Below are 70,470 nucleotides of genomic sequence, written 5' to 3' on the forward strand. Positions count from 1 at the left end.
CATGTTTTCACAGATCAAGGGCATGAGGGCTAATTCAGCTCCACTAAGTGCAGTGGGAGATTTGTGGATTGCTGTTAGGATAATTTCATGCCTATAATAGATTTAGTGCTGACTAATTAAATGAGATAGCACTTGCTTTGGCTGACCTGAAGTAAACTTATTGGTACTTTTTACACTCAAGGGGTTTTTTTCTCTCTCTTTGCATTCCCTCAAATTAAAAACAACATTGAAGAATACTCTTAAAGGAGACTAGTAATAATATTTCATGTAATGTTGTCATTATTTTTACCTCACTTCCCTTTAGTTTAATCAAATTTGAAGTGCCTTTTAATTTCATTACAAGAAACACATAAAAACTCATAATCTTAGATTAGATCTTGGATTAAGATCTTAATCTGGTGTGTTCCAGCAGTGCAGCCCGCCCTAAAGACGATGGAGAAAAACAAGGGGCCTGAGTGACTGATGAAATGACAACTGGTTATCTGATTATCAGCCCACGACTTCCTGTGTGAATGTTAGTGTTCCACAATATGTGTTTCAACTAAAGTGAAAATCAGCAGCATCTGATTTGTGTACAAGTAGTAACTTCTGGTAATTAACTAGTAAGAATCACACTGGGCCCTGAAACCACACAGACCCAGTCTGCTGATTATTTATGTCATCTGAACTATTTAAACCATAGAAATCAATGGTTTTACCAGGTTTACACTTCAAGGTGTTAAATTCTGCTCGCTGAACAAGCAAATTCATGGTAGAATATTTGAATCAGAAGTGTTTTATCCTATGCTACTGTGAATGCAATTCTGTTTAAATTAAAGAGAAATAGCTTCAATGCGGAATCATTTTTTTAAAGACTTTTTGCAAATATACTTTGTATGCATCGAAACCAGAATCTGTTTTGTTAATGTATTCTAGCTTCAAAACTTCTATCTTATATACCAATATCTTCAATTTCTGACTTTTTGCAAGTCTGAAATCACAAGCCTCCATATGCCTCATAAATGTCCCGAGCAATTCCCAAGTTGCCCTGTCCCACTAGATGGACTTTAAACTACATTTGTCTTATTGGAGCAAAAAATTGGGCTACTGCCGAGGATGAAGTGAAATGTTAGATTTTTCTACAACCCTGCTCAATATCTGCTCTTAAAAGCACTTCTGTTGCCTGGTTTTGATAAGGAGCTGCTCCTGTTTGGAATCAAGAAGCTATTTCTTGTTTATCTTTGCATGCTTAGTCTGATAATGGTCATTCAAAAAGTAATCCTCCAATAAAGTCAGGATGGGTGAAATTGGCTTAGAGGCTTAAGCTTGATATTTTTAAGAACGGCTCATCAGATCCATCTGAAACAGAATTGTTTTAAAGATTGCTGTTTCACCCCGCTGCTTTCTTTTGGCCTTTAGTTTAATGGGAAAATTCTCTGTTATTTAAACTACATCATATTGACTGTTATGATCATCGCCCACAAGTACAAGAACATCTTCGAATGTTCGGTGTGAGAGAAAAGCTTGTGCACAGCTGTCTGGTGATTAAATAAAATGGTGATTTGGAAGTGGGAGGTGTAGTGTGAAATATTTCGTCATGGCCTCATATAAACCATGCCTGTAGATTCTTACAAGCACATTACCGTTTTTCCAGCCATGTTTAATAATCTGCAGGACTTTGGTTCCCATGTCCGTGAACACATGTGCTTTAATTTACCTCCGACTGTATGTGTGCGCAGATTAACGTCATCCACTGACCTTTGCCAGCTCAAGGTGTCAGCGACAAATCTCCGCGAGCGTGTGTGCATACTTGCCCACTCATTTGTCGGTGTATTATATTTTTACAAGCAAGCTTGAAGCTACAGTGTAACCGAATCCTCATTAAACTTTACCCAGTCTGACACCTGTTGGCTTCGCTGAGCCACAGTTAATGGAAGCTGCCGCAGATTGTCCTTTTTGACTACTGTGGATGAAAATTTCTGCCGAGTACCTAAAAAGAAATATTAAAATAAATAAAAAAGTAGCTATAATACAAGGCGCGCGTAGCTTGCCTGTATCAAACTACTCGTGTTTGTTTTAAGAGCACACTAAAGTTTACCCATAAACACAGATCAGATATTACGATCAGCAGCTGTTCTGCTGATGTGTAAAAATAATGCGATCTATAAAAAAATATTGCAAATCATCACACAACTCTGTCGCAATGTTAAATGCTTTTTGACATTTAATCCCCACACCTAATGATTGTGAGGTATGAAAACAAAATAATGAAAACTTAACACTCCATATAGGAGAATGCCATCTGAAAAAAAATAAATCTATTTAAAGGTTGCGTCTGTACATAGAGTCAAGCCCAAAATATGCAATTCAGGTTCACATTGAATCAAACAAAGTCTTGTTGAGTGGAGTTTGGATTTTCACAATGTTTTCATCTTTGGAGGGTTGCTTTTTTATGTTGTTTTTACACAGACGCTCCACAGCGGATCAGTTCCCAAGGAAACAGATATAATTGTCAGCTCACACTCATTTATAAATTTGATTTACCAACCATAGCCAGGAGTCATCACAGTTGTCATTTAAGTGTAAAACATTTACAAATACATTAATAGATTCTAATGTTTCTGATGTGATGAGAGAGCCACTGTTCTCAGTGGATGATTAACCAGGAACTTCAAGCTTCATGTGTTTTGGTAGGTTTTGATTCTGACACGACCAGCAGAGAGCAGCGTTTATAAAAGGGACCTTAAAACAGCCACATCAACCCACAATCAGGAATATTTCAAAATGTGAACGAGTGTATTTCCAATGGAAAACTGTCATTACAAGGGGATTGTTTTTTTTTTTTACATAGCTGATGATGTTAGGGTCTAGACAGCAGGTTGTCTTTCAATTGTACGGTTGCAGGTTCAAACTTACATCTCCCCCCAGCCCATATCCATATGTCAAAGTGTCCTTGAGCAAGACACTGAACCCCAAATAGCTCCCAGTGGATGTATTGAGTGCCCTGCGTGGCAGCTGTCACCATTGGTGTGTGTGTGAATGTGATTAAATGTAAAGTGCTTTGAGGCCTGCAACAGTGCAATGAAATTGAAATCTGTTGACCATAAATCAGATTTACAGCCTTAACTTCTGCTTTTCTTTATGTTCTTTTACTTGGAATAGCCCTAACCCTTCACACACCCATCAGAGTAATAGCAATATTCACTCAATCATCCACCCATCCTTCTTTTTCTATACCACTTTCAGACTTATACATTACAGCATGCAGTGGTTTGCACCATCGTTACGAGTCTAGATTCTCTCCTGACCCGGGGCCTTTATGTGTAACTTTACATTCTGATTTTTGTCTGAGTGGGTTGTTTCTTTTTTCCTGGTACTTTGGTATCCTTCCTCCCCAAAAAGTGACAATTAGTGACTGTACAGTCGACTTGAGTGTGTGTGGGCGATTATGCCTCTGTTTTAGCCCTGTGATGGATTTGCGACGTGTCCGGGGTTTATCCTGCCTTTCAATCAATGTCAGCTGAGCTCGGGTCCAGATCCCTGTGGTACTAACTTGGATGAAGTGGGGTTTGGAAGATGGATGAAAGGCCTTGTGGTGGGAACAACATTTTCTGTCGAAACGATGGCAAAAACTGTGACAGCACAAAAAAAAAACAAATTGGTAGTTGAAGTACTGAATCTTTGTTCTTTATTGTTATACACATGCTGCTATACACACGAGGAGAGACGGGTATTGATTTTACAGAGAGCCGAAAACCACCTACTATATGGAGTTATCCTGGATACCAGGTCAATAGTGGTCAGAACAGGAAGGCACAGTGTTGAGTTGAAATGGCACAGAAGAGGAGGGGATAAAGACAAAAATAACCACGCTACTTAAAAGCCGCGAGAGGTTCCAACCTCCACATGTTCACATGCAAATGCCAGCCCAGTTGTTAAAATGCAGAGTTTGCATCTATTGCATTGGATGAGTTCCTTGGAGAAACACGCACGTTACGAGAATCCACTTGAACCTAAACACTAATATTAATGCAGAATTGATACATGGCCATAACATAGTAAATAAATGAAATGTTCAATAGAATATTGCTCAAAAACAAACAATGACATACATTTGTTTTCAATAACGAAGTTATTGCGATAGAAAAAGAGGCTCTGTACATTAGCATCAAAAATTCGGTCGGCAAGGGCTGAAACTGATATTATATAGATGTTGTAGCATTTGTAAGAACATTAATGTCCATTGCAACAAGCAGGCAGCCATATTAATTCAAGGCACAAAGATCTAGATGCATGGTGCTACAAATACAGGGGCGATGTAAGTAAAGGCATCACAGCCACACGGACGCGTGGCCCCTTGTTTTTTTGTTTTGTTTTGTTTTTTTTGCAGCTACATCACATAAGCAGACACGGGCATTGCCACGAAAAAAACTGCACGCAGATCTGCCACATATACCACAAGCACGCTGCACACGCTGCCATCAGGGTCAGCACACGCGTGGATGGAATGACTATGCTTGTTGCAGGCTTTAACTAACTTTAACTTCAGCTGTTGAGATGCTGCACTTACCGCTTATCCGTTTGAAATAATGTGCACGTTATCCCAGTCTAGTTCTATTACTTCATTACCAGGACTTTGTGTCATATAATATGCTGAATTTCTGGGGGGGGGGGGGGTAACTACACGGAATTCTAGTAGTTAATATACAGAGACATCAAGTTATTTGCCCGCTGAAAAATTTTACTTAACTCTGTTCATATACATGTTATCAGGAATGGGTTAGAAAGAGCAAAATGACTTTATAAAGGTCACACAGGTACAGAATGAATGCGTTTTTGAAAACTTGTCCCAGAATTGAGTTTTCCCTTAATGGAGAAACAAAAAAAAAAAAAAAAAGTTCTCACATAATTGATGTATTTCGTCGCTAAACATGAACTGGATTTATGAACCCTTCTGTCTTCAATGTTGACAATTTGATACGGTTAAAGTAAGTGTGCTTAAAAAGCACCACCATCACACGTTGCGAGATTTCTCTGGAGTTGACATTAAGAGACCAGAACTCTGCCCAAGAGACATAACCGAACACAAAACCAGAGTTAATATAACCTTTTCAAAGCTGAAGAAATAATATTTTTTCTTGTTACTCATCAGTCTTTGAGTAAGGTAGCAAAAACATCTTCGCAGTAGTCAAATTTCATCTGTAATGTCGAGAGAAGAGTCGATGAAATAAGCAGAGTCCGCTGTGTGGGTGGGGGGGGGGGGGGGGGGGGGGTGATCGTTGTGAGGCAGAGGATGGGGGGGGACTGGATCAGAGTCAGGGGTTGAGGTGTTCGTCTTCCATATGAAGGCTGCTCATGGGGGACAGGAGAGGCTGGCTGGAGCAGTTTGTGCTCTGACTTTTCAGGCTTTCAGTGGACTCAGATGAGCCTGGTGAAGAACAACATATAAACGGTTCAAAATGATGCATTGTGTTCAAGTAAAGTTAAAAAAAACAAAAAACAGACCTTGGTACAAAAAAAAAAAACAACAACAGTTTGCTCCTGATCAATTCGGCTTCACGTGTTGCTAATGACTGAAAATTCACTTTTTCTTTTTTTTGCAGACTGACAGAGAAACAGATTCAGTGGGAGTATTGGAGCTCATGCACAGAAAGGCAGAGCAGGCAGGAAAGCCTACATACCAGAGTTATTCGTCCATACCAATAGAGCAGGAGTCAGGACCGAGAGCTGCCCAGTGTGATTGGGTTGAAGAGACAGGATGGCAGGAAACAGAAGAGGAGAATGAGGAAACACACAGCAGCACAGGAGCACACCGGTTAGATGCAGAGCAAAGAGGCAGTGTCATGGATTACAGAGGAAAGAAGCTGAGCAGCTGATTCAACATCAAAATGTCAGTGAGAAACTGAACCGTTTGGATCGCGGATTAAACTGTTGCACGCTATAAGGATTTCTCACCTGGAAGAGAGAGGTCACCCGGTGGGTCGCTCTCTGTTTTGGTCAGGCTGCTGTGTTCGCTGCTGCAGTCCTGCAGGATGTCCCCTCCCGCATGCATCCTGTCATCTGGAAAACAACAACAACAACACGGCTGCTCAGACTCTCTCTTCACAGTGTGCTAAAAGAAGAAGAAAAAACAACAACAAAACTCACCATCATCAGGAGACAGAGATTCTGCCACGTCCTCAGTCGCTGTGGCCTGGATAAACAAAAGAGAAGGGAGGTCAGGGTTTTCACCTGCAGCAGCGTTTCCCTCAGGTGGAGAAACACTTTATTAACAGTCATTTGGGGCGAACTGGACTTTTGCTGCTTGTCGAGGGCAGGGCATGCATCCTCGACACTCAGCACACAAGATGCATGCAGTCCGCTGCATTCGCTCCCATTTTTGCCTTATGTTAACTTTCTTCTTATCATTTTTAGTTTCCTTCTTCCAGGTGTGCTGGTGAGCTTTTTCTCCGCTCTATCCAACATACCTTTTTTTAATTAGACTTTCAAACAAGCATTTCCCTGTGGGTTTGATTAAGTATTCCTATTCTAAGCCCACATATTTTCGGACATGCGCTCTCTGAGGAGAATTGTAACGGGGCGACCATTTAAAGACAGAGACTAAATGCTGCCATGTAAATAAGAGAAATAAGATAAAGCCGTTTAGTTTGTTCAATAATAGGACACAGAATAGCCCTGATCTTCATAAAGGACAACATTTTCATGACTTCCTTAGTGATCTGACACTATATAAGTGGACGCTTACATCTGTGGGGGCGGGGCTGCTGGACAACAGCGTGTGCGGCTGAGCGTCTGACATCTCAGACAGCTTCTCTTCGTCCTCCTCCTGGATGGGTGAGGATGGAGACCTGAGGGTGCTGGAGGGAAAGAAAAGGCACAAATGGAAATAATTATAGGCAATTCAATTCATATTAGCCCGTCACATTGACAGAGCTTTCACACTAACTACAGCGCTATCTTTTACAGTGAATTATGCCTTTTTTAATATATTAAGTCTTTGGAGAAGCCTTCCGGTTTTTAACATGGGAAAAAAAACACTTTTTGAAGATTAACTAATGGAGGGGGAAAAAAATAACCACGTCCTTGTATAAAATGGGATAATCTGTAAAGCTGCTTACTGACCAAGTCCCTATAGGAAAAAGAAGGTCCTCGTGTAAACAAGCCATTCACCTTCCTCTGCCAATCAGACTGTCCACAGAAACATTTCTACATCCATGTACGTGTAGTCAGTCCTGTTGTGAGTTTACCTGTCAGGAGACTTGCTGACTTTGCCTTTCTGAAGACTCCCATCACTCAAATGCTCCGGAGAGCTCAGCTGTCTGTTATCGCCTGCGACCCCCCCCGAAAAGTTGATTTCATCGTAGAGTGGAGCTGATGGGATAGCCGGGGACACAGACCTGAGACCGTTGAGAGCCTCCAACAGTGAGATGGGTTCAAATCCTGGAGGGACCGAGTCGGTGCTCTGCACAGGAACAAACCAAGGAGAAACTGTATAAACTTGCAAAACAATTAACCTTTATATCAATAAGACACAAAAACAATATATGGTGCAACTCATTTATTGCAAATGCTTAATCAAAATCGTGTTGATGAAACTGATTGCACCTACCGAGTGCTCGTCATGGTCCATGGTCTGAGCCAGAACGGGACTGAAGGACACGGGTGAAAGAGCGCCGGGCTTTTTCCTCACAGCTCTGATCTGCAGCAAGGCTCTGAAGGCTGGGGAGAGACCCCAAGTCAAATAAACACAATGAAAAACTGTTCATCCATTAGGTTTTGTCTAAACCTGCTCAACTAAAAAAAAAAAGCATTTGACGCTTCTTACGCAGTCTGCAGATGGGACAGTTGTTGGCCTGGTAACGCAGGGTGTCCGCACACGAGTTGCACAGACACAAATGTCTGCAGGGCAGGATGAGTGTGTCACGCAGGTCCGACAAACACACAACACACTCGTTGCTGTTATCGCTGTTTTCATCATCGGAGGGCTAGAACAAAAACGAAACACGAAGTCAAGGCAATGCTGATTGAACTTTCCTATTTTACGGTCATTTTTCCTGTGGAACCTTGGTCTCTTGGTTGTTTTTGTTCTCAATCCCGTAGATCTCCTGTAAGAGGTAGCTCACACGGTCCACCTGAAAGATACAAATAAATCTGTTTGGAAATGATTTTCACATGCACAAGTCAAATGAGTAAAGTCTAAAAACAAAAGTGAGACGACATATTTCACTTTTAGAACCAATAAACCATTAGAAAACACCAAAATACAAACATTCACATTAGAACGTATATAAACCTACAATTTGTTTCTGCTTCAGAGGCTTGACGGAGAAACTTCCATCAACGTGCTAAATGGAAGTAAAAAGAGACAGTTAAGCGAATGATTACAGAAGAGGATCATTTACTTTTTGGACGACTACCCACCCTCTCAAAGGCTGCTAAAAGCACATGAGCATGTCCAAGGCAATCTTGAAAAACAAAACGGAATGCATGATTTGAAACTGATGTTTACCCCATGGTGAATCCATGCACACAAATTATCCAACATATTTTACACAGTCTGACAACTGTTAAAACAGCTTCGAGACCTACCGTCCCCTTCGTCAACCACAGCTTGGATTACCATTGGAAACACTCCTCGGTCCAGGTCAAAGTTTAGCTTTGAAGGAAAAAGGATATCAAGTAGTTATGTTGCATCCTATTGTAAATACAGGAGGCACATAAGAGGAACGAGGAATTTGTTTTGAGATGTGATCTCGTTAAAAAAAAAAGCACTAACTGCTGCAGATACTCACATCTTCCTCTTTCCACTCGCTGAAATCTATTTTGAAAGACGGCATGGAGAACTGTTGGCTCACCCCTCGCTTGTAATGCACAGTTTCAGAGACCATCGATGGATCTTTGGGGCTGTACCTGCAAGTAGAAGAGTTATTGCACATCAAGCAAACATTGTGCTGGAGGGAGCTCATTTTGTAATATATCCTGTTTTGATAACTGCAAAAAGCATCATTTACATATCAGTGAAAAGGCCTTGTGGATGTTGTCACCTTTATTTAAATAATAAACCCATTAGACTTCTGAGCAAAATAAGAATATAGAAAAGTGACAGTAAAAACAGCAGCACTACCCGACCTTCTTTTTTCTCAGGAAAAATGTGTCACCTTCCTAGTTTCAGCGCAAGATGGTAACTTAAGCACTCACTATTACTTTCATGTGCGTCTTATCAGCTGTATCCATGGTGACTGCTGGTTGCTAAGGACCCACTGTATCTATTCTCGACTTTGTACTCTAAGGCTCAGATCTGAGCACCTAAAAAAAGGTATAAACGTCTCCGTCTCAGCTATGTGAGGACAATCATATCTGTTTGATTCTCTAATGAATACACAGATGTACACAAATAACATCCTGACGACTTGAACGCAAAGATGAAAGATCCCATTTCTCACACAGCCATCCCATTAGAGAACTCTTCAAAAGCCTGGCAGTAGAGGGTGATGGCAACCCGAGCATCCGCGTCAAAGGTAAACTCCACACCGTACTGAACCTTTGGCTTTCCCCCCTCCTCCACTGGTGTGTCTGAGTCGTCTTTATATCTGGAATCAGTATAATGAGCATTAGATTGATCCTATGCAAACACGTTCATATCAAAAAGGGATATACCGACTCTCACTATCATTACCTGACCAAACGGAGGGAGTCCTTTCTAATGTTGACGAGACTCCTCAAGGTTTTCACCGGCTCGTGGGGAGCAGGTGTCACATATGGAAACTGAAGGAGTAACAGCAGAGATGATGAATTGTATTATGCAAGATGCCAAATACATAAAAGTGAATACACGGTTAAAAGACAAAAAAAACAACCAAAAAACATCAGCCCCCACCTGCACCGGCCTATTTCCAAGAAAATTCAGATCCATGTTTTCTCCAAAGAGGTATCCCTCAGGATGTGGAGTGTCAAATTTCTCCCCTCCCATGAAGAAGTGGCTGGCAAAGTAATTCCCTGGAGATGGGGACAGGGGGGAGGGATGAAAACACACCAGCCTTATAGCGAGAGTGCAATATCTGTGCTTTTTCATAAAGCCTACAGCATATTCATCACTATGACCTTTAAAAAAACATTGCACCAGTGATTGTGGCTCACATGGTAAAGTAGCCTTTCAGTCAGAAAGGTGCAGGTTTGAATTCATCTCCCTGTCTATTCTATTCTATTCTATTCCAATTAATGTACAATTTAATTTCACAACAAAAAGTATTTTCTGAACAAGATTTTTTTTCTACTGTATAAATTATCTCTAAATGTAGTAAAAACAAACCAAAGTGTGGTTTTGTCATTTCGAAATTGGAGGGGGGGGGGGGGGGGGGGGGGGGTCTTCTGACTATATTTAGTCCCTAAAGTCTGATCAGTTGCTAATTGATCATAAACCACATGGTTTATTACTTAATTTTAAGATCAACGATCACGTTGCTGCAATTACTTAGTAATTAGCCAAATTGAAGAATTATGTCAGTTCTCAGGAGAGAGATCGCGTCAGATACACAAGAAAAGCAAATGTGATCTAGGATGCCCTGTGCAGTGAAAACAACACTAAATGCTTACAAATGTAACATGGAGATGAAGATGATGACGATGAAACAACTCGATTAGCTGGTGAGGGCGCAGCGTCTGTTTGTCTCTGCCCCCAGAGCAGCCGTGATTATGACGATGATAATGATGAGGAATCTCGTGTAACCGGAGACACACTTACCGGATTTGGGGGGGAATCGATACGCAGAGTTGGCCTGGATATCGATGTCCTCCACACCAGCGATCCTCCGGCTCAGGATGGACCCCATCTTCCTCCACCGGATCGTTAGCTCCGCGTAGCTAGCGGCTAGCGGCGCGTCAACAGCCCCAATAAGCACCGACTTCCACCGCGACACACGCCAAAACAAACGACACACCGACCACAAACGGTAGCTGTGGCTAATGTACCATCTTAAAGGCTCGGCGAGACGGTGGTGGCGTTAAGAAGCAGGGAAGTGAAGCTGAGGCGAGCTGTTGTTTTTGCCAGAGAACCGTGCTAACGTAGCACGGAGGACGCTGATTGGCTGTCTCCAGGTGCTGCCAGAGTTCTAGGGCGCTCGATATGTCAACATGGGACCACCCGGAGGAGGGCGGGGAGCTGATTAAGTCAGGTCAGCGGAGGAAGGGGTCAGCACCGGGACGTCGAGTTTATCCGTCTAACGCCACCGCTGTAAACAATATTAATTGACCAAAATCGAATCAGTTATGTGTTTATTGGAAGAGTGACCATATTTGGTAACTTTAGCTTTTTTTATGACAATCATATAAAAAATTTATATTTGAACATAACAAGACTGACAATTTACAAAATATCAAGGCAAGGCGCCATGCGGACATAAGGAAATAAACGAATTATATTAAAACAAGGTGATTAAGAATCCTAATCTGAAATGGTTGAGATTATGAAATACGGTAAAACAAAGCGATTAAGATACCCATGAAAGAGAGAATAACGTAAATACTTTAATAGGAATCATCTATTATTTATTAAAAAGCCTGAGCTAATAATAACGTTTTAAGACCTGATTTAACACCTGTGTCAGCAGTCCTCAGGTGTTCAGGAAGTTTGTTCCACATGTGAGGAGTCTGTGACTGCTTCACCTTGTTTCTGACTCAAGGAATACCTGAGAAAAACCTGTTCCTGGGGACCTTACGGATCTGAAGATTTTATATTCTAAGTAAATCTAAGATGTATTTAGGATTAAGACCATTCAAAGCTTTATAGACATAAATATTTTGAAGTCAATCCTTTGACAGACAGGCAGCCACTGCAGAGATACAAGCTGAGGTGTAATGGAAATCATTAGTAAGGCAATCATTTACATCAATCCAGATAAATATTTATCTAATTTAGTGATTTTTTTAAATGGCAATAGTGAAAATGTATGATGTTTGACCACTGTAATGCAATGTCATATATTTTCCCATAATGTACATAGCTCTGAAGTGTTAAAATATCCTAGGATAACACTCTTGAGTTGTAGGATTTCAAAATATGACCTGTTTGTAATAAATGATTTGGTATTTCAAGTCTCTGATTCACAACATGGGTCAAAAATGCTGACCAAGCCTTTCCTTACGCTATCTTTTGAAGCCTATTTATTCATGATTGAATATTCCAGGTATACTTTAGATAATTTTGTTTTGGATTATTTAGTTTTTATATCATTACTTCAAACACAAGCATCAAAAACGACCCATTCTCCAAGGTGTAGTTTTATACTAAATGATCTGACACTATAAAAATATTTTTGTTAATTTTGGCTTAATTGTTAGAGGAGGCAAACACTTACACATGTGTAATATTTCCCAAATGTTTATTTGTCATGTTGTCCCACAAACTCTTATATCTCTTATAACAGATAATGTGTCAATTAAATTAAACTGTATCAGCAAACAACTGAATGCAAACATTTAACTTCAGTTTTTACATTCCTCTTGAATGATGGAAACAGGACAGATTGCACATCTCTATCTCCTCTCTGATGTCATCTGTATTTTGCTTCTCTTTTTTTTTTTTTAAACCCACATCTCCTCATTACTTTAACATTGTTTGGGAGTTTTGAGTTAATCATGTCCTTTTTCAATTGTGGCATGACAAGCTCTTTGCCCATGTTCCTTGATGAATATCTGGCACGTATTGTTCACAACATTCTTAACCATCTGCAATGAAGTTGGTGTAGGCATCAATAATGTTACTGTAGTAGCTGCATTGTGATGGCGTGAACGGTTTTCAATGGGCCCACAGGCAAACAAAAGATTAGAGGGTCAGATATATAAAGATGCAGCACCGAGTGTGAAGCGACCCAAAGCTGCAGATAGGAGAGAGTGGGGAAACAATTAATGACGACCTGACAAAGATACTGGAGCAACATGTGAGGACAACAGAGAAAAAGCTAGAAAGGGTTGGTGATATCATTCAGTATGGAGAAGCTCGCTTTGGTGTGAATGTAATAAGAGACAAAGCAGCACCAGCTCCAGCCAAATCCAGGAGGCAGAGATTGAAAGACAGGGTCAGAGAAAGAAGGCAACTGAAAAAGCAGTGGAAGTAGTGTATTTACAACAACAACAACAACAACAACAACAACAACAACAACAACAACAACAACAACAACAACAACAACAACAACAACAACAACAACAACAACAACAACAACAACAGCAGCAACAACAACAACAACAACAACAACAGCAACAAACAAACAAACAGACAAACAAACAGACAAACAAAAAACAACAACCCCTGAAACACCCCCTGGTTCAAATGTACACTCCCGATGATGTGTCCCAAAATGTATATCCTTCCCATATCTGAAATGCAGCTCTCACGTCACTCTCAAATCGTAAACCTCATGTAACTATCATCTTTTCACACAAATGACAGTTTAACATCACGTCCCGTGTTCAATGATTCTTCTTGTAAATATAGAGAATGTCTTGTTATTTTCTTTACGGGTATAACAATGTAGTTTACATTAGAACCAGGAGAGGGCAGTATAAAAACTGCAATCATAATTCAGTGTAGGAAACACAAATAAAACGTCAGAGGTCAGGGTAGAATGTACAAAAGAGGAATTTTTTATTCATTTGGCCAACACAAGAAAAAGATTTTGAAGTGAGAAACTTTCCTCCTGATATTAACGATCACAGGTGCCAAAAGTATATTCAAATCACCAATACAGTTTTACAGTCAGGCAATACCAAAATACATGAATAATTGTTTCAGGGCGTTCATTAAAAAAGCTTATGTCTGTCTTAAATCTGTCTCTCAGATAAGTTTTAGCAGGATAGATTTTTAGATAAGTTTAAGATATTTCCTTAACTTTAATCAAATACTTGTTAGGGAGGAGTCAAATCTTTTTCAATATGAAACAACACAGGGTAAAGTTGTAACCTATTCTAAGTAGGAGACGTCGGTTTACGCCGTGACGTCAGTTGACGCAGTGACGTCCGGTGCAGATCCTCTAGCCGGATGTTGACGCTCCTCCGGAGGGTCGGAGCTGTAAACGTCAAACAGCCGCCGCTGCTTCTGTTTTTCCCTCAGCCAGGTAAATTTACCATCAGCACACTGACGGTCACATCGCTACACGGGTGTTTCTCCTCTACATTCTCCTTTATTCGTGCTTCTTTAACGTTTCCGGGGGTGTCGTTGCTCCGTTTCTGTGTCAAGTATGGCGACGCGAGCTGATCAGCTAGCAGCAGCTTGCCAGCAAAACATGCCATTTTTAAAGACATTTGTTTTTTTTTTTAACAAACGTGTCGCTGTTTTCACGTAACCTCGGTAACCGAACACTGACAGGCACACACCCTCCGCAACAGCGATGACAGTGTCCCCAGACAGGACCAACAAAAACAAATACCTGCTACTCTAGCTACTTTAGCCACAGCAGCTACATTAATCGTTATCTCTCGGTTAGTTGGGAATAGAGCCAGTTATCAAGCTACCCACTCTTGATCGATACAAACTAGAGTTTAGGTTAATATCAGTGGAGGTTTCCACGAGCTGTCATTACGTAACGAAGTTATTCATGGTTAGTTGTGCAAATGGCTTTGGGTGGGATTATCTGCTCCAGGATTAAAAGAAAACATCAGCTGGCTGAGTCGATCAGAAACTAACTGAGTTTAGAAACAAAGCTTTACACAAATACACATACTGGAAGATCAGTCATGGTTTTTTATTTATTTATTTTATTACAATTTACCTGATTGTTTACTTTTGTTCAGGAATCTTGAAAGTGACCAATAAAGAAGACGCTAAATAATGACGTAATTTAGCAAAAATAGTCAACAAGAAAACAATCAGCATAGAAAGCAAATTAACTTCAGCAAAAAAGAAAGAACTTAGGCTGCAATTAAACGTAAGCCTAACGGAAACAAATCACATATAGCTCCAACAGAAGCTGATGTCAGTCGTTAGCACATTTAATTTAAGTCGACAATGTACCCTTGTAATTCAAATAAGAAATGATGGTGAAATTGTGTTGGACTTCTGTGCTGAAACATGTAGCTGCTGAAAGAGGAAATAGTGAAATGCCCCACTTCAATTGTGTTGCATCTTATTCATTATCTGACATGGAGCTTTCATGAATTGTGAAAATAACTTGACAGAGGTAGAACGAAACATAATGTTTCTTTCAGGACTAGTATGAGATTGTGAGTTGCTGTGTACAAAAAAACTCAGCCTTCACAAGGTTTTGGACAAACATGATGCTCAACACCTGTGTACTTTTCTTTCACTTGAGGTGTAAATGATGATTCATATTTTGCTTTCACTTATCTGACCGACACAGATGGAAAGTGCCTTAACATGTTACCTGTGAAAAACATTTGCTCTCACAAACCACTCCTTGAACCATAGGATTGCCGTTTCACTGGTTTCCGAAGTTTACATCTCCCCAGAACTGACGAAACTTGTGTCATTATCTTGAAACAAGATTGGATCCTTCGAAGTTGGTAAAGACGTGTTGACAACGTCATTCAGCCATTGGTTGCATTATTTAGCCGAAGAGAGAGCAACAATACCTGCTGAAACTTTATCTCTGGGGCAGGACAGAGACACTCTCACTTGGAATATTGTGAGGCTTTTGTAATTTCTGATTGAATTTCTGCCATCCAATCCTGCAATTGTACATATATTTATCTTACATTCCGTTTGTAATTCCTTCTTCACGGAGCTGACAACTGTTAGTGTTCTCGTGTAGTGCGCGATTACAGTGATTGGCTTTGTTAATGGCTTGGAATCCTGTTTAACAACCACGTATCATGAAACTCAAGGTGCCAGATTGAGTACAAGCCTATTAAGACCTGAGACTATGATGTATAGTGCTGCTGCTTAATGTGCTCCTGTTTTAAAGCTGGATGCATTGTGATTTCACCATATTTTCAATGTTTGATCGACTGCAGGACCTCATTATAAATGTGCTCCGATCATGCAGCACTCCAAAGGGTGAAGTAGAAAAAACTAAATGGGACAAATATAATAAGCATAGAAAATTAAGGAGTAGTATTTATTTTCGGTATTTGAAAGAATCATTCTTGATTGTAGCTTAGTTGTTTGGTGGTGGTTTTGTCACTTTTCCTGAGAACTGTCAAGATATACAGCAGGTAATAATATGTGTTTACTATTTTTAGTTTTCAGTCACAAGATTTTCATATTATTTCACACTGAAAGTTTTTTGAGGGAAGATGATTATCAGCAGCTCAGGATCATTTTACCTCTGAAAAGAAGCTACATGAGAAATTATGATTCAATGAACTCAAATTATGCTGTTTTAATTTTAACTGAAGGTCTACGGTTAGAGCTCGCCTCTCAAACCCACCTGTCAGTCCAGACGTCCAGCCAGTATGTCCAGTGATCCTCCCCCGCCGTACCCCGGAGGTCCGAGCGCCCCCCTCCTCGAGGAAAAGAATGGACAGCCTGGTAATAGAACTGTCTTAAATGTTTCATAGATTATGTTATATCGGTCTGAGTTCATTGCAATGTGAGTTTTATTCAGAAGGAATTTTCTGTCTTAATTGGTGGTTGCTATTTTTCACTTAACTAGTTTTTCTTGGTTTTTCTGTATATTCAGTGTAATTTCTTTTTTGCTCTTTTCTCTGTCCTTTCTTGTGCAAGTAGTCAGAACAGGTCCTCCACAGGGGCAGCCTTTGCCTCCAGATTACGGCCCTCCACCCTATGAGGCCAGCCAACCAGGCTTCTTACCGCCGCATGTCCCTGGAGAAGGACCTATGCCCATGCCTATGCCAATGCCTCCACCCCCACAAGGTGCTGCACTGTTTACAAACAATGAATCTACATGTAATGGACACTGCCACATCATATGAAAGTGTCCACTTGAGCCCTATGCAATGTTAAACCAGGATATGAGACTTTACAATAGTTACAGAGATGTAATGCTTAAAACATGTTGAGGTAGCAAATTCTGACTGATGCACAGCAGGTTTAAAGTTGCACAACTCATTGGTTTGTGTTTTTCTCTTGGTTGATTGAACTACAGTCACCTCAATCAAACCATTTCAAGCCAGCTGAGCCCCTGCATGGATTTAATATTGTCGATAATTGTGTGTAGGTGGACCGTACCCGCCGCCGCCCGGTCACTATCCGTACCCGATGCCAGGACAGATGGGGGCGGGACCCAGCCACTTCGTCCACATGGGAGGACACACAGCGACGGTCCTGGCTCCTCCAGGCGCAGCCACCACCGTCACCGTGCTGCAGGGGGAAATGTTCCAGACCTCCCCGGTGCAGACCGTGTGTCCACACTGTCAGCAGGCCATCATCACCCGCATCTCCCACGACGTCGGCCTCATGAACACACTCTTCTGCCTCTTCTGCTTCTTTGTCGGGTGAGTTATCATCGGCCACATGTAGCAAGAATGTTAGTGGCAGTCAGCTCGCACGCACGCACGCACGCACACACGCACACACACACGGATTTAGGTGAAACAATAACCTTTTGTCACTGTGGTACTGTAACTGACTGTTACAAACTCAGCTTTTCCCGGGTTAAAGGTATGCTTCTGAAATGTAAGGGGGGCTTTCAGGTCTGCAGTGTGACTGAACTCACACGCACACACAGGGGTGAACCAAAATGGCTCGGTGGGTCCGGCCTGCACGTGGCCTCAGTTACACTGGTGATGTTCAAACGTTGTCTGAAAGGAACTCCACCTGGATGTGTACCAACTGCCTCGTGCTCTTACAATCTGAAGGAAAATCTCAACAGTGATGTGGCTAAAATAAACACCTTGAGAACAGTGTATACATCACTGTTCTCAAGAAGTGTTTATGTTAGGTGATGATGTATAAGCATGTACTTCATGCATTCACTCTAAAAATAAGTCGGTACACATAATATTCTCTGATATCTGCTTGTTTTACCCTTTTTTTTAAAAAAACACGTCATTGTATTGTGTGTTTTACATTATAGGGTGTGATAATAAGTCTTTGCTTCTCTACCAGGAAATTATATTAAAGTTTACAGTAATTGACCACATTTAATTTCTGTCTAACTTTTGTTATATTGAGAAGCCATCAAAATATTGTCTTTATCTAGAATTGTTAGATTTATTATGTATCTATTTGTGCTTTGTCATTACTGTTTGTACACACACCAGTCCTGAAATTAGTTAAATGTGAGTAAATCAGAAAAACTTGTAGAAATGAAATGAATTACTCGGCTGTTTGTACTTTCCCCGCATGAGTAGTTTTAGAAGTTGTGCTAATCTGCTCAAACCACTTTCAGACTATTTCCATGGCAACAAAGTCGTGGGCGATAATATGGCAACGTTTTGAGAAAGTATTTGTTAAAGACGTGAGGAATGTGACCGTTACAGGTGATTGACTGTGGCCGTGTCTCTGTTCTGTGGTTGACAGGTGTGATTTGGGCTGCTGCTTGATTCCCTGTCTGATCGACGACCTCAAGGATGTGACACACACCTGCCCTTACTGCAAGGGCTACATCTACACATACAAGCGTATATGCTAACCACAACAGAGACGTGTACATGCAAACACACACACACACACACGCGCTCACAGCTCCCTCTGCTGGTAGTGACAGGCCCCCCCCCCCCCCCCCCCCCTTCCCATTTTTGCAAAGTGTTGTTTCACCCTCTTAAAGTGTAAGTGCAGTTTTCTCATTAGTTCACCGAATAGTTACTGTATATAACTTCCAGCATACTTTTGGTGTATAAACATGCATTTGAATTGTACAAATCTCTGACTTTGAACGGGAGAGGACGAAGGTTACAAGCAGGTCCGGGGAAAAGGCTTGTGATGTTACGCATGTGAGCGAAGAAATGATTTAGGGACAGCCTTGGGTAGAGAAAGCTGTGAAATCGTCACTTTATTTGAAATCATCTGTGAATTTTATCCAGTAGAAGGTCTACTCAAACATGCTGGGTTAGTGTTTTTATTATTTAACTCTTTTAACTTCAGATATTTTATCCATAACCCTAACAGGTTACTATTAAGAACTGTGAACATATTTTGTCTTTGATACAATTAATTTTTAACACACTGGGTTATTCTTCCTTTTTATCATCACTTCTTGAATGTGAGAGAAATCTAATCAGTTTTATCAGCTGGGTAAAATCTAGTATTTGCTCGTGGTTACTTGTTAGATGAATTCTGAATCCTCTGGGCTCCGGTCAGTCGTCACTAAATGCTCAGTGACTCACTGTCTTGCTGTTACACATCAGTGCCCTCTGTCCACAATGTACTTAAGGTTGATAACATTTGCACTTTAATTTGAGATACATACTTTTGACCTTCTGATGCAGTTCAATTTTTAAATAGTCTGAGGAGAAATATTTTTTGAGCTCATGAGTAAAACCAGTGCAGTTTGGCTTTCGCTCAAACTCCTGACTCGTCGGTGGCAGACGTGGCGGAAAACTGCATGACCTCTTTGTAATAGCTTGCCGTCATGCCAGCATGTTCAGTCTGAAGCACTGACGTGGCTTTTATTTTCTCCTGTTAAAGGTTTTAAAAAATAAAACTAAGTATGTCTGCCAGAGACAACCTATTATGTTCAGCCTCTAACGTGGCATTATAGCCCTTTAAGATGAATTGCATTGCTGGGACGCATGTTAGACAAACATGTCTTTTGACCGATACTAGATCGCGAGCTCTGCTAGGAATAAGCTTCAATTAAACACATCTCATGGAAACGACGCGGTGATTCTCCTGAACTCGATACTAATAGCGACGCGACTTCATTCCAACACAGCATGCTCGTGCCGTCGTCCACTTTAGCTCACCAGCTGCAGAGATCATCTGCATGAGCCACACATCGAAATGAGCCAACGTCACCGGCAACTTTATGTGCAGTTGATTTTTTTTTTCTTTTCTTCTTTTTGAAGCTTTCAGAGACGTGCAAGAAATAAAACATTTTGGCATTGAAGGGTTGCATTGAAAATGTAATATGAAGTACTGTATGCAATTCTCGTGGATACTGCTGGTCTGCATCGCTCTTAACTGTCTGTGATATGTATAACTGTAAGTCTAAATTTGTTTGTTGTATACAGGTACTATTTTTATCAATAAAAATCATGAAGGAAACTCATTTTATTGTCGTCTGAATAGCGTCCCAGCCTTCTCCGGCTGTTTCTTTCACACAGAAGCAGGAAATGAACAACTCTTTTAAAGTGCAAATAGGGTCAGTCCCTCCATCGATGTCCACACTGGGCATTGCAGCATTTGTAGAACGTGGTCATGGGCTCGTCTGCCGATCTCGTTTGAATCTGCATGAAGTAGGCCCGAAGGTGTCCACACTTGGGACAAGTTTCTGCACAGAGAGACGAGGACGACATGCAAGTCAGTGTGGAATCACAAACACTGCAGGACAAGCTGTAGTAAGGTGAACAGAAAACAACTAATGGCAGCATTTTCCAACATGCATGAAGTATTTGTTTTAAACTGCTGACTGTTGTTTGAGTGTAAAAAAAAATAAAAATTATCTTGACACTGAAAAATGTTTCTGACAAGGAGGCTTTCAAAATCAATGTTAGAAAAAGTTCACAAGTGATTCATCTTATTCATGTTAAATGTTCAAATTTTATGTTACATTTTAGAGGAACAAGGGGGGAAATAAATAACTGAGGCAATGGTTAATATTTTCTTGCAATAAAGATGACGAAACAAATAACGTATATAATAAAAACATCTTTTTTTGACATGTGTCACCACAATCAAACAAGACTAAATGTGTGAGTGTTAATAAAGCAAAAATGATGCATTGATTAAATCAATAGGGAATGGAAAGATAAAGAAGTATATATGATGTTTGGAAAAAATATAGTAAAAAGGGCAATTATGAGAAAAAGAAATTACAGGAGAAAGAATACAATGCATTGTTAATGATACCGATACATTATAAAGTAAAAATCAAGCCTAAAGAACTATTTGCTTTCCACAGGGCGACTGTTTCCCAAGCTGAGGTCAGTGATAGTCTGTCATTAAGGCCACTTAAAGGAAAGATTTCAGTAGATACAAGACTGAACAACACTGAGGACAGTTTCAATTTACAAATAACATCTTATTATTTATGTACAAAACGCTGAGAATGAAAAACATTTTCCTATTTGTGTAAACAAGGTGGAGAGTTCAGATAACATTGTGTAGGAACGTGTAGTGACACTAAAGTGCAGCTGTAGTATGGATGATATGTAAAGACATCAAACGGACACGTCATTTTACACTCAGGTGTTCGGTGAGATCACCACCACTCACCAGGAGTCGAGTCTACGTTCTCCCACGCTGCAGCTCCTCCCAGCACATCGTCCACCTCCTTTAACTTGGGATATTTTCTGTTGTTGACCTGCACGAGACCAGACAGAAAGCTCACATGGGAGGTCTTGCATTTAAAGAAACTAAAATAAAGTGTCACACCGAATCCCTGAAGTGAGAGATTCTTCACAATAAACTCACCTTCCTCGTGATGTTGTGTACGTAGGGACAAGTGTTGCAGGCGAATCTCATACACTTCTGGCCCTCCTCGACGATTAAAACATTCCCACAGGTGGGACAAAAAAGGAGCATCCCGCCAACAGATCAATTAACCACCTACCTACTGAAAAAATAGTTAATCAGCTAAAATAAGTTCGGTTTATACGTAGATTTACGATGATTAGCGTAAACATTTCATCACATGCGAACAACCGGAAAACCGTCAGCGATCGGGTGTTACCGTTTTTACAGCTCGGTGGGAAACAACAGGAAGAAGAGGTTTTCAGACAATAATAAAATAAAATGAATAATTATAATAATGATTCAGTAAAGTTGATGAAAATGAAGAATATTATTTTTCTATTTGCATCACTCATATGTATCATTAGTAATAAAACACTAGTATTCGACTAACATTTATTTTCACGGGGCCAAGTAAAACCTCGTGAATTAAATGAAATTAATTAAATATACATAAATTAAATCGAATTTGATTAAACTAAACTTAATCAGGCTTTGAAATGAAAAAAAAAAAAAAAGAAAAAAAAAAACCTTCGCCAATAGGAACCGTGTCTTAAGAGTCGCATAATACTCCCGGTATATTATTCCTGCTGCACATCACTTTATTTACATCGTCGGTGGTTTCAAGTCAAAGTCGATTTATCTAAACAATTTACAAGTTCAATGGTGTTTAACGTTTAAATGTCGGTGGTTTCCCCACAAACGTTTGAACGTAACTCGGTAGTTGAAGTGTAATTCAGATCAGGCTTCAGAGATTTGAAGTGATGAAGGAGGAAAGTAGTCAGGTTATTCCCACTGCTCCTGCAGGAGAAGCAGGAGAAAAGGGGGAACTGTCTTCGAAGGATGAAGAGGTGCTAGAGGCAGAGGAGACCCAGACATGTGGAGCAGCCCCCGATGTAGAGGAGGAAGATGAGGAGGCTCTTCCTCATTCAGAGATTCTGGACATTTTCGAGGAGGGCCTGGCTCGACTAGTGCAGGACCCTTTACTGTGTGATCTACCCATTCAGGTACACACACACACACACACACACACACACACACACACACACACACACACACACACACACACACACACACACACACACACACACACACACACACACACACACACACACACACACACACACACACACACACACACACACACACAACCCATCACTATCCATGTTGATATTTTACTCACTTCAGCTCATTTGGTCTGGAAATACTTGCAGTTGCTTCCACAAACTGTCTCAGGACTTGTTCAACAACCATTACTTTATTTATGTATCAAGAAAATACCATTAAAAAATTATTTTAAAACCTCAGGTGACTCTGGAGGAGATCAACTCTCAGATCGCTTTGGAGTACGGCCAGGCTATGACTGTGAAGGTTTTAAAAGCAGATGGGGAAATAATGCGTGAGTTATTCATGTACGTTTACAGAGTTCCATTGTCATACAACCTTTGTTTTCCTCACTATTAACAAAATGTGTTTTTCTTAGCCATTGTGGTGGTACAAAATGCTACCGTCCTTGATCTCAAGAAGGCCATTCGCAGATTTATGGAGCTGAAACAACAGCGTGAAGGTGGAGTGAAGCACGTCAGCTGGTAAACACATTCATCAACATTATAGACAGAGATAATATGTAAGCAGTTTGGATCTGTCATTGTTCCCTAAATTCCTTCCTTTGTTTCCACAGGAGGTATGTTTGGAGAACGCATCATTTAGTATTTCAGGGGGAGAAGCTGGAAGATGACAAGATGAGGCTGAAAGAGTGAGTGTAAATTCATTCAGTGCTTTCATTTTATGGTGACAGCGGTAACAGTGTGACTGATTTGAATTTGCTCCTGTCTTCAGCTATGGGATCAGGAACAGAGATGAAGTGACGTTCATGAAGAAACTCAGGAAAAAGTGAAGCATCAGATCACTACGCCTGCTGCTGCTGCTGCTGCTACAGCTCTCAAAGAGCAGACCTGACTGCGATGGGCTCACACGGCCGTATCTATATCTTGCTATGGCCACATGTAAATTAAATAACAGGGTGCTAACTTTGTCTCTTTTGATTGTAAATGTGTCTTCAAATATTAAATTTTTTAAAAACTTTTTGTTCATATGTTTTTGTCAGTGTTTTACTTTTTTTTAAGGTTGGCATTTACCCCAGAAGGCAGTTCTAAACCCTGCCAGATGATTTGAATACTTCCTGATAGAAGTGAATGATAGATGCTGGATGAGGCTTTACCCTGGGACGATACAGCGGGAGCAGCTGCAAGAAAACAGGCAATCCAGACATTTTCTTCCTAATAGTCTCTGTAAAACTATTCTAACTTATTAGAGAAACTGCTAAATTTACAGTAAGGGTAGTTGGGGTTTGTGTGATTTAAGTTTTTGTGCTGGACATGAAGAAATCACAAGTCGCCAGAAAGATGTTCTTAAACTTGCTTTATTTATTTTTTCTGCTTCAACAAAACACTGATTATTCTCATGATATGCTTTTGATATACTGTCTTTTTTGAATCCATGATATAACTAAAATAATTTAAAAGTCACACCTTATGTCGTGCACAGTTTAAACATATTACTTTGAAGTGTATTTGCCAAGAATAAGCTTGTATATACGTTTTCTCTGCATATCTACCTTATATATTTTGTCTTTCCTCCGACTTCAATTTTTATAAGAAACGTTTATGTTTGTATATTAAAGCAAAGAGGAAAGATACACTGATGCATCTTTGATACATGACGTGTATGAAAATTCTCTTCAGTAAATGTACAGAAATATTTTAACATTTCATATAATATCCTTATATTGTCTTTGTAGATTTTATTATCCACAAGGAAATGTGAGACAGTGCCCTCAAATTATTTCCATACAGCCACTATACGCCTCAAGCTCTTGTACAATGGGCGTTTTTGAATTTTCCAAACCTTGATTTGTAAAAAAATGTATCTCTTCTGAGTTGAAATGATAGAAAATCAAAAGTAGTGTTGGAGAATGTGCTGAAGATGGTGTGTACATTTCAAACCAGGTTCATGTGTCTCAATACCTTCTGTGTTTGGGATGTTTTATAATACATGCTATCTTGCCCATGTCTCCCTCCCAAAGAAGATCTAGAGATCTCGGTCTGAAATATTACAATTAGGGTTCGAACATTTGCATATTATTCAAATAAATTTGTGGTTTATTGTTGGACTTCCTGTTTTTCACATCATAGGATGTCATTGTCAACAGCTGTTGGGATCAATATGCACAAAAAATATATATATTTTCATGCTGGTTGGATGTTTTCAACTTAAATTGTCTGCACAGTCTGTATTCCAAGACTTTCTCTGTTATAACAGTTACATGTATGGTTTTAGTTTGTCTCCGCCACACTTCCAACAAGAAAGCCACCACTCTAAACTGTTCACACTTTGAAAATGATCCATAAATGCTCATCCCTTGTAGACTTTCTTACTATGAGTTCCTCAAGCAGCGAGCTGGAGAAGATTTCCACTCAGATCGACAATCTGTTACTCCAGATGCAGGAACTTCAGCAGAGAAGGACAATTAAGTGTCTCCATCAGGACCTGAGGAAGCAACTTCAGCTTGAACACACAGGTGAAACAAAAACAGGCTTGCCTTCACGTCTCCCTTGTCTCATGTATACTTAACCTCATGTTTGGTGTTTTATTTAGACGAATATGCTCATCAGCAGCAATATATTGACCAAATTGATGAAAAACTGAAACAACTGCGTGAAAAGATAGCAGAACTCAGGAAAACCTTTCACGACCTTTTCAGTGCAGAAGACACAGAGAAGGATGAAGGTTTGTCCAAAACTGTCACAGCAGATCATTGTGTTTTCTTCTTTTACCCCAATAACCCGATTTTCTTCTTTATTAGTGGTCATTATTGAGCTTAGTGAGGAGACAGACGGCGACACGAATGTCTTCTATGTTGAATCTCCTAAAATCCCAGGTGAGCCCGCAATCCCCTGATAAACTCCACTTTATTGTTCAGTTTAATGCTCTATGGGATTCAAACATGTTGCTCATGGGTCAGAAGTTGTTTGCCGGCAGCAAAGAAGGAATCTTGCTGATAGTGAAGCTAAAAGTGATAGCGTCAACATGTAAGCTGTACTGTAATGATGAGTTCGTGTAAACATGTTAAAGTCTTCAACAATTATGAAGAAGTGATTAGAAAACGCTGCTATGGATTAATGCGACCATCTTTTTGCTGCTTTGGCGCCTTTGAGAGTTCAGATTTTCTTGATTTTAAAACAGGCCGTGCATATTAATGTACATATGTAGTTTGAGAGAAAATGCAAACATTTAATTATTACTTGAGTGCTTGAGCATCCATCTGCCTATTTTTGTTAATGAAAACAACAAAAAAAAGATTGAGACGTCTCGTGCTGGAAACCCTGCATGTGTTGTGCTCGCAGCTCCCGTGGTCCTGGACGTGGAAAACCTCTCGAGATGTCCCTGCAGGACTCAGTGCCCAGAGTGCAGGCAGGTCGTCATGACAGAGACCATTTTCTCCGCCAGCGAAGTGTCCTGGATACTCTGTTATTCAACAGCTGCAATTGGGTATAAAAACCTCCTCTTCTCCGCTGGCTGCTGCAATATTTGCATGACAGGGTAGAGAGTGTGGTTGGGACTGTTTCTGTTTGTGCAGCCTGTTTTATGTATTTCCAGTGTTGTCTTTTTTTCTTTTTCTTTTCTTCATCTCTTTTTTTTTCTCATTTCTGCAGATGTGTGGCCGGTTGTTGCCTCATTCCCTTCTGCTTTGACAGATTCAAGTCCATCACACACAAATGCCCCATGTGTCAGACACGGATCAGAACCGTATGAAGGTTCTGAGAGAAGCGAGACCAAAATGACGCTGCCCTTCCAGTTCGTGTTGCAGCTTTTCCGTTGGATTTCAGTGAAGGGTGGGAACATGCCGGCTCAACTTGGAATCATTGAATTTCGTTTAGCTTAGACACGTGATGAGTTGTTCGTTCAAAAAACCCCGCAAAGACGTCCCTTGAAAAGGTTTTATTTGAAGTAGTATTAAAGAGTTTGTGACAAAGCTCGTCGGCTGTGAAATCCCAAATATTCTCTGTATTTACAAAATGACAATTACACTTATAAAAAAGAAAAATAAAAAGTAACATAAATACACAATGTTTAAAACTTAAGGCATACAAACTATGCATTACATTTTCTTTGGTGTTGAGTTATACTAGTATAGTAAAGACAAAACATTTCTTGTTCCAGCACATGATCCCTTCTCAAAGGGCAACATTTGGATTGTCAAATGAGGCACTGACAGGAAAATAAAACAAACTTAATAAAAAAAAGTCACATGAAAGTTTTTTTTTCTTTAAACAATTCAGCATTCAGAAAAGTTTGGCTTTCCAGAGACTGTGAATCCCCAACAATCCAATAAAATAACACAATTAATCCTCAGCCCTTCTCCCGCTTGCAAATCGTGCTGAGGCGCACAAAAGTTTCTCAGAGTTTGAACCGTCATACATTTTTTTTTTAAGGAAACGAAAGCTGTCAAAGAAGCAATGAGACCAGTAGAGGTCAGTAAAATACAATCGGATCAAAAGTAATGAGATTATGTGTGTCTGTTGAGTCTTAATTAACCTCACAGTAAAAATCAAACAGCAATTACTTTAACATTTTAACAATCCAGTCAGTTGGACTGGGAAGCAGTAAAGTGTGAGACGCATGTGAGGATTCTGACTGCAAAAGAAAAAACAAGTGGAGTGAGAGTGTGTTTGTGTCAGAGTGTCAGAGTGTGCACATGTGCAATGAGATGCATTACAGACTCAAAAAAGGCTGAAAAGGAAACAAATAGTTTAGAGATGAACATGTTTACAGAGAAATCGGTAATAAATACAAAGGCATCTTTAGTTCGTGCTGCGGGGTCACTTTGACTTTGAAACTTTGCTCCCACTTAAATTGTTCAATTTCTGATTTATGCTTCACAATTCATCTACACATCAGGAACATATTGTGGCTGTGTGTTTACACTCTGTTTTAATAGTGATAGTCATTCCAAGACAGGAGTTGGGATGGTTTACTGTTCTTTCTGAGTGCAACGCTCTACATTCATTGAGATCAAAGGACAAAGACAATAAGTAGAAGACAGACTGATAACAAATCAGTGACATAATTTGAGATGGAAATCTTAAAAGCTGCTTCAGCTTTTAGCTAAAAGCGCCAGTACCAGCCCCATTTTCTCTGGTCCTCTGTACAGACAGAGGGTTTAACGATTTGCTCCTGTTGTAGCAGCAAAATAACGTGTGCTTACATGCAGAGAGTTGTGTGTTTGTATGTGCAGACATTTGCATGTCTGTTTCAAAATGCTGAATACATGTACACACACACACACACAAACACACACACACACACACACACACACACACACACACACACACACACACACACACACACACACACACACACACACACACACACACACACACACACACACACACACACACACACACACACACACACACACACACACACATATATATATACCCTTGGGCCTTGTAACCAGCTGTATTTGGACAAGTTGATTTTGCTTTCCCGCCGCAACAGATTTTTGCTGAAATTTGTGTGTCTGTGTGTGTGTGTAAAAAACCCTAGCAGGCTCACTCTTGTCACACTGCAGTCATTTCTTAGCTATATAGCTGTCACTTTACACAGGAACACTTGGTGAAACTCCCTCTGTAGTGAGTACGGTGGCATTTACAGGTCCCGTCTAGTCACACACAAATCTAAGCAGGCATACAGCGAATATATTGCAAACACAAATTGTATTATGCATTCACAAATCTGACACAGACACCCGTTTGTATATGCAAAAATCTGAGTGCATGCTTATAAATCTCATTAAGCACATAAATCAAGATACATAGAATCACAACTCTCAACATGCACATTGAAGTTATTTTGCTACAATAACAGCCTCAAATAAAGACCGAAAAGAGAAGAACAACTTCTGAACTGATACTGCAGGACTGGATTGCTCAAACCTTCAACAGCTCATTGCCTCATTTAGACAGAAGTGGTCTTACCAAGGCCTGACAGGACGGATTCACCTGGGATGCACTCATTCCCAGTTCAAGTGCAGTTCATTAGAGTTGAGGAAGTCAGAGGAGAAGACACCCACGGGAATGGACACATCCAGGGAGTTGCCTCCCTCTGCTGGCACGGACAGCGTCAGGTCCAGCCAGTCCATGCTGTCCATGCTGGTGTGGTGCAGGCTCAGAGGAGAGGGCGGAGTGTTTTCATTAAAATCCACCTCCATGGCGGTCACAGGCGAGTGTAACTCCTCAATCAGCTTCAGTTTCTGTGTCTCCCTGTCAGCAGCCAGTGTGCCGTCCAGGAGGGTGTTGATCTGCGAGTTAGAGGTCAGGGCTGCAGGCAGCTGGGCCACCTGGACCAAGGCGGGCGGGCGTGATAAGGCCGTGTTGATGGGAAGGGTGGTTACGCTAGCGGTGACAGCGAGAGGCTTGTCCAGGCTGGAAGGATCCTGCCTGATGAACGGGGAGATCTCTGGGGGAAAACAAACACAAGAGCAGAGGAAACTGAGCATCAAAACATCAAGTATGATCCGGGTCAAAATGAGAGCACGGTATCTCACCACCACTTTCGATCAACACGTCAAACAGGTCGTCCATCTGTTGGCTGGCAGCAGTCGGACCCTGCAGAAAGAACAAAAAATAAAAAGAAGAAAGTTTGAATAAGAATACTTATAGTGTTAAAAGGACATAATTGCATTTCTTTTTCGTTCTCACCTGTGCAGCTGTTAACAAGTTGCGGGTCTGTTTAACTGCATCCTCATAGCGAGGCGGGTCCTTGCACTTAGACACATGGTTTGTAAATTTTGGCTGCTGCACAATCAAAGGGGATTGGCTGGAACAGAGAGGCTGTTTAACAGGAAAAGACAACAGTCGCTTACACTGAATAAAAACAGGATGTGTGTTATGTAAACCAGGAACAAGCGGATGGAACTACAGAAATAAAAACAAGCCAGCCAGTGACCACAAGAAAGTGTAAGCAGAAAAGACTTCAGCATCATTTTTCTACCTTGTTAGTGGGCTCTGTGGGGACAGGTTGGCCCGAGGAGGCTCCCGCAGTGTATCCATTCAGAGGAAATGTATTGAGCAAGTTTTGTACATCTGCTTCCATCCGCCAAGTCTGCAGGAACAAATCGAAAAGTCAGCATGGAAGCATCAGAGTTATCGATACTGAATGCAAAGAGAGGCAGCATGCAGCGGAAGTCACTTCTGCTTATGTGAACAGACCTGAGTGAATCTGGTAGTTGCGGTAACCAGAAAAACAAACAAACAAAAAAAACTGTTGCACTGCTTTGATTTGATGCAGAGACAGCTTAACGGAATTGCTTCAATCCCTCATGAGGTTAAACATCATAACAGAACAGATCAGTGCAGAGGAGTGTGTGTGTGTGTGTGTGTGTGTGTGTGTGTGTGTGTGTGTGTGTGTGTGTGTGTGTGTGTGTGTGTGTGTGTGTGTGTGTGTGTGTGTGTGTGTGTGTGTGTGTGTGTGTGTGTGTGTGTGTGTGTTTGAGTGGAGCTGCAGGTTGTATCAGGTCTTCTGACAGCATGTTGGACAGGACACTCAGCCCTCACTCAGCACTTTTCCCAGTGATCCATATTTCCATAAACCTGTGTCTGAGAGGTGCTGAGGTCAGTCGATTAACACAAATACAATGATCTAGCGCTGATTGATAGATGTGATACAGTGGCAGGTCTGTGTTATATAACTGGCTTGAATTCTATGATGCACAACTTACCTTGTACAAAAATGTATAATTCCAGGTGAACACATGTGCCACATATGGTGGATTGCAGACTATTTAAGAATACAATGAAAACGCTGGTAGCAATGCCGAGGCAGTCAGTACAAGAAGTGGAGCATTTCCTTACCTTTGTCAGTGTCTGGCTGCATTGCTTTTGTAATGCTGCTGAGGCCTCTATTTTCTGTGGCGCCTGTCCAGAGGTCTGGACGAGGCCTGGGGCTGAGCTGCTAACAGTAGTGTGTAATTTGAGGCCTTTGGCAGGGAGCTGCACAGCGACTGTGGAGGCGGGAAGGGATGCGGGCAGGAGGATCTGAGCTCCGGCCTGAACGGGTTGCAGAGTTTCAGGCTGTGTGATGATCTGGTGACTGATGATGAACTGATTTGGAACGACTACTTGGCTTTGATTGGCCGATTCCTCCTGTTTTACAATCCCTGGCAGAGCTGGAAAGCTGCAGGCCACCGTGCAGTTTGATGGGGTTGCGTTTTCCTCTTTGACCTGGATAGGAACTGAAGGGCTGAGCTGAGGTGGAGAGTCTCCCTGCTGAATCCTTTTCTCCACCTCCAGTTGCATCTTCAGCTCCTCCACCAGCCTCTGCTCCTGCTCCAGCTTCCTCATTAGCTCCTCAATCTGACGCTCCTTCTCGTGCAAACGCTTGTCCTTTTCGGTGTCCTTCTCGTGGACCTTTGTCTCAGCTGGACCCTCCTCGTGTATCGCGCCCTGTGGGGAGCTCATGAAGGAAGCAGCATGAGATGGACTTCCTGAAGGTATCCTCGCTGGACTGTCTGCTGTGCTACTGTCCTCTATGCCAAGGCTGGACACTTTGGAGGCTATAGGGGAGACAGGAGGAGTCAACCTCATGTTTTCGGATTGTGGAGCCGTTGAGATGACTGCAGTCTCTGTGCTGACAGCAGCTGCAGTCTGGCTGCCAGAGTTCTCCTGATAGATCTTTAGTCTTTCTATCAGATCGGTCTTTGTCCCAGAAACAGGCAAAGATCTGAGTTTGAGCTCCATTTTCAGCTCAGCGACCTGTAAAGATAACACATTATAAAACACCTCGACATTTGACTTGTTCACGTCTGCAGCATTCATGCGGTCGGACAGTGAGCAGGGTGTAATGTGTCACCTTCATGTCATCCAGATTAGCCGGTAAACGATCCAGCTTGTGTTTGGCCCGAGTGTGGCGGAGCTGCACCGGCGTTAACGCAGCGTTTCCACTCAGAATAATGCTGGAACAGCTGGTTTGTACCTCACTTGTGGGTCTGTTGTAATAGTACAGGAAGCGAAGGGAGTGTAAATGAAACAGAGGGTCTGTCATCCATTTTTCACAATCAACAGCATCTGTGTAGGAAGCTGCAGGCAGGAAAGAGCAATTCAGACGAAATGCAGCTGTGGTTAAATAATGACCATGGCAGAGAACCTTATATTTTATAAAACAAGATGGGATCTTTTGTTTGGGCTTGTTGAAATCTTTTACTTACCTCCTACAACCATTTATTCTATTGTGATTAAAACTGTTTACAAGTTGCAGGAGAAAAGCGGTAAAGAGGGAGGGGTGAAAGCATGCTTCTATAGCTGCTTTGTGTGTGTGCGAGTGTATTTGTGTGGAAGTGTATTCACTTTGAAGCATAGGAATTGGTTGCCTGTAGAGAGTAAGTCAGTATGTATCTCTAGAGGTACAAATATATGAATACTGAAGTTACGAATGTTATATTCTTCTAATTATAAATATAATTATTCCAAAAATAAACTGTACAGGTATATGCCATATTATGTGGTATTCCTGCTTGACCGGAGTGAGTTAGATTAGTTTGTGTAGATGACTGGAGCCATACTTTAGTGTGGTGGGCAGGATGGTCTGGTAGCTGTACTGTTGTTGCTGCTGCTGCTGCTGCTGCTGATGGCTGAGGATCTGAAGCTGAAGGAACTGCTGCTGCTGCTGCAGGAGGCGGGCATAAGCAGAGTCCATCGACACTTCAGCAAGTTCCTGCTTCTGGTCTGGGGGAATATACTGATGATACTTCAGTTTTTTCACCCGTGGCTTGGGCTCTTTGCTCTTTTTGCTGCGGCTTTTGTCGGCGGGAAGCTTGGCCAAACTTTGCTGTGGTGTGCAACGCAGAATAAAGGAGAATGTAAAACCAGAGAACACCATCTGGAGGACATTCAATCCCTGTGACTGATGCCAGTTCATTTGATCAGAGAGTACGAGTCGACCAACGCTGCAAGACTTGAAAGTAACACGTTATATTTTATAGCTTTAAATATTGAGGTGGAATATTGTTCTGACAGCTGATGAGGACAGGATGAGGAAACGAGTAGTGGAAACGTGACCTTTATTGTTTTACCACCTGCAGTTGCAGGATATAGTAGCCATAAAAATGGTTTGGTGTGAAGTCTACAAGGTTATTTTAGCTTTAAATCCAGAAAGTCAGACTTGGCTACTGGACTATGATTCTTGGCTGACTTTTTCTGAAGCCTGGATGAGGACGACCAGCCTGTGTCATTTGACCTGAGTGAAGACAAACTGGAGCTCAACTCCACATTTACACGTTTAAGCTTTTGAGATGTGTGAAACCGTTTTGAACCCTTTTAGTCTTTGACCTACATTTGAACTTCAGCTTAATGGTGACTTTTGCTCCACAAGTAATGTGATGTGACTTTAAGTATGATAAAACGCAGACTCTTACATTGTAGCTGTCAGCACATTTCCAAAAGAAAACAAACAAACAAAAAAAAAAAAACTCACATACACCCACACACATGCTACTTGGGGTCATCTTCTCAAAATCTAAAAGAACAAACTGAACCATCTTTTAAAAAAACAACAACTTTTAAATGACTCAAGTTATTAGGTCCTGATCTTTTTCATTGGAGCCCCACCAACACTGCCTCTCAGAAAAGCTATGGACCCCCCTCTTTCAAGTTCTTATTATTTAAATCATTACTGTGGAGGCAGTTTCTTGTAGCTATATTGTAATGTTTTTTCATGAGCAGATATTATGAACATACCTTAATAAGAACGGGCCCCGGTGTAACATTGGGGGCAACAGGAGCCGGGTGGTTGCTCTGTGGTGAGCTGGGAAAGGAAAGTTTGACTAAATCTACTGTTGATTGTAGGCTGGGTTTTGGGGAGCACTGTAAAAACCAAAACAGAGACATGTTCACAACATCCCCGAAAGTGGGTTGATCCACATGAGAAAAATTAAAAAAAAGAATGCAATATGTTTCAGAAAATATAGTATAACAGCCCCAATTCTCCGAGTTTCATGTTTGATCATGAGAAAAGAACTTATATTTCAAGAATGCTTGGTGTTGTCTGAAGGAAATTGTACAGAAAATGTTGGTGTACCTGTACAGGAGAGTTGGAGGAGGTGGTGTCATTTCCTCCAGACTGTTGTGGCGAGGCTGATGCAGAGCCGGGAGATTGTTGGCTGCAAGGATTCAGCGGTGAAGATGCATCACTGCTGTCCTCATCAAAGTTGTACACGTCTGACCCCTCCGGGGTCTTAGAGAACTCTGGCTGGCCCGCATTCTCTGCTGAACCACAATCGAACACAGCAGAGCACTTCTTATTAGATAAATGAGGAAAATATTGGGAGACATCTGTAAACAACTACTGAAAAGTTTCAGAGTGGTGAACTAAGTATTTACCACTGACAGCCTCTTCGACAGCAGAGTCAACAGGCAGGATGTTCTTCTCCACCAGTTCCATGGGTCCTGGACGCTGGGCGATCTTCTCATTGAGATCATCAGCCAGTCGGGCCCTCTTCAGTTTCATCTGTGTGGCCTGCAGGGAGGGCTCCGCCTGCGTCTCTGCAAAGCACAAAGACCATCACGATGTCGGATTTGGCTAACTGTTATCAGAAGCTTTGTCAGGGTGACTCACAGAAGCATAACCAGACCTCACATGCATCTGTCTGCGATATATTTATGTAGTCAGAACAGAAAAAAAAAGTGGACTAGATATATGAAAGAGAAAATGAGTAATCTCTTATCGAAAAAAAAGCAATGCCACACAAGACGGTGGTTACCTTTTAAGATGTGCATGCGGACGAGTTCAGAGCGTTCAGGTCTGCTGCAGAGCTTGTGCTTTAAGAAGTTCCCAGTCTGTAAAAAAAAAGATTTCAACCATATATATATATATTTATTAACATTCAAACGGAATCATGATCTAGGATGCTAACATTGCTTTCTATCTCACCCTGGCTCTTTCCAGGTTGCGAATCTTCTCATGAAAGGCAGCAGGACTTTTCAGAGCTGTGAGAGAGGAAACATCTCTTGGTCAAGCACTAAACTACTACATCCATCCTGGAACCATCTCAGCTCACTATGGACTATATATATATATATATATATGTTCAACGTTATCGAGTTAGTAAAATGGGACTGCATGGTGGAGATTTAGGATAGAGATTAAAAACTACAGTGAGAGATTTTTTTTTAAACTATCAGGAATAAATGAAAAATGTCACCATTCCACCTGCAGAGGGTAAAATGGTTGATGTCCAATTATGTAAAAAAAGAGAATCCTTTATATTATAATTATCCTAAACACACAGTACAGAGCCACGTCAGTGAGTAGAACACGGTATGAATTAATTGTGGGATGAGTCTTTTTTGTATCATACTGTGCAGCAATTACTGTAACACACAGGAACTCTAAGAACAAAAGTTCACATCAGTTGTTCTCTGTTTTGCAGACGGGACAACAGCCATGTTCTGGACTGCAGGGTAATTTTATCTGGTTATTTTCATGTTTTTGTCTCAGTCTTTGATATGAAGGAGCTTGTGGGAGTCCAACAGGAAGTGTCAGCTCTTCTGACTCCATGCACAGAGTCACTCTTGTATGCCTCGGTAAACGTCATCCTGTTTCAGACGAACTCTGGCTCACAAGCTCGTCACCTCTGCTATGACGGGTGTTGTTTGGTTTGAGGACACGCTGGCCGGGGGGGCGCTCTGAGGAGTGTGTCAGAGGAGCAAAACAAAACATTCCTGCTGATCATCCCGATCTTGCTGCGTGCCGATCATAAGCCTTTAAGTGCAGCGGCAGCAGCAGAGCGCCGCTGGAGTGGCCAGGGAGGTTTGTGTGCAGGCGGAGCTCAGCCAGGCCACAGAGAGGGGGGCCGGCAATGACCTCCACTGAAGGCCCAGTCGCTGACTCATGTGACTGTGTGGAGCCAGAGAAGACCTGAAAAACTGACCACAGGAGGCTTTTCAGGACAGAGCGGGTCTGAGAGGATGAACAAAGTCCTTTTCTCTCCCTACCTTTCCAGTTATCACTGGGTTCCTGTCACTGCTCCAGCTTGTCTTTCACTTGTTTGCACCCAGCTTGTTCCAGCACAGGATGAATATGAATGGTATAGAACAAGAGTTCCTTTGTTTGGATTCCATAGATAAGCCATATTGTTTTGGTGGCACCTCATAGTCATTTGAAGATATAAAAACAACTTTGTAATGTGTGAGGGTGTAGATCAGGGGTGTCAAACTCAGTTCGGTTCATTGGCCACATGCAGCCTAATTTCATCTCAAGTTGTTGTGGCGCAGAGTATACGTGAAGAAAATGGCTATATTTTTACAAATCCCACAGAATTATTGCAGAAAATGTCAACAGGCTCAACATAAACACAAATTTAATTAAACCTGCAAGTGTAAAATACAGTGAAATGTCTAATAAACTTTACCTATGGCTTTTGTATTAAGCATGTTTTCAAAAAGTCAGACACCAACAAACACTCGTGTTGACAACTCCTGACGATTTATAGCCATTTTTAACTTCATTCAATTGACTTCAAATGCATGTTCCTGGACTGTGGGAGGAGACTAGGGGGGGAAAAAAAATGCAAACTGTAGAATCAAACTGCAATATTCTCACTGCACAATTGCTAACCACCATGTAACTCTGTATTTTAGTCCCCCACAAACCCCCTGCACTTTAAAAGAGACCTGAACATCATAATGTTGAGGTCAGTAAAATATCAGGTCTGATATTCAGTTAAAACGATTGCTTACATTTAGACTTCATATAAACAAGTGGAAACATTTCATGTCATTGTTGGGGGCATAATAAACATTTCTCTAGTGTACAGTTAAGTATTTTTCTGGGAAACGAGGGGGTCTAGACCCCCGTTCCTCCCTTGGTTTCTGTCTATGCTTATTATCACAACATGCAGGAGTATAATTTATTGAATCTAACAGTAGTGCCCAACATGTTGCAATTATTAAATAACCTTAAAAAACTTTTTGCATGTTTTATTTTCTTTTTCAATCCGAACTTGTGTCTCTGTGCCAACAACAACATTTTTCGAGCTCTAATAAACATGTGGTCACACTTCGATTATGCAGGAAGTCACTGACATATTTAAGAAAACAACGCTCATGAAAATGATGAAAAAACCCAAACATATTGTCACAATCACACGTCAGCCCATATTCGTAAACTTAACAATATATTTAGTTCACATGAGTTCAGCCTGTGTCGTGGTTGTGGTCTTCCAATGTAAAGGGTCAAACTCTTGAACTTTGTGTGTCGAAACAAATTGTGGAAGACAATGGACCACAAGTTTCCTGCACCTTGTGAGCCAACTTTGTCACTGTTTGCATGGTGAGATGTTCATTTACTACAGGGGTCTAGATGGAAGAACATGCTACTAAGAATATACAAAAAGGAGCTTTTTTGAAGTTCTGGACTTATTGGTTACAGTGCGTTGCCATAAATCTACAGGAGCAATAGATGAGAGTGAAGCACTCACGTGGCATGATGCCCTGCTCCACAAGCTGCTCTCGACTTCTCCTCTGCTGCAGACAGAGCTGGAGGACTGTGAGAAAGCAGAGACACCGAGGTCAGAGTTAAACTTTGACCAACTTTCCTGAGTCACCACACAAGCATCCCTGGCTTCAAACTGCAAAGACCTGCAAGACTTCAAATAAAACCCAGAGGCTATTATTTCCCAATTGATAGGTTACCCCAAAAGACTCAGCAGTCACCCCTGTTCACCACCACAGATATTTCAGTCACTTCCTCTTTGGTTTTAGCAGGGGGTTCAAGTTTTACAACAGCTCAACTCAACAGTGGGACTCTCCCAGAGCTCCCCTGATGACGGGCTGTATCTCTCCCTGGGTTTGCAAATTGCACCAAGGAAACAAATTAGCTGCAGAACAGATAACAGAGGGATTAACGTTAAACACGATAAATAAAACTGAACTTTGTGATGACACCCTGAAGAACTGAAGAACTTCTATCAGCGCTGTGTGGAATGTGAATTAAAATGGAAATTTCAGAGTAGAAATGAGACATGTTGTTTGGGTGCTATTGGGAATCAAATGTGAATTTATGAAACTTTTTGTCTCCTCCCACGGTCATAATTAGATTTGAATTAAGTTGATACTAGTGGATACAGGATCTGCAGAGCTCGATGGAGAAATGCAAATCACTGCATTCTGTTTTTACTGACATTAAACAAACTTTTTGGGAAACTAGGGACATATTTCGTTCATCTATTTGAAGATAATCTTGCTGTGAATGGATAAATGTTGACTCGTCACGTTACCGCAGAACATCAGAGGAGAAGTTGTTGAGTCGTGCAAGTGAATCCCAAAAGACAAACTGTAGTAAGGCACATATTTGAACCTTCATAAACAAAAGAGCGTGGCCATGCTATTTCTGTAGAATAACGTAGCTTACATAACAGGCTGAGGAGAAAGTGCGGGCGACGACTGAGGTGGCCGCGTGTGGCGTGAACGTCTCATCCTCGCCATATAGAAGTGAATACGACCCAGCGACATCCATTCAGTGGCTCAGGGGTATACAGCTCCCACTCACACACAAAAACATACACACATGCAACATGCAGACGTGCTCAACTCTCCTGGGAGAGGCGCTGCGTCTGAACAGAGCTCTGTGACTCACTCTAGCAAAAATAAACCAGGCAGCTGTGAGAACAAGGCCTGGGAACCATGAAATTTTTGGGGTAGTTAAGGGGGTGGGATCTTCTGTCGTATGCTGGGCCAAGGGAACGGCCACGGTGGGCAAGGGAACGCATAGTGACAAGAGCTCAGGCCAAGGGTGGGAGGCTGAGTCCACTCTCACAGCAGCCCATCAACCCCTGGACAGAGAACATAGTGTGCCTGCTCCGCCTGCTTCCCATTACAAACCTGCACCAGGAGGGGGTATTAGGGTCAGCCTGATATAGATCATACCAGGAGATTGTAAAAAGTTGCTACTCGTACGCTTCAATATTTATCTCCGCTTTGACTCGGAGAGAGCGCCACAAGCAAGAAAGCTTATGAGCACATACTATACACATCAATAACTTCAGAGTGTGCCTGGGGTGTGTGCTCGGTTAAATTTGAGCATCACGATGGGGGTACATTTGATGCCTGGGGTCCTCCCGGTCCCTTTGTGTCATCATGCAACCTAAACCCTGGCTAACATCGCTGGCTCGACACGCCTGCTCACCAGCAAAGCGTAAACAGAGGTTGTGGGAGCAACAGAGAGGGGGCTCGGCTCAAATCCTTGTCTACTGATGTAATCTCTAATCTCAGACCCATGTTGTTTTCAGTCATTCATCCCTGGAGGTCTCCCTTCAGCACTTTTTATTTTATCTGACCTTTTTTTTTTTTTTTTTTAATGAAAAGAATGTACGAATAAAAAAGCAGATTTTAGCCCCTTGGGAGGTTCAGAGGGTGGAGGGTCGTGGAATGAAAAAATCCGGGGGTCAGACGGATGCCTTTTCCCAGCATGGTTTTATGTTTTTGACTTTGAGAAGAAGCCATGATAAAAGAAGCGTAGCAGTTATTCCAGAGTTGGAGACTGATTTATTGAACGATTGATTATTATTATTAATCACAATGTTATCATCTTAACTTCTGAACAACAGAGGAGGTCTGACATTCGAACAGAGAGTATTAGTTGGAGTAACATAAGAATTGGGGTTTCAGTGTAGTTCCAGCTCTTTGATGGTTTTGGGTCATCCTCCCACACGTCTTCACCTCCAGGCTTATGCTGACATGTATTTTACCACATTATACTGTACGCTATAAACACAATGCGTACTGCCAGATTAAGCATTCTGTAACAAAAAGCAGACTGAACTAGCAATATATAGATAATAGTGATTTAGCAGCTAGACTGTGGCTTCTACTTTGTGCAAATAAAGCTCCAGTTTAGACTGGCTGCAGACATCATGCTTAATCTGAACTCAAGCTGAATTGATTGCACAGCCTTGAATTTATTTCAAACACTTTACCAGCAGGGATTCAGCAATACGAATTTAATATCTGTTACACACTCATAGAGAAAAAAATGTATGAAAGAAAAGATCTTAAGAAACAACCTAAACTTCATATCAATATTTGCATTTATTTTAGTTTTTCTTTCCTTCACAAAGCAAAACTTCCTGAAATAAATCCAGTTCCAAAGTGGTGACAAAACACATTTGCTTCCTTCCCCATGAGTGGGCGTGTCTTCAGGCTCTGCTGGCTGAGTGGTCTTTGCTAATTACCCATTAGTAACAATGTTTTGTCACAGAGATCCTTCATGGGAATATTCTTTTTATGTGTAATCAATATCATTATTGACAAAAGCAGCTGTTGAGGTTGATGATGGAAACAACAGTCGTACTGTATTTTAACAATCATCCTAATTTACCACGAGCCTGTTGATCCATGCCCAATCCAACACACAAATCCTACCTACCGTGTTTCTTGTGTATGGTATCACTCTTTACATGTTTTGAAGTTGTATGTTACAGTCAAACTGTACAGGACATGATCAACATTTTTGATGACTCAGTCTTCTTAACTTTTTTTGGCAAAATTAGTAATATCTGCATTTATTTCTCTTCTGTTTCATTCCGGCTTATAATTGTACATTAATAACAACCACATGAACATCAAGATAGCGGCTGATGGTTTGTTTGCCCACTTGCAAAGTCTCTGTCCAGTTATTTCATCAAATCAATTATTTAAAAACTATGGGAAACTGTTTCTAATATTTGATTTTAGTCAACATGTTTTATCATGTATAACAATCAATGAACGTGTTCAACACTGACTTTATTCCAGGGTATGGTGATTTAATCAATGCCCCATACTGCAAGACAATATCAGTTCCATACAAAGTGAAGGTTCTGAATCTTTACATAGTTCTTAGAGAGGACATGAGCTTTGGACATTGTATGTTTTATTTTTGTTGATGGACATTTTACCATGTAAAAGAGAAACCTTGTTCAGAATCTAAACCCCAGTCACAAATATCCTGAAGTGTGTTTAAAATCTCTGCGTTAATCAAAAGGATTTGAATGCCATGAGTGTATGAGAATGATCAGAATCCTGATCAGTAGCATATCTGACACACTTCATTTAATTGAAGCTCATTGCAGGCACATTTCAGGAGTGAAGTCATGCTCACACCATGTGACATAAAACCATAATAGTGTTCCAGCAGAGTGCCAACATAAACACAGGCACTGCAAAAAGTATTCTCTTCAAACTCACGTTGCGTCTGCAGATAAAGTTTCGTCTCCAGTGAGACTGATGCTTGGCCTGAATCACAGTGATGAGCTTTACTGTCATTTCCTGTTAGTATTGTGTCTACATCATCCAACCCCCCCCCCCCCCCCCTTCCTGCTGCTGCCACTTCTGCCAGCATCAGTAAAGATTAACAAGGGGAAAAGTTGAGCTACACAACCGGGAAATGCATGCAGGTAAGAAAGGACAAAGTTAGAAAGAGCACCTGATTTGAATTTTCCCCTGCAGATGGAAGGGGTCTCCACATCCAAGCAGGCCATGGGGGACAGTGCTGATGTGCTCGGTGGCCAGGTCTGGAGTCCCATGGAGCGATGAGGCCAGTGGAGAACGTGGGAGTCAGGGAGAGGGAGGAACAGATCCAGCTCTGAGGCAGCTGGCTCGGTCACTGTCTGACTCTGCTGCGAGGAGAGTGTGTGTGAGAGTGTGAGTGTGTGTGAGAGTGGAAGTATGTGTGAGTGCTTAGTCAACGTCAGGAGGAGGGAACACAGAGCTGCTCACATTAACCCTCGCTGGGTCACTTTGCTCAGCTCACAGAGGAGTCTGTGGGGAACCTATTTATTTTGTGTATATTATGGTAATCACTTGTTCTTGTTCTGAGGAAATCCTGAACCATATGGGAGTCATTTACTTATGACCAATACATGCCTGATCAAAACAAGCTGTTGGGAACTTCAGGTGGGCGCAACTGGTTTAGAAACAGCAAAGAGTGGTCGTTTTTTGGGGGTAACAATAGTTGCTGCAATAAATAGCGGAAAGAAACAAATCTCACTGGTTGAGTTTTTAGGGATATTGAAGCTTGTCGGCAAACATTTTCAATGAGCAGTCATGAGTTTCCTTTGTCGTCTTACAATGATTATTGTTTGTGCTCTTTTTTTTTTATTGCGACACTACTTGATTTAAAGCAGTTCTATCTCTACCTTCCAGCATTCATCACAGAGGATGTGTACAAAAGGGAAAAGTAAAGAATAAAATACTGCTGATCTTTCGAAAACCAGCCAGACTGTGGTGTACAAAGTTGGTTTGATGTAAACCATGACTGCAAACAGGAAATGAGATAAAGGGGAATTACACTAATTGTGGCAAGAAGTACAGTATGTCTCAGTGGATCCAGGAGGGCTGGTTAGAAAATGTGCCAGAGCTGCAGAGACGGCAGTGATCCAGCAGAGGATCTGATGTCAAGGTGAAGCTACACAGACACAGGATGCTCTCAGTCCTCCGCTCTGTGATCTGTCTGAACAGGACAATGCATGCTGGGAAGTACTGGACCGCTCTGTTCTGGATTAATAATGTGTGTAAAAGCAGCGTGCGACATGGAGTTGATAATGGGACGAGAACAGGCACAGGCCCACAGGGATGGAGTTATGGCAAACAACAGGATAATCAAAAGAATATGGGCGCGTTGTGGGAGGAGCTTCAGGAATGTGGAAAAACCTCTTCCCACGTGTCACATCGTTCATAAATAGGCAGAACTCATTGGAGTTCAAAAGCCTGCAGGCCGCAATAACAAAACAACATATTTCATCGATGTCTTTTACACCTGGTTAGTCCCACAAAGGAAAAACTTTCACTTGCATTAAGGTCTGCTGCGTCCTTTCAAAATCCCACATCGGTCAAGAACAACTCTGTTTGTAATCGTCAGGCGCAATTTGAAATTCAAATTCCTGCTTTGAAAAAAAAGAAGCAAGGTAGATTCTGTTAAATCAAGATGTTTCATATTAACACAAAATATATTCAGGAAAAAACAGAATCTCATTGCATTAACATCACTTTCATTAGTTGTCAACAGTTTTTAATGTTCTGCAACAAATGTCATGAAGACCTGCTATTTAAATCAGACTGATTATTCTCACACTCATTACTTTATTACAACCATGTGTTTCCATTGGTACAGATGTTTTTCTCTATCTTAGGACTTCCAATAGAGTGAATGAGTCCAATTCAAGTTCATTTTACATACAAGCTAGTTTACCAACACCTTTCCAAATCTACAACTTCATTCAGTTCAATCCACATTTCAGTAAAATGAAAATCCATACAATACAGGCAAACAACTAGTTTGAAGTTAACATCTGACATTTCACGTGGAACACTGGCAGTTGCCGTTTTTAAATGGATACCAAATAACATCATCAATGGGTTTGAATGTGCTGTGCCAGTATGATCTGATAAAAAACGTATGGGATCCATTTCTGTGTTTCAGCTGGGGTCTGGTTTGTGTTTGCATGATTTTATGAGGCATGATGTAAGGGCAGCAAACACCAAAATACAAAGACGAACTGGAAAATCATTCATTACACAATTTTGGCTGCTGTCATCCTGCGTCATTGGTGTCATCACAAAGCTACGTGGACCCTTGTGGTGAAACACAAATCAGGCTCAGCAATGCTGCGGCTTGTGAGTTTATACACTCCAAGATGAAGATCTCACTGTTGCAAAGTCATCTTTCAAAAAGTATAACATCACAAACAATCAGATTGCCCTTATGAAGAGTTTTATTTTTATTGTACTACATATTCCATATAAACCAGAGTTTAGAGGGGTGGTTTGCTTCGCTCTCACACCCCCAAATATTTATTTATATATTTTTTTTGACTCTCAACTGTTCCCAAATGCTAGTTCCAGCTTGTGGTTTGCTCGTGGTGATGGAAGAGAACACAACCTCCCTTGGGTCTAAATACTTTTCTAATCATCATTATTCTTACAGAGGACTGCACATACTTGTATTCAACAATATCTGGGTAATTTAGTGCCATTATTTGACAGGTATGGCAACGAGAGAAATCCTGGAATTGAACTAAGGGGAACTTCTACTATGAGGTAAAATGGCTCACCACTACACCACCTTCACACGAAGTGACAAAACCCCCCCTACATCTAATAAATGAATATGAGGATCCAAATTTAAATCTAAGCAACACAACTTTTCTGAAACACTGCACATGTAGTAAACAGTTCTTCTGCACAGGCATGAGTGTGTAGATAGACAATAACAACAGAGTGTCATGAATCCCGTATTAGCGATCCAACTTCGTCGTCCGTCGTTTGTCCACTGTAAATGTTTATAGTTTGTTGTTCTCCGTATGCATGTGTGTGTGGTTTCATTACAAAAACGATCAAACAGCACCAGCTCAACTACCAACAGGAAAACTGCATGATTTCCAGCGTTTTCTGCCTTTTACGTGTAAACGGACATCATTTTCAAAACGTTGCAGTGTAAATGGAAAACTTTTTGGAAACAAAAACACAAAAAAGATGTGTTTTCACTGTAAACGTTGTGGTTTTAATAGAGCCTTAAAGTATTTAGTTTCAAGACAAGGGTACTTGACTGTTATTGAAGGAAGGATCTATAGTTTGGTGAGTTGATTATTGATAATGTTGCTTAAAGCCTCATATTGGCTTGGAAGAGAAGAAAGTAATTGCTCAACATTGAAATCTCAACATGAATATTTACATTAATAGCGCTCTATAACAAATAATTTGGAACAGTTGTGCATAAAACTGCTTTGTAACTAATCTCATAAATGTCATATTAATAATGACCAATGATGATTAATGGCAGCAGACTATTAACAAAATGGGTCCGGGATAGTTTGATGAGAACCAGGATACTCTGAAACGAATGTGACAAAATCATTCTGTCAAGTAGGTGCCATGTTTTAAAAAAAATAATACTTTTACTAAATATTTACAGCACTCGCTCAAAGGCAAAAACATTTACGTGACGCAGCAGAGCAAAATAGTTTGCCTTAACAAATCGAGGTTCCCATGAAAAACCTTGATTTCAGACGCTACTTGAGTTGTGATTATAATGTTCCTTTCCAAAATGCCATTCTGATCTAATCCCTCACTTTATTCCACAAACAAATCTTCGAAAAGAGTTTGTTTTTACAGCAAATGGCCTTGCTCTTGGTCAGCGCACAATTTGTTTTACCGATCTCGGACGTTTGGCACTGATTAGCTGTGTGATATTCTGCTGTGAGGCATTGTTGGTCATCTGTTCTGGTATTGCTGGTGTGTTTAATCAAATATGTGACTGGGAATTTCTGAAAGTGATTGTAAGAGAAATGTTGAAACACATCCGTCATATGATGAACAGAATATGATTTTTCTTTTGCTTCACCACGACACAGGCCCGATTGTTTATTTTAGGGGGTTCCCTTGACCCGAGAAGCTCTGTAATGAGGCGCCACAGATCCTCGTGGGTTAAACAACACGACTCTCTTCTCTCTCATTACAGCAGTTTTAATGATTTTAAATGTGGAGCTGGTGGAGTTGTATGGCTGATGCACACTTTCAAACAAAGGTAAACTTCTGAATTGAAACCTTCAGACAACAGCTTTTATTAATGATAATCATAAAATCACTTCATTTCAGCAACTGTTAATAATTCCACGAGTTACCAACAAACGAGGCTGCTTCCTAACACGCCACTGACAATTCTTCTCTCTACATGCATGAAGTTGAAGCTACTGAAATGTCAGGGCATGTGAAGATGACTTATTCTCCTTAGAAAAAGAGATGATTGAATACGGCGTTTCGACATCGGACACATGTTTAAAAAATGTTGGTTGGTAAAGTTACTGTGGGATGTTTCGAAGAACCAACTGCTTGGCCTAGAAAAAAAAAAAACCAACAAAAAAAGCCTTTGTGACTGTGTAATCTTCAGCTTTGAAAGCATCACTCAGCTGCACGTGATCCAAACTTGAGCGATATGCACTTTGGAGAGGTTTTGGGGGTCGCACTCCTTCACATTTTTCAGAGCTCATGGAGTGTGTCAGTGGTGTACGTCTTCATTTTTTTTGAGGTGAACCTGCTGCTCTGAACTCAGCACCAAACACCTGGGCTGCTCTGACAGGCCCAGTGAGTGAGCGCTAATACAGCACATGTACTCCGTCACTATCATTCATATTCTTCATCTGTTATAGGAAATCACATTTATTGCTTTTCATCAATGTATTATTTCAGGTCTCACCTTTATTTTAAAGAAACACTGACGACAGTAACATCTGTGGAAACACACAGTTTTTCTTGTCATGGCGTTAAAAGTTAATTCTTTCACATACTCATGTTAAAAAAATATCTGTCTAAAACATCATGAGTTATTATTTCTTAGTGTTCCCTGAGGTAATATTTACCACTGATGTCATACAGTTTATGCTGTCATCATTTTCTCCAAGACATAAAATGCATTGAAACTCCATCACTGACATTCCCACAATCTCATTAGATCCTTGGCCCCCGTTGCCAAATTATTCTTTTCAGTCAAAATCCACACTTCTGTTTCTTTTTTCTTTGAACATCAAGGCACTTGTTACTATTGCCTCTCATGCGAGGCTTCAAGCCGACATGCTTAGTTTTACTAAACCACGCTTGCAGTATAGTGTCAAGGTCCAGCAACAGTTTGGGACAAAACATATCGAGTTTCACTTTCATCACACGAGAAGAAGAAAAAACAGAAAAAGGTCAAAAACACCCCGAAAAGACCAGGAGCAGATTTTCAACCCAGCACTTAAAGGCTTTAGGAGTAACTCCTGTTACTGATGGTGCCTGCTGATGGGCACACTATAATTAAGTTCAGGTGCACCGTGATGAGGGAGTCATCCATGCAGCTCACGTAAGAATTTCCCTAAAAAATCCAGACTGCATCAAATTCCTTATGGATTTTTACTGGGGTTGTTCCAGGAAGAAGATCTGGATAAAACGCGCGCTCAAAGCAATCTGGGTGCAGGTATGCGCGGCCGACAGCTCCCTCCGTAACACGCGGCTTATTCTGGTCTCGTCCCGAGCCAAGTCGTCAGGCTGAGGAAGATTGATGTGAGTTTCGCGAACACGTTGTTCAGCATGTGCTGCAACACTAAAGACAGATGTTCACTTTAATCACAGTAGGAATCGGTTAATCAGGCAATTTCTCAAAGTATCAGGTGTTGGGACGTGGATGACTGATTGCAGGGTTATAAAACACCGACATTTCAAGCTGTGGAGCAGTTATTTGTCATGGTAGTGGAAGTCTGGGTGGCTGCCATGGTATTATCTTCAGCAAAGGCATAAGGTGTATCATATTACACCTGGATCTAAGTCTAGTTGAGGACCAAGAATGTGCTTTAATGATCCCTGAATAACAGCATTTATATGAATGCAATTAAACAAGAAACTAGGTGCATATTTAATAGTGTTGAGAGGAAATGCATTTGATGAATGTTGCATAAACCCTGGATTTAAATTTTTACAGGGGAGTCTCTCCACAGTACCCACAAACATCCCATCCCATGGAGGTCTCTGCACATGGTGGGAAAGCCAGAGGGAAATCCCTGAAGGCCTCCGGTTTTCTTTGAAGCTGTGCTACACGCAGCGGCCACTGAGAGGCTATAAAAAGCAGGTCCGAGGCGGCTTCGTCCGCATTAACATCACCAAAAACAAGCAGTTAAACACATTCACCAAAAAGTAAACACCCTTGCAGCGGGCTGCAGGCAAACTGGAATTGCACATCATTACACACGTCATTTGCTTAACACTTTCTACGCAAGATGTTTTACACTAACGGGGAGCAATCAAATGCATTCCTTCCCACGTTTTAACGGTGACAAACAAGAACACGGAGATGAATAATCACAGCACAGCATTTGCAACAATTAATGATGAAGCAGGAAAGGCTGGTTTTTTTCACGCAAAGGAAACTTACTGTGCTCGTTACGATGAATGAAACACAATGGCGCAACGCATGCAAACCGGGTAACTGAGTCAGGTCGCAGATGTACAGATGCAATCCTTTATCACTATCTGCCTTATTGTTGGGAAACATCCCATAAAGTGTGCTTGTGGTTGATCCTGTAGACACACGTAAACAAAAAGGGTTTAAAAACGTCATGCAACTTTTCTTCCCAAGTCGATATATTCCTAAAGCCTCTTTTCACCCTGGGAACAATTTCATAGTGTACACATATATCATTATCACTCTGGTATGTACATTTGGCACCTCTTCCAAGCTCTTCATCTGTGCAGATCTCACTGATATGAAGTTTTCACCATCTTAGAGTACTGGAGTTGCTTTGAAACATTTCAGTTGCTGCTCACCCAAACTCTGAGTTTTGAGTAATGTGAGCAAAGCGCGACATGCCGGGAAATGTTTAAATACAGAACGTACTAAAACTTAGCCACAAAAAAACAAAACACATTATCCAGTGATTAACTCAGAGCTATAAAGGAGGAGCAGACGGTGCAGCTAAAAATAGCTGATTGTATAGCCAGAACAAGCAGCTGGGTAGAGGGGAAAAATATTTTCCGTTTCTGTGCATGTCTGCGGTGAAACAGTGTCCCCACAATCTGAACAGACCCTAATGTTTCAAAAACAAAAAAAGAAGTTACAAGCACACTGCAGGGTGTGCAGCTCCTTCACACTTCCCTTCTAACATTCCCTGATTTCAACAACCATAGCTTTCCCATAAGTCTAATTAACCCCCGAGTGGCTGGTCCTCACACACAGCCCGTCCTCCTGGTTAGAGCCAGGCAGGCAGCACAGTGCTTGGCGGGGGGTCGCTGAGGGGTCGACCACGGATAAAAATAACCTCTTGTTTGCTCGCTGGCATGCTGTAACCCGTGGTGTTGTCCTGAAAGCCAGACAGGGACTGTGTGCCTGTGCACGGTGATGCAAGCGTGTAAATCTCTTTCTATGAGGGAGAGCTCATATCGATCATGAAGAAACTTGTGGAATTTTCAAAGTGTGGGAGGACGACCCCTCCTCATCAAGCTTGAAGCACATTATGCCCCACGGCCCCTCCCCTCCTAAACCACAGCTGTGAGAGTGAAAGATCAATCAATCCATAAATAAGATTTTAATGTTTACCTCAAAGCAAATCCTTCAATGTGGTCATACCGGGTTGTGGAGAACAGATCGTCCATGCCAGGGATGTTTACAGAGTGGGAGGATGAAAGCTCCCACTCACAGATCTAAGAGCTTAAACCCCATCGCTTCCTCCAAACTCTCACACTTCACATGCATTGTCCTACACAGTTTTTGGTGGATCGCTGGACTTCCTGACGTTTTTCACATCACAAGATGGTATTGTCTTGTGATGGTATAGAAAGTACAACTCTTTCTTGCTAGATGGTTTAAATTGAGACATCTGGTAAGTCTTTATACATAATCTGCATCTGTCGTAGCTGTTACACCGTTTTTTTCACTAAATCTAAAAAAAAAAATAAATAAATCAGTTGTACAAGTAACCGCTTGTTTTACTCTTTACTGTTTGTTCCCTTCATTTCTTTCCAGAAATCCTGCTGGGAAAAGGCATGCCCTTGACCCCTGACATTTCCCTTCATCTGAGCGCCCCTGAGACTTTCTGTCCCACCCCACACTTTGAAAACCGCCGCATTAGAGTATTAGAACGACTTAATGGAGGGCTGCGCTTCACTTCATACAATCACAGGTCTCCAGTTCTGCTGACTGAAGAGGAAAAGCTTCTCACTTCATGCCCACTGTAATCTTTACGTGGCATCAGATGTATGCGCTTTTAATTCAAATGACATTAACAGAAATGGTTTTACCGTGAGGCGTATTCACAGGCTCATGGAATTATGTAATAAATACAAAAAAAGATGACTTGTGGCGTTCCTGAAGTGTAAAGAAGTCATCTCTCTAAATTACTCACAGGGGCCAAGTGCCGCCGCCAAACTTCTCAAATACCCATGTGGAAAGTTAAAAAAAACCAGTAAAAAAACTCAGTATCAAATTATTGGCACTCTGGTCTCTATTAGACAATCTTTTAGAATATTTAGAGTTTACAAATATAAATAAAAAGGATACAGCAGCAGTAGACTTTTCTTTTATTTATTTCCATGATGTTTGTAACCTGATAACACAAGTTCAGCCAGAAATGTGTTGTAAAAGCCCTGGAGATGTGAGCATGCTTCAGGTGTCACATCCTTCATTGTTTTCATTTCGAAACGTATCAACAGAGTGTAACGCATATAACTGGTGCCGTTTGCTCAGTTTTTGGTGACTACGACCCCTTTTGGAGCTCCTCTTTGTTTTTGAACCCTCCAACAATATACCCTCAATCAACACAGCAGAGTGCTATGCATATATTTTTGTCCCCAGAAAAAGATCAGGAATAATATTTGCCCATTGGAATAACAGGTAAGAATAACAGTGTAACCATAGCCTCGGCCTCCAGAGAGAGAGACGGTCGGTGTCTGTCTGCAGGAACACAATCCAGACCACAACGGAAGCATTAAGTGCTTTATGAATGCCAGGAATATAAAGCGTGCAGTGTTGTTTTCAAAATATCAAAGTATGATGGAGCTCCTACGCCACATGTGAAACAAGAGTCACCTAAACCTTCCTTATCACAGCAGAAACACAGAAAATACTCAATTGAATGTGGCAACTTGCTGCTCAAAGCAACTGAGAGCTAAAAGCTTTACTAAGACGCACCCCACCCCTCCACCCCTCCACCCCCATCTTTTTGTGTCTGTCAGATATGCCCCCTCTATTCATCTACTGTCATCTCCCTGCAACTGATTTACTTCCTGACTCGGCTATGGGAAACAGTGAAGTTACCCTGATTACAGACATTTCCTTCCTCCACCATTCACAGCAATGCCTGGAATGGCTGCACTATTTACTCAGGCCTGAAGCAGTAAACTGCAGATCCCACACCCACATGGCATATGCATCATGGGTTACAGGGGCCAAGGGTTCCTGGGAGAGTAGTTCTTTCGAATCCAGAAGGACAGAAAAAATTACTTTCTGTCACAGTAAACATGGTGCAGTTTGGTAATCCAACCAGGTTTGTTGGCATTTCAGAGGTTTATGTTTTTGGATGAGTCTGTGGTTACTGCCGAAATCTGCTTGGGAGCATTTAGCCATTTTTCTTTTGAGGCCTTGTAAATTACTACAAAACTGGCCTCAAAGATACATGTAAAATGCTTCTGATTCAAAGCAACAGGTTTTCTTAATTTTTAATGTTTACATTGAATTAACTGTCCAGCTCACTTTGATGTTTTGATGTTGTCAACTGTCACGACTGATCCAACAGAAGCATTGTGTTTGTTGGATCAAACAGAACTGAGTCCGTGCCATTGGTTTTATTTCTTCTCCACTGCTGCACATTTCTTTTACAAGTCTCACCAGAGGAGGGCACTAAGAGCTCGCCTTTTGTTCATGCAATGGCCTTACAGTAACATTTGCTCATTATGTAGCATGCAGACATGTTTTTGATGTCTGGATTCTTCTTATTTGTCTACAACTAATTGAAGAGAGCCTTTTTTCTTCTAATAGATGCATCATGACTAAGGCATTACTGCACTAAAGTATGGCATCTTTACACCTGACTGAACCTTATCTTGGATATAGTACAGCTTTCTCTATGTGCTAGGGTCTAATGTAAAAATATGTTGTTGTTTTTTTTAATTATGTAACATAGAAGACAAACTAAACCGTCAGCATCATTTCAAACAACCAAACAAAACCGTTTGTGTGATGCTGCCATCTAGTGTAACAAAGCCAGACTCCTTCAGGTGTCTTCAACCATTTTACACCTGAGAAGATCTCGCTGAGGCGGCACAGTGCCATAGTGGTGAGCACTATTGCCTCATTAGTCAGAATATTTCATTTCCTTCCTCTATTCTGTGTGGAGTTTGCATGTTCTCTCTGAGAGTTTTTAAGTATTAATGAAGAATAAATGGATCTTCTTCATTCCGAATAAGAAGAGGTAGGAGAAGAGGGAGGTAAGGCGTCATCCCTGTTCTGTCCCTCTGAGCATGTAGAGAGACGACAGCAAACAATGACTTTTTTGTTTCCAACCAAGCCGAAAAGCAGCTGTGGCCTTCCGAGCAAAGTCCTCCTCCATCCGTCACGAGCAGCCAAACAAGTTTGTCATTTTTGCTTTTTTAAATTGGCGAGAAAAGCAACTGCGTCATATCACCTGCTGTGTGGCGGAAACTTCTGGACTGCCACCCCAAAAGACGGAAACATCAACTACCAGCTGCAAGACTGACTGGTGGCCAAATGCTGTGTTCAAACTGGAGGCCGAGTCAGCCTTCAGTTCACAATTAAAAATGGATTTTTAAACCAGGGACGGCTGAGTGGAGCCACATTTCTTTACTTCTTATTAATACATGTTGGAGTAAGGGAAGAAAAAAATGTAAAAACAACCAAAATCTCTTTATTCACAAATATCATAAGCACGCCAGAAGCCTCATTTATACATAAATTAATCGTATGTTTCATTGCAATGAGGTTGATCTGAACTGAAGTAGACCAAGTGACAAAAATGTGCAATCATGTAATAACTTACCAATACTGTAATAGAATAGTTGAGCCACTGTCATGATATCATTTTGCCAATAATCAAATAAATTATTGCATTCAGGAGTAGCATCTGAAAAAATCATTTGACAATGTAATAACTGCAGACAGATTTATAATATTATTATACATAGGGTGTATTTCCTGGAAACCAAAATGGTTTTTTTTTGCAGGCTTTGTGCAGTTTGCATATCAATAGCGGATAGCAGTCATATTAATTCATTGAGGAATTGCTCTTGTATTACATTATTGTCTTTATGACATTCAATATGACTAAATTCATCAAACTACCGATACATCATTGGTTGCTACATACCTCGTCTATAAAAATATATGAACACATCGAATGAATGAACAATGAGGCCCATAAACATCCTCAGTTTCTTCGAGGCGACTGGTTGGAAGTCTGAATCTAATCTCAGACACAAGAGTCCTGAGAAGACTTCACGAGTGTCAGTTGGCTTCTTTGTATCTCAGAGGTTTCATTTATATCTCAAGTGTTGCTTCAGCAGTGCACAGTGATAATTTTAAAATCTTTTCAGTCCATTTGCCCACTAAATCCCCCCCCCCCCCCCCCCCCCATCAGCTCTGCCCCAAATATGGAGCCAAGTATGACGCTACAAGAGTGTGATAATATTAGTCACTGAGTTTCTCCCCTGGGGGGCAAGTTACTGCAGTAACGCCGTCACGATCCTGCAGGATCCTATCTGCTGTGAAATGTCTGACGATGATAAAATAAGACTAACTGAGGTGCCTGTGATCTTGACAATTCATTTAATTTTGCATTCACAACCATCGCCCTCATTTTGATGTATTTTCTTTATAAAGTGTGAAGAAAAAGGATTAAAAAAAGTTTATCTAAAGTGCTTACTGTATTATATAAGTCAGAGCAAATGCTATTTTTTGGAGGAGATTTTAAAAGCCAGAGATGGATGTCAATTTCTTTCAGCAAACTACAGCTTTGTAACATCAAACACAAAATCAGAGCTTGTGAATCTACACAAAACACCACAGTCTGCAAAGAATGGAAGCTTTACATGTTAAGAATAAGTGGCTGTTTGGCGCACCATTACTACCTGTGGACCCGACATAGTACTTATCTGAAATGACAGCTTTGTGCAAGAAATAATTAGACTGATATTCAACTGAGTTAGTTTGCAGTCACGTTGTGTTGAAACAGTGAAATCAAACTTTCGGCTATGTATATTGGCTGGAAAGTATTAAAATGTTACGCAGAAATCCTTTTTTAAAAGTGTACAGATACACAGATTAATTATCAGAATATTGAAAATGCAATGGAAATGGACCAGAAGATCATCATACAAGTCACGTCATTAGTTTTTGCAAAAATATAAACGTTGCCACCAACTTTCATCGGCGAACCTCCTGTGGGATTGGACCATTTGGTGTGGAGTTTGCATGTTGTCACAGTGCGTGCATAGATGGTTGTCATTATGTTTAATTAGTCTTAAAATGTAGTGGTGAGCTGCCCAAAATTCATCCTATAGTCATCTGGGATTGAGCAACGTTGAGAGGTGGAAACACATACATGTGAATTATTAGCACCCTAAAATTTTATCACATAAAAATCCTTAGATTGTCTTTGAAATAAGTGGATATTTGTGGGAAGAAATGTTAATTTTACTCATCGCTACCCAGAGTAGGCAAAAAACATATGAGTCTGTTTCTGGTCCACCTTTCTTTCTTCTTTATCATTCTTTATTTGTTCACTTCTTTTTTTGTTCAACAACCATGTCTCGTTTCCTCCGGTAATTTCCCACACAAGTATTTTCTTTATAAAAGCGGAATAATCTGATAAAACGTTGCGTGACACATGCAAAAGCGGTAGAAAACTCCCTTCTATTTGTCGAACCAATTACAGACAAGAGAGGAGGCATTGTGAATCAAGTTGTTACGTCCACTGTCGATTTTCTCCAAAAGCAATCTGTGTCGTCTGAACAAGTCACCTGAATGGAGTCATTTCACCCTCAAACAGCATGTTGCTCTCCAGCTTTGGCTGCTGCGTCGTCCTCTGGAGTCTGCAGCGGTGATGAGGCCTATACAAACAAACCGGCCTCGACTTGACTCACTGAATGTAAATGTCAGACCTATTTGAAAGGTGGAACACTGTCATTTAGAAACAAAAAAAAAAAAAGAAAAGAAAACTTCACTGGAACCACAGCGGTTTCTGAGCGCGATTGCTGGGAAAGGTTGATATGAAATCCCTCTGGGTGCTTCTTATTAGCCTTGTTCTTTCCTCCTATGTGTGGCATTTAGTTTACAGCTGCACACTAGCTTCCTTCAATAACCCGACGCTGACACCAGAGAACACACTCGCTATGTAATCAGGTTTGTGTAAGTGGCGTTTTTGCTAAAGGACAATTTTCTTTCTGTGTCATTCGCTTTCAAGCACTGGACATGTACACTTGATGTCAGTTCGTGTGACTGATCCGTGAGAGCAGCACCTTCCAAGGAGCCGTGGTTACATTAACAACAACACAAGCATCTAATTAAAATCTGCTGCAGCTAATCAATGTTCCTATTAATGATTCATTTGACTATTGTTTTTTTCTTTTCTTCTAATTAACAGATTCATCTTCGTCTGTTTAAGATGTCAGAAAACCATGAAAACACCCAGTTACTATTGTGACAAGGTCACACATAGGATTTTCCGGTGCTAAAAGCGAATGATAAGTATTTAATTGACAACCAAAGCAGTCTTTTTCTATACAGAAAATCTTTTGATACACCAATAGCTGTGGATTAAATTGAATCAATATTAGTCTGTCTTGAAATCTGTTTGCAGAAATATAGTAGAAGACTGTCATTTTCATCTTTGACTCCATTGTGATAAAACACAAGACAACCGCTATGGATACTGAAAAGTAAATGACAAAAACAATATAAGTGGCAAAATAGTGGGCTAACTTTTTTGACACCTCCTGCTTAAAACCCAAAAAGTCAGAAACCTGTGGCTCAGATTTCATGGTCTGTATCAGTACTGACCGTAAGGTATATATTACTTTGTTGTGATGCAGAATTAAGTAATATTCGAACAAAATTACACGAATACAGTCATCATCCAGCTGCATTAAGGTTAAAACTGAGTATTAGTTACTTCACCATGCACGCAGACGGGTAGCAATATTTAGCAGATCAGGATTTCAGTGGATGCAAATGCAATCGACAAAACAGCAATAAAACATGTGAGGACTGTCAAGAGAGAACTTCATAAAAACGACAGTTTATGACAGAGATGCTGCGAGTTCTCTGCTCCAGTTCAATCCCACAAAACAACTGAGGCAATAAAGCCGTCAAAATATTGGGCAAACGAGAAAGGGATGGATTGATATACGACTTGGAGAAAGTATATTTGCAGAGGGGTGAAAAAAAGGAAAAAGGCAAGTAAATGTCCAACCTTGCTGGAGTGAAATAGCTTCCTGACAGAAGCTCAAGGGAATAAAAGTGCTATATGTCGTAAATGAAAAAGCTGTCTGGCCCAGACACAAGTTGTGCAGCTTGATCATGTTGTAAAGAAGTGTCACAAATTCCACTTTGCAAAATATACAAGCGGCAGCATCAACCATCTTGTTAAAACACGTCTGATCTATGAGAGACGCCCGGTCAAAATATCAATCCGATGCCTGTGGGCTCCCGAGTTCCTCCACAAATCAAATCTATTTTAATAGGAGAAGATTAACGGTGAAATAAAGACAAAGATACCAGTGAGAGCTATTAAAAGCTACTGTACAATTCGCCCAGAGCACATATCAGCTTTGTTAATGTGGCTCTGCAGATCCGTGTGTTTTCAGATACTATTAGCAGATTATGGTGGACCCGGTAGACCTGAGTCTTTCCCTCGAAGGTCAAATTTTGTCTCAGTTTGATTTGAGTAACTCAGCCAAGTGTCTACTGTGTGTGTGTGTGTAGGTGTGTGTGTGTGTGTGTGTGTTCGTGTGTGTGCTCCCTGCCAAATTCTCCCAAAGTGCACGTTAGAGAGATCAGCTTTGCTCCAGTAAAATGTGTGGGCTGAAAATAGGCCTGATCGAAGAATAGTGCTTCACGTTACATTGCACAGGAGACCCATGCAGCCGAAGCTCTCGCTGATGTCCTCTTCACTCTCCTCCACGCGGGTCTCCTCTTCGCTTCAGCGGCTCACAGTGGACTCGAACAGCACTCCGGTCAAGGTCACACCATCTCAGTCCAAACACAGCGCCTTGCACTAATATCAAAGGTTTGGTAAAAAGCAACTATGGTGTTTGGATTAACTTAATGTAACGGTGCCTTCAGGAAAAGGTAAACATCAGATTTTCTAATGAAGAAAATGCTGTTTACCGTATTTTTATTCATTATTTTAAAATAAAACAATTGGTCCAGCCTTGATGTATTCAAAAGATACTTCCATACTACCATATTTATTTCTGTATGGATCACAAATTTAATAATACAACAAAATATATTCTCTGTATCCCCAAATGCACGAATCCATTCAGGCTTCCTAAATGTGTTCCTAAACTTTCTTTTTCTAATAGTAGAACTAAGCCCTTTTGGGAAATAAAAAACACAAAATGACCTTAACAATATTTTAAATTAAATGATAATAGGAATAAGGCATTAACAGATTATTTTGTAATGATTTTTTTTTCCCCCTTCACTTTCTCTGAACAGCAACACTTTGTGCAGCAATTCGTAAGCACATTAGAAACGATGCTGCTCCAGCATGAAGTAACCTACAACAAAGTATCATGCCATTTTGTACAAAGCAACAGTCAATTGAAACTAATACTTGAATAATTCAAACAATATATATATTTTTTTATTGATCTATAAAAGCCCCAAGGATGCTTTAGAGACATAGTATGAGTAGTGGACACGTCCAGGCAAAAGAGGACGTTAGACTTCATAAGCACTATAAATGAGTTCATTGTGACATCATTGACTCATATGGGGGATGCCAATGACCTTCTCTGCACATTTTCGTGGGGCTGATTCTTATATTCATGTCAATGATTCCATCTGGTTATCGGGTTTATAAAAACTGGTAACCTTCTAAGCATTATGAGCATGTTATTTGTCACTGGGCCTGACCTTTTCAGTCATTGCTTTCTGCTATTTCAATTTGTCCCTGAAAAGTTAGATTTTAGTTGATGACTGAGCTGTAAATAGCCGGTCATAAACATCTGGGTCTCTTGTGGTGCGCAGTGCCGGCGTTTTTAGCAACATCGTTGTTGTTGATATTTAAATTCTTATTAATATGTTTTGTGTGTGACTTTGCCACTTGTGCGTTGAATGCTGGTAAAAATAGTTGATAAGCCACTATGGACGTAGTGATGGACTTTCGGTGGGCTTTCTCACCCGGGAGCAAACCGGACGGACGTTGAAACGTTTTGGTTTCTATAGTTGAGTCACAATTCTCCAGCATCGGTGCCAAGGCTGGCAGCCCAATTCTGGATATCTCTGCCGTGGCAGGTCCACAGTTTCCCCCTCCAAGCAGCTAATGTTCCCAGCACCAGAAGCATTAACCCCCCCCCCCACGGACCTACATATCTGGGTCTCTCACACATAATGCAGCGCCTGCAGCAAGAGTGTTTTTGAAAGGCAAGGTGAATACTCAATGACATCTGAAAATAACCACCTACAGCTGTGATTCTTCAAACGGAAGAAAAATCCTCTACAGTGAAGCGACAAGTGCTCCTGCTTATGTTCCATTGAACTTTCAGATAAATGGCAGTAGGTTGTCCTGCGCTGGATTCAAGCTGTGCAACATACTTTTGATCTCGTGTTTGACACCAAACAAAGGCAACCTGAGTAAATGCAACAAGTTCTTTTTGAATGAGAAGCGCGTGTGTGTGTGTGTGTGTGTGTGTGTGTGTGTGTGTGTGTGTGTGTGTGTGTGTGTGTGTGTGTGTGTGTGTGTGTTGCAGCTAAGGTTTAAAGCCACTGCCGTAACTTAGTTGGCCTTGTTCATCTGCTATACTCACTTTATCTAAGCTAATATTTGGAGTAAAAAAAAACCCAGACATTGACAGATTGTGTGTTCATCACAGCGCAGGCGCAGATTTAAAACTTGTTTAAATGACAGAGTTTCAAGTAAAAATGCATTGCACTAGAGTTTTCGTATCGGAAAGGTTTTGTGTTTACACAGCAACATTTGGAAAACAATGTTAGTTTGCAGCGAAACGGCAGAATCGACAACCATGTAGTTGACATGTTGGGCCACTAGTGGGTGCTGTTGCTTATTTACGCTATAAAGATCAACAATTCGTATGGACAGAACAAATCCCGGGAGACCATGGACTGGGAGTTATGACACTGTCAAAGCCACAATTGTTGTTATTTTCCATTTACTATGGAAGAACTATTTACTACGACCGTGGTGTCACTTCATATGCACATCCATGGACTGTGGAATGAAAGCAAAGTCCCACACGTCTCGAATCAAATCAAGGATGTACTGTACTTGTGAGGCCAGGATCCTGACCACGACAGTGTGGTGCGTCTCTTAAAGGCTCAAGAAGAGTGAAAATTCATCTCTGACCTGCTTGTAAAAATCCATTTATTTCAAAAAGTATAAAAATTTACAACCACGTTTTATCGCCATGAATAGTTTCTGCCTTCGGTATTATCCAGCTCACATGCTTGTGTTCTCTCAGTGTTGGTTCAGTCGCCTTTTTCAACCTGACTTCACTTTTTCAAATCTCGAGGTGATCGCACTCTGAAGTGAGAGATTTACAAGTTGATGCAGCGTCGTGTCGAAGATGGTGGGAAAAAGAAATTCTTCTCGATGCAGACAGGCTGAAGCAGCCCGACGAGCGTCAACTTTCAGTGGTCAGGAGGCTCATTATCCCCAGTGAAGCGCACGTAATTTAGAGGAGAAGCGAAACTCTCATCACGGCATAATGAGCCTGGACTCCCACTAGAGGCCAGCTGAGAGGGAAACAGCCAGCCTGTTGCTCTACAGCTGACTGAGGGAAATGATTGGAGGACCCGATGGTGTCCTGAATGGGCTGTTAGGCATCCACAGCCAGGCACATCAGGCTTTTGACCGCATGCTGTGAGTACCAGAACAACACTTTTAATAGGCCTGTGAGACCCAGTCATTTTCCCAGTCAAATAAATGTCTCGTTAAATTTGGCAAAAACTCCTGTTATACTTAAATTTATGATCTTATTGATTAGGCCACTTTAACTTTTTCATGTTTTATCAGTTTCACTGTAAAATATAAAAAATGTCATCACATGCAACTACCCTGCGCCGCAACAAAGAAAAATTTAAAAGTTTAAGTTGAATATTTATTATGGCACTATTATTCCGGCCCAGCTCACTCTAGAGGAAATTGGGTTGAATGTGGCTCCTGATCTAAAATGTGAAAAAGGAAAATTACTTGTTGTTTATTCACTATTATTCACACATAACATGTAAACAAATAAGTAAAAAAAAAAGAAATAAAATTAATAAATTAAAATTTGATAGTTGTGGTCTTGAAAAGAAAAAACTCAGATTCAATAAAATATTCAAATATTGTGAGATATTGTATTTTTAATTGCTGTGAATTAAATTAAAAATGAGAAAGAATAAAACCAAAAACGGAACGGAATATTGGAATATTTCAGTGTAAACTAAACTAAACTAAACTAAACTAAACTAAACTAAACTAAACTAAACTAAACTAAACTAAACCTAACACAACCCCTGATAATGATATTTAAAGCACCACCACCCCAAACTCCCATAGTGCAGGATGGCACAACAGTTCAGTCTTTGTAATCAGCTCCTTGATCGCTACAATATAATATAATGTTCATGTGTAACGCTCATCTTGAACGGTATGCCTTGAGGAGAATTATCTACATGATCGCCATCTGTGTGCTGGAGTTCATTTTAATGTGATGAAGAGAAGAGAAGAGAAGAGAAGAGAAGAGAAGAGAAGAGAAGAGAAGAGAAGAGAAGAGAAGAGAAGAGAAGCATCCAAAATAAACTTATAGATCTGGATAAAAATAACATCCAAAAGTTTTTTTGTTTTTTTAAAACATCATTCTTATACTCAAAGAGAGACTGAAGTATTTTTCCGGTTGCTATTTCCAGCCCGAGAAGAGTCAGAAATGATTCGGTATTTATTCCCAGTCTTTGAGAGAAGAACAAGCAGACACACCTTGAGCGGTGCAGGAGATTGAAACAGGCCACCTCTGGTTTGATTCTGATGTTTACAGTGGAAAGCTTGTTTAGTCTGTTGAAATCGCTCAACACACTCTATAAGTGAACTCTATTTACCAGCAGATTCTTATCTATATGACATCAAGTATCAGAAATGTTTTGAGCATACGATCACATGGGAAACATTATAAAAGGTTTATCTTTGCACGTAAACATTAATGCTCCACTTTGTCCTGATGAGTTTCGTCTGAACACAAAAGGCCAGCTGATCTTAGAGCAACTCAGCTGGGCGCTTGAGGACTCGGAGTCAGTTCAGCTGCTTTCTGCTTTCTGTCTCTCCTAAAGACACTTGTTTTTTGTTTGTTTTTTTATTTATATTTTTTAACATGCTTCATCTGTGATGAATCTGAGAAATGCTTGGTGCCATTGTGAGCCATCCAGAAATTGAATGGTGCAGGTTGCAAAAATAACCAACACAAAATTATACATTTTTCTCAGTCACATAATTCAAAGTTATTTTCCGGTGAACAAGAAACACAAAAGACGAATCTGCAGTCTGGAAAATTGGCTGCTCTGACAGCGCCGACTTCACTGAAGACAACAGCAAAGTTACATTTACTCTCCTTCGTCAGATGAATTCTTAGCAGGTGAGGCAAAACTCATCGAGACAACAACGTTTTAACACAATGGTCACCTCCAACGAGGCCTTTCTCCCCGCGCAGCTGTGACCTTGAGGCTCATACTACTGCTTCACTTTTCCATCTGCAGAGAATCTCAAAGTAATATCCTGCACTTTAGCATCAGGTCATGAAATACTTTGCGCACTGCAGCCCGCTATCAGGACTCTCACTCATGGTCATCCGGGCTATTTTTTTGATTTTTTTTTTTCTGTTTCCATGACAACATTTCTCTGCACTCCTCTGCCTCTTGATTGTGTGGAAAATGAACAAGAAGACAAAGGGAAAAATGTCAGGCTCGGAGAGAAGCCGGGATTGAACACAGATGAACAGTCACCACTGACTGGCCTACTTTGTCTACAAATTACTTAAAAGGCGCCGCCTGATGCGTTTGAGATGTTGCATGTGTTGCCAAATTTATTCCCAATGTGGACCCTCTATGTATAGCTGTGGAAAAGTGTGCCGCTCCACCTCAAGGGCCGATCTGTTGCTGCCAATGGCGCCACTCATATGCAGTGAATATTATCAAATGCACCATTCATTTTTTTCTTATTTGTTGTATCCTGCCTGGATTTGAGTTTTGACACAAAGATGCCTCGACAGCTTTTACCAGGGGGAAATTAATTATCCCAAGGGACCAAAACGACTGCTGCTGAAAGGCTGCGAGGAAAAGTTGAAGTCAACACGGCGAGTCTTAATATGACTCTCGATAACAAATGATTGCATTGAGAGGCTATTGTTCCTGCATGATGTCCACTTCTTGAATTTCTCTGCATATCTTGTGCAGTAATCAAGGATTACTTTTTAATCCTTGACTATCGTGTTCTTTTCCTCAAAGAGTAAGCTCTTACCTTTGACATCACTGAGGAAGACGGCATCTTTTTAAAAACGACAAATTTAAAACAGATTTAGACATTTTTGAAGGGCTGGTCTGAACAGCCAAGACGAGTTAATGCACACACAAGCAAAATACTGGGAAAAAAAATAAACCGTTCCCCTTGGAAATAAAATTGAAGCAGCATGAATCATGTAGGCGCTTTATATTTGATTCAGAATTTGCCTTTAACCTCATGTGGGTCAGTAAGAGACAACCAAACGTCCGCACGCATGTCTGACTGAAACTGTGACGTCCTACCGACCGCCCTTCTTCTGCGACCTTCACATTTTCAACAGACTGGTTAAGTACCATCCTGTCCCGTACTTCTCATAAGTAGGACAAAGAGGAAATGAAAACAAGCACACTGGATATTCACCAGAGCCGCCACCTGGGATCCAAACGCCCGAAGTGAAAGCTGACAGCTTTTTGACCCACTAACTCTTGATAGGCAGTCCTGTGGACGTGTCGGTCAGACGAGGAGGGTAAAACTTTACTTTATTTCAGAGCACCTCAGAGTTTACACTAAGAACAACTCACAAATCAAATGTACAGAATACAAATCCACTAATTTGGAGCTGTAATTAATGTTTGTCAACAATCAACTCTCACAGTTGGTCCAATTGAAATGATTCCAGATGATCCACAAGTGAATCAAATTAGGTTTTAAAATCATAAATAATTTAGTCGTGTTTTCTGCCCTCAGATGGTAGAGGTGCTAAAACAGAAAGGGAACCTGACAGTTTTCACATAAGTGCATAGAAAAACTACATGGGACAATACAATGACAGGAGTCTGCAACTTTTATAACCTCAGGAGCTGTTTCTTTCTCTTTCCACCAAGTCAAATTTAACTGGAGCCGCAAAACACATTTAACCCTTAAGATGAGGATAACACAGCTCTTAAAGTTTCATATAGCTTTGATATATGAACGTAAACGGCGACTTATGTTGCATTTATGAAGTTTCAATTACAATTTAGGGTGGTGAGAATTTCATTTCATTACATTTCTGGACTAGATACTAGACGTTTCAACCTTCTTTTTCAGCATTCTGACGTTTTAGCTGTTTTATCCACTTTGGCTCTTTTTTAGTGTTTTTTCCCTTTTTTCTTTTACAACTCCGAGTCATTTAAGAGTTTTTTTTAAAGTTGTTTTACTTGGGGTTTTTTTTTTTGCCCATTAGTTGTGGCTTTAAGCCATTTTTAACATTTTATTTGTGACTTTTTTAAAAGGACCCCTTTTTTTTTTCTTTTGAAAAGGACTTTTTGTGAGTGAATTAAATGAAAACATGATAAAATGTTTGCTTAGGTATAATTATGTGATAGGTTCAAAGAGACCCTGCTCTATAAGGTTGATCAAAGTCAAACGTTCCCATAATAAATGCGGACCAAGACAATACAAGTTAAACCTAGAATGAGTCCTAAAGCACCTCCACCGTTTCTCTTTAGTACTTCACCGTGTATCAAGGCAGCTTGAGTCAAATCAGAAGTCATGTACTCTGGTTTGTGTATTTGACTTTGTATTGTGGAGCCTCAAGTAACACCAGCATGAAGGGAGGCGAAACGGCTGCAAGCAGAAGTCACGATGCTGAATCACATGATGGACGACTGTGAGACACTGTCTCATCGTGATCCCAAAACGTGTCTCAATATGATGCTCACTGATATTTCAGACTGAAAAAAGCTCTGCATTTAATATCAACATGGAAAAATAAAGGTTTATAAAAAGTCTTGGTGTTTTTTTGAATTATGCTTAAATTAAAAAAATGTATATTGGAGATGGTCATTCCATTGGCACTTGTACTAGTACTTCCAAGATAGCTTGCTTGTACAATATATTGCAGGGAAAACACCTCAAAGTCAAATGAGTCACCAAATCAATTAAATATGCATTTCTTTGGAAAGTGTAGAAAAACCAAAATACCCGGAGAAAGATCATACAGAGCTAGGAATAATATACCAACCCCTATAGAAAGATATTATGACATATGTACATTGAGTGATATGGAAGATACAATTTTCTAACTGTCTTTCTTTTCAAGTTAAAATTTGTCCATTAATGAATGTTATCCAAGGCAAGACGCTGAGCGACTCTATGAAAACAAAGAAACATGAACAAGAGACAAAAATCTACTAAGATAAATTAATGAACACAAACAAGTCACACGGAGATCAAAATCTCAGTCATAAAGTGTGAAGTATCGGTGTGCTAAAGCAACATAAAGTCACTCCAGCATTTTTTCCACACTTGCTGAAACATTAACACAGTCAGCATTCAGTAAGTGCTGATGTTTTTCCCATGTGAAGGTTTTGACATATCACTCCATTTCAGACTGTAATTATAATTAACACTTCAGATTACCAAGCAGAGGCTCAATTACAAACTAAAGTACTGTTCAAGTAAAGGTAAATAATACCCTTCTCATGAGCTACTCAGAGTATTAGTTACTCCTGTTGGGTGTTACATGTGATTGTCCCGTGGTAAAATATCTATGTTGAAAGATCATTTCTCAAACAGATACAGGGCAGGGATTCTCTCTGATTAAGTTTGAGAAAATTCAACTTAATTCCAATAATCCAGTTAGAACTTGTGGAGCAAAATTCCAAGTCTTTTTCAGATTAAAAGTTACCCTGAAACACGAATACAACGGTGACCCCACGGGGCGGAGTGCCCTCCAGCTCAGCGCTCACACGGTCCCCTTTGTATTTTCCCTCATGTGACCGACGCGTCCCTCAATCGTAACAGAACAAGATAGTGTTCAAATTCCCCGCTGTGTCTCGGGTGTTTAATGAGGCTCTCTGCCTGTCTGGGTGGAATTACAGCCTTGTCACCTGCCCACCTGCTCCCACCTAAAGTATGGCACGCACGCCACCGACTATCTGGCAAAGATGCACCAGCTGGACTCGTGCGATCGTCGCATGGCGGCCCTGTAGCTCAGACTTGCAGAGCTTGACGTAGTCCATGTTAGATGACTGTAGAGCAGCCCTGTAGAAACGTGTGTCTTTCTTTTCGTTTTTTTTTTTTTTTTGGTTCTTTCTGCATCAAAAACATAACCTCAACAGATGGAGCCGTTTCATTAAACGACTGGTCATTTTAATTGGAGCACCATGTTCTTTTTTTTTTTTTTGATTCAGCCATTATTTACTCAGGTATAATGTGTCAGCAAAAAGGTCACTTTCGGTGCTTCAGACTCCCATAATAAATAAAAGAACACGCAATAACACAGATAAAAACAAGCGGACCAAGCTAATCCACAAAAGGGCTTTCGCAATTATAGCTTGCATGAATTAAAAAAATAATTCGGACTATTTCATTTGTAGGATTCAATAATTGAACATTTCAATAAAAATGTCTCCATCTGGACTTCATCTCCTTCCTACAACAGCTGTACTGTTTTTCCACTTTGAAGGGAGTCTTAAGTTTTATCCTCCGGGGCAATGCAAACTATTTATAGGGAACTTTAAAGATGCACAAAGACGAGACAAGCACAAGCTCCCCTGACAGGCAATTGTAAATAAAAGTAGCCTCCCAGAGCTAAGATGATTCAACATCAAACAAAAAGACGAGGAAAAAAGAGTGAGCTATCTCAAGTGGCAGATGGTGAGCCTCCTTCCGCTAATCATAATTTTAGATAAAAAGGTTCTTCTAAAAATAATTTGCCAAGTTGCTTTTCTGGAGATCCATACTTGTCAAGGCCCCTTCATCATCTGTTCCTGTTTGTAAATGATCTGTAATTAATAGCTGGAGTTGGCGTATAGTCTGTGCATGAAATGAACCCTGAAATGAAGTGCTCTGCGTGTGATTACAGCACATTGGAGGAGATGGGTGAAAGTTTAATCAAACCATAATTAAGACTGCAATGTTGACATACACAAATATAACTAAGTGTAGATATGTAAGCATTATTTTACACTGCAATCTCTATGTGCAGTTGTGTGATGTGCTGGGGAATAGATGCTGGGGTTTTCAAAGTAGGGGAGGATGAGCGTAACTTTGCAGAGCTAGATCAAATATTTGATAATAATCATCACTATTTCTTCTCAAAAATTTAATTGACAGACTTTTTCTTTCTGCTTCTGCGCCCCTTAAAGATCCCTGGCACCCCCCGAATGATAGCTTTAAAAACACTTTCATACAAAATCCAACCAGAAATTAGATTGAAATCAAACATATCATTAAGTCTCGCTGTCTGTAGTGAAATAATATGACCATTAATGTTTTGTGAATAAATCTCCAGGATATTGGATTCAGCCCTTTGCAGGAGCTGGACAGATGGAGTCTAAAACAATAGTTTAGAGAAGCAGATGAAACTGAATGGCAGTTTTCTAGGATATAATTTGTGTTACAACTGTGTGGGAGAAGTGACAGTAACAGAAGCCAGGCGGGTTACAGCTCTAATTAAAAGTGCTAAACTTAAACACTGGACATACTTCTGGGGGATGATCACTTTGAAGAAGAGGTCTAAAACTACTTTGTTCTGCTGTGAAGACAAAGTCTGTATGAGGACATTGTTATTTATTTAAAGACAAGATTTCCCTCTATTTGTCCAACAATTTGTGATTACATTGATGAATGGCACAAAGAATGGATGAATGGATCATTTTAAATCACAAAATACTAACATTTATTACTCAAACAAACCCAAAAAATCTGCTTGCTAATATTTTATAAACGTCCTTATGTAATTTTTGCAAGTGTAAAACAACCAACGTCACAGAGTCATCGTGTACAGAGTTTGTCAGAGTGATTCAGTCTTATTTAAAACTTATCTAAAACAGTGGGTAAACAAGTCATCATTAACTTGGAATTTGTGTTTCTATTGTTTTATACCATAATAAAATCCAATCAGTCAATCTGGCAAAAACTCTGCAGATCGGTTTTGTGCTCTTAATGCTGTTGGTGTGATTTTGGCCACAGATTTTTTTATCTTTACAGTCTTTTTTTTCACGCGACAACACAATAATAATGGGCTGTGCGGGGTTGTAATTAGAACCGTTGCGCACGGCTCTGCTCTCATTGGCTCTCTCCCTCTCTCCCTCTCTCCCCCTAAATTCACTCACTCATCAGGTCCTTTGCTTGGTCTCTTTCTTTCTGCCTCTCGGCGTGTGTGTGTGTGTGGAGCGCTGCAGCCTCAGAGGTGTCTTGTCTGTCACCCTGCAGTCAGCAGCCAGGGCGCACTGATGCTCTTCAACTATTTACTACTGTAGACTTTACTTTGGCTATCTGACCTCCCTTCACACTTTTTTTTTTTTTTTCATTTTTACTATTGCTTTTAGTCCAAGGACTGAGAAGTGAATTGTGGCAGCCGTGGCTTTACGCATGGAGGTTGGAATCAGCCTCCCCACCTTTACGCATGGCTCTCTCTCCCACTCTGCAGAAGGTTCAGTCGGGCTGATGAGAGCTTGTGTCAACAAGGGAGTAAAAAGTGAGTAACCATGCGGGGCACTGAGCTGCTGCTCGGTTACTTTCTGGTGAAAGTAATGGTGTGCGACGCGGAGGGCGAGCCGGGTCAGAGCGTCGACGACGGCTTCATGCTGGTGACCGGGTTCAACGAGTCCAAGGACGCGGACGGCGGAGTGACGGAGAGTCCGCACGTCGAGGACAAGTGTCGCGGCTACTACGACGTGATGGGCCAGTGGGACCCGCCGTTCGTGTGCAGAACGGGGAACTACCTGTACTGCTGCGGCACCTGTGGCTTCAGGTTCTGCTGCGCCTTCAGGAGCTCCCGGCTGGACCAGACCACCTGTAAGAACTACGACACCCCGCCGTGGATGATGACAGGTAGACCCCCTCCCAAAGTGGACGTGGCGCTGGAATCCGCCAAGGATAAGACCAACCTCATTGTCTATGTCATCTGCGGGGTCGTGGCCATCATGGCTCTGATTGGGATTTTCACGAAGCTGGGTTTGGAAAAGACGCACCGTCCAAACAGAGAAAATATGTCCCGGTAGGTCATCTGTTTTCTTCCTTCGGTTGTTAGTTTATAGGTGACACTTCTCTTGGCCAATCGTGCTGGTTTAAATGTACAAAAAGATTAAAAGTTGATCATTTTGTGTTGCGCAAACCTTGTATAACTAAATAACAGCAACAAGTTGATCCATACATAAAAGATAGAAAACATTTAAAAATGAGGTACAGCTTAACATAGAACTAATTTAAAAAAAATAAATTTCACACATCAATTTCACCAATTTGTCACTCAGATCATTCTGAGTTGCAAACCTGCCCATCATCGGTGCTTTCCATGTTCATGGGTGGTTCAATAGAAATTTTCAGCTATAATAAACCTCATTAAAAAAAATCTACAAACGAACATTTTGCCTGAGATCAACTGCATGCATTGCCAATGAACTCAAACACATGATCATTACAATTTCCTGCACCTCACCTTTGTATTTCTGTAAGGAAAATGTAGAATGTGCCTTTGAAATTGTGCCCAAAATGACAGCATGTAAGTGAGTAACACACACAGGCTTCATTTTTCTAAAACATGCTTCATGTGTGGACACAATTAGGCTCACTACTGTTTTGCTGCCCACTCAGGAGAATGATTTCACTCTGAGAAACATTTCTGATCAAACATTTGTAATCAATTTAATGAAAAACAGTCAAATCAAAATATTAAAGCCCGAACCACATGAAGCAGATGCTGCTTAGACATTTAGATGAGAGTTCTTCGTTGCTTAAGTCAACATTACTTGAATCTGAGAAGGCCCTTGTGACAAAAATGTAATTACAATCCCAGGAAGCTTTTGATTTCCACCACTAACATCAAGAAAGCAGGCCCTTGATTTACTGCAGGCATAATGCAAATGAAGCGACTGATGTATTACAACATATAATACATGTTTGCGCAGGAGATTTTTAATGCTGTAATGAAAGAAAAACAGATTTTGTTTAAGTACAAGTTAACATTTTTGGTTAAAGCTGCCATTTTTGCTTTAAAAATGTAATTAAGGTTCACATCAATGTCACGGCTAATGTAGTAAAGCCCATTTGATCTGAATTATTCCTAACAAAGTGCTTTTGGACTGCCATAGATTAAAAATGTAATTTTTTTTCCCCAAACAGCCACACCACAACGTAAACTCAAAAACCAGCCGGATACGCTTCATTATGGTTTGAAATCCTGGCTGGTTTCCTCACATACGCACAGCTGAGCCACCGTGCTATAAAGTGGGTGTGAATGTTAGATTACTGCTTCCATGAAGTCACACTCGGCTCTTCCTTCGTCGATACTGAAAGATGGGAGCATGTGTCTGGAGAGGGTGTTTACAAAGCTGTTAAACAGATCTGAGAAGATGCTGATAATATGAAGTTATTAACAGAACAGGGTGGAGGCTTTAAACTGAGACACAAAGAAAAACGGTGGTTGTGCGACTTGTTTTTCGGGGGGGGGGGGGGGGGGGGGGGGGGTGGGATCACATGAATGCTTTAAGTTTCCGCCGTTGACAAAACATCCCACAACGTCCTCTGCGACTGTTCTTCATGTTTCCAGAGCTCTCGCACAAGTGATCCGCCACCCTGCCTCTGAACATACGGACGACATTGGATTCGGGCAACACTACGAAAACATACAAACCAGAGTTAACAGTTTCCGTAAGTATCGACTATTTCTGCCTCCATATTTAGGACAATCTGCTGGTTTTCACGTAGAACATCAAGGTGCGACTTGCAGTGCAGATTGGGTGGGATTCATGCATCCATTTGGTCTAAAGAGGACCTTTAAATCTGTTTCCATAAGCACACCAAACAAAAATAAACCAAGTGGTTCTGTCAACTCTTGTGCATCGTCTTGTTTGAATGCTCGACCTTTCACAATAAAATATACTGCCACTGGTGAGTCAGTTCAATCTGTAGAGATTAGATCTAAAGGAAGGTTTTTAGTATGAAATCACAGATACACCCTTGTGTAAAGCCCAACAACTGTTGCACCTGTTACACTTTTAGTTTAGAACTAAAGTTTCACTCGGAATAGTTATTTTATAGTTATTAGTAATAAATGTAATACTCGGAGGCATGTAGAGTCAATTTCCTGCTCTGATTTATCAGTGAAACCGGAAGTAACAGAGAAAGACGAAGAAGAAGAAGAAGGAATAAAATCATCCGTCCCAAATCCTGAAGGCTGCTGAGGCAATTAGTCACACCCACAGCGATCACTTAACATAGACACTAATTACCACTGACAACCAACAGCTCTTTCTTAGCCAGTCCTTATTGTGTGCCACAGCCTCACACAATATAGTTCTTCCTCACGCTCTCATTCATCAGCACCAACGCCGACACGCACCCCCACGTACAGAAAATGAAGAGTTCTTATTAATGCCTTGATCGCTTCAGTCAGTAAAGGTCTCTTCTTGTTTCTTCCCCCCCGTCTCACTGCATGTTGGATGATTATGGCAAATGGCATTGCATGCAAAGGAAAAGCTTTGGAGTTTCCTTTCTTCATAAAAGCCTGGTGAGGCTCAATACTATTGAGGTCCAATGTCAGTATGATTCACATCCTGTTCAGCTGAAGGTCAGAAGTTAATGACAAAACGTAACAGTGATCTGATCCACTTTATGCTTCAATTATATGTGCCGTAGTAAAAACTAAAGTGAATAAATAGTTGACAGGAAGTGTCAAGATGCTTCACTTTAA

At 40.9% G+C, this 70,470-nt stretch overlaps 6 protein-coding genes across 9 annotated transcripts in view; 3 read left to right on the plus strand and 3 right to left on the minus strand.

Annotated features, from left to right (window-relative positions):
• Positions 1-3,650: 3,650 nt before the first annotated feature.
• Positions 3,651-11,117, minus strand: mgrn1b (mahogunin, ring finger 1b). Of its 2 annotated transcripts, XM_080487090.1 has the most exons (17): positions 10,721-11,117; positions 9,857-9,975; positions 9,656-9,744; positions 9,423-9,569; positions 8,772-8,889; positions 8,569-8,635; positions 8,401-8,444; positions 8,277-8,324; positions 8,043-8,111; positions 7,805-7,964; positions 7,589-7,698; positions 7,227-7,441; positions 6,725-6,836; positions 6,127-6,172; positions 5,935-6,039; positions 5,661-5,706; positions 4,706-5,407 (listed from the first exon to the last, which is right to left on the minus strand). In XM_080487090.1, exons 1-16 carry the CDS (start codon positions 10,806-10,808, stop codon positions 5,666-5,668), a joined length of 1,578 nt encoding a protein of 525 aa, XP_080343216.1. In that variant the 5' UTR covers positions 10,809-11,117; the 3' UTR covers positions 4,706-5,407; positions 5,661-5,665. The 2 variants fall into 2 exon arrangements, with proteins under 2 accessions (XP_080343215.1, XP_080343216.1); XM_080487089.1 differs by lacking the exon at positions 5,661-5,706 and having other exon boundaries at positions 3,651-5,407; positions 10,721-11,057.
• A 2,859-nt stretch (positions 11,118-13,976) lies between these two features.
• On the plus strand, positions 13,977-20,101 carry cdip1 (cell death-inducing p53 target 1). Of its 2 annotated transcripts, none has more exons than XM_080488490.1 (5): positions 13,977-14,087; positions 16,327-16,459; positions 16,655-16,804; positions 17,109-17,385; positions 18,413-20,101. In XM_080488490.1, exons 2-5 carry the CDS (start codon positions 16,384-16,386, stop codon positions 18,522-18,524), a joined length of 615 nt encoding a protein of 204 aa, XP_080344616.1. In that variant the 5' UTR covers positions 13,977-14,087; positions 16,327-16,383; the 3' UTR covers positions 18,525-20,101. The 2 variants fall into 2 exon arrangements, with proteins under 2 accessions (XP_080344616.1, XP_080344617.1); XM_080488491.1 differs by having other exon boundaries at positions 13,982-14,087; positions 16,658-16,804.
• polr3k (polymerase (RNA) III (DNA directed) polypeptide K) lies at positions 20,090-21,716 on the minus strand. The gene is made up of 3 exons (XM_080488494.1): positions 21,467-21,716; positions 21,269-21,356; positions 20,090-20,324 (listed from the first exon to the last, which is right to left on the minus strand). Exons 1-3 carry the CDS (start codon positions 21,575-21,577, stop codon positions 20,197-20,199), a joined length of 327 nt encoding a protein of 108 aa, XP_080344620.1. The 5' UTR covers positions 21,578-21,716; the 3' UTR covers positions 20,090-20,196.
• A 351-nt stretch (positions 21,717-22,067) lies between these two features.
• On the plus strand, positions 22,068-26,784 carry snrnp25 (small nuclear ribonucleoprotein 25). Of its 2 annotated transcripts, XM_080488126.1 has the most exons (10): positions 22,068-22,512; positions 22,814-22,904; positions 22,989-23,094; positions 23,187-23,261; positions 23,345-23,764; positions 24,933-25,085; positions 25,163-25,294; positions 25,371-25,445; positions 25,912-26,056; positions 26,221-26,784. In XM_080488126.1, the coding sequence occupies exons 1-5, from the start codon at positions 22,270-22,272 to the stop codon at positions 23,400-23,402; spliced, it is 573 nt and encodes a 190-aa protein (XP_080344252.1). In that variant the 5' UTR covers positions 22,068-22,269; the 3' UTR covers positions 23,403-23,764; positions 24,933-25,085; positions 25,163-25,294; positions 25,371-25,445; positions 25,912-26,056; positions 26,221-26,784. The 2 variants fall into 2 exon arrangements, with proteins under 2 accessions (XP_080344252.1, XP_080344251.1); XM_080488125.1 differs by lacking the exons at positions 22,068-22,512; positions 22,814-22,904; positions 22,989-23,094; positions 23,187-23,261 and having other exon boundaries at positions 23,703-23,764.
• On the minus strand, positions 26,493-37,080 carry mrtfbb (myocardin related transcription factor Bb). The gene is made up of 13 exons (XM_080488124.1): positions 37,041-37,080; positions 34,493-34,548; positions 34,323-34,398; positions 33,943-34,104; positions 33,641-33,828; positions 33,301-33,426; positions 32,127-32,392; positions 31,418-31,553; positions 30,421-31,320; positions 29,561-29,671; positions 29,269-29,400; positions 29,115-29,175; positions 26,493-29,026 (listed from the first exon to the last, which is right to left on the minus strand). Exons 1-13 carry the CDS (start codon positions 37,045-37,047, stop codon positions 28,581-28,583), a joined length of 2,667 nt encoding a protein of 888 aa, XP_080344250.1. The 5' UTR covers positions 37,048-37,080; the 3' UTR covers positions 26,493-28,580.
• Positions 37,081-66,920: 29,840 nt separating this feature from the next.
• The window catches only part of shisa9b (shisa family member 9b), a 13,290-nt gene continuing 9,740 nt past the window's right edge, over positions 66,921-70,470 (plus strand). Inside the window, exons 1-2 of the mRNA XM_080488314.1 lie at positions 66,921-67,776; positions 69,328-69,428. Of these exons, the coding sequence (XP_080344440.1) occupies positions 67,265-67,776; positions 69,328-69,428 (613 nt within the window). The 5' untranslated portion in view covers positions 66,921-67,264. The remainder of the gene's footprint in view (positions 67,777-69,327; positions 69,429-70,470) is intronic.

The sequence above is a fragment of the Lipophrys pholis genome, assembly GCF_963383615.2.
Source record: "Lipophrys pholis genome assembly, chromosome: 19".
NCBI classification, from domain to species: Eukaryota; Metazoa; Chordata; class Actinopteri; order Blenniiformes; family Blenniidae; genus Lipophrys; species Lipophrys pholis.

Excerpts from the sequence above, each read along its gene's own strand:
- mgrn1b (XM_080487089.1), bottom strand. The coding sequence starts at position 10,808 with ATGGGGTCCATCCTGAGCCGGAGGATCGCTGGTGTGGAGGACATCGAT. Across the intron at positions 7,699-7,804 it reads CTGTCCCATCTGCAGACTGC|CCTTCAGAGCCTTGCTGCAG; the intron begins GTAAGAAGCGTC and ends GTCTCTCCCCAG. Across the intron at positions 5,408-5,934 it reads GGGTGACCTCTCTCTTCCAG|GCTCATCTGAGTCCACTGAA; the intron begins GTGAGAAATCCT and ends GTTCTTCACCAG.
- mrtfbb (XM_080488124.1), bottom strand. Across the intron at positions 33,427-33,640 it reads CCTCCAACTCTCCTGTACAG|TGCTCCCCAAAACCCAGCCT; the intron begins GTACACCAACAT and ends TGGTTTTTACAG. Across the intron at positions 32,393-33,300 it reads CGGGGCCCGTTCTTATTAAG|CAAAGTTTGGCCAAGCTTCC; the intron begins GTATGTTCATAA and ends TGCACACCACAG.
- polr3k (XM_080488494.1), bottom strand. The coding sequence starts at position 21,577 with ATGCTCCTTTTTTGTCCCACCTGTGGGAATGTTTTAATCGTCGAGGAG. Across the intron at positions 21,357-21,466 it reads TACACAACATCACGAGGAAG|GTCAACAACAGAAAATATCC; the intron begins GTGAGTTTATTG and ends GGTCTCGTGCAG. Across the intron at positions 20,325-21,268 it reads GAACGTAGACTCGACTCCTG|AAACTTGTCCCAAGTGTGGA; the intron begins GTGAGTGGTGGT and ends CTCTCTGTGCAG.
- cdip1 (XM_080488490.1), top strand. The coding sequence starts at position 16,384 with ATGTCCAGTGATCCTCCCCCGCCGTACCCCGGAGGTCCGAGCGCCCCC. Across the intron at positions 16,460-16,654 it reads GGAAAAGAATGGACAGCCTG|TAGTCAGAACAGGTCCTCCA; the intron begins GTAATAGAACTG and ends TTCTTGTGCAAG. Across the intron at positions 16,805-17,108 it reads AATGCCTCCACCCCCACAAG|GTGGACCGTACCCGCCGCCG; the intron begins GTGCTGCACTGT and ends AATTGTGTGTAG.
- snrnp25 (XM_080488125.1), top strand. The coding sequence starts at position 24,944 with ATGAGTTCCTCAAGCAGCGAGCTGGAGAAGATTTCCACTCAGATCGAC. Across the intron at positions 25,086-25,162 it reads ACTTCAGCTTGAACACACAG|ACGAATATGCTCATCAGCAG; the intron begins GTGAAACAAAAA and ends TGTTTTATTTAG. Across the intron at positions 25,446-25,911 it reads TGAATCTCCTAAAATCCCAG|CTCCCGTGGTCCTGGACGTG; the intron begins GTGAGCCCGCAA and ends TTGTGCTCGCAG.